We start from the raw sequence: 72,089 nt of genomic DNA on the forward strand, positions 1-72,089 counted from the left end.
TAACTCAGCCAAAAATTATCGTATCGAGTTCCGCCAAAGCGCATTTTAAAGAAAAAAGTTCAAATTTTCACGTGATTTTTATCCCATTGAGCTACGTCAACTGATTCACACCGTGCAATTCAGGAAAGTGGACCTTCTATTCAGCAGTTTTGCAGGTTCACATTCTATCATTTGTCATTGCAAAACTGATCATTCCACGTAATCGGCACTAAAATTTTCTCAAACTATAATCATCAAGCTTCATTTTCGTTTTTTAAACACCTCGATATCATAATTATTAGCTGAGTTATAAATTCTTGAACTTTGAAAATTTTTTACTACTTTTCAAATGTACCGTATTTTTTTGGCCGAGTGTAGAAATAAAAAATATATATAATTATTATCGAACGGCATACTTTTCATTTATTTTAATCCACCTTATACCGAGATTTTTACTGCATGGGATACTATTTTCTAATATATGTAGATAGTTGTACTTTCTTTAACGTGTAAAACGCTTGTGTTCTGACTTCATATTCAACAATAATTATACATATTTTTTATTTCTAGTTTAAATTGTTTTTATACTGAGGATGATCCAAAACATTTATCATTAAACAAATATCTGAATATTAATTAAGTTCTTTTTATTATTTAATATCCATTAATATTTGCGTGACTTTCATTATTAGTAGTTTTATATTATTTTTGAATTTGCTAGAGCTTTTTTTATTTTTGTATATAATTTTATTTTGTAACATTTAAATACAAGACATTTAACTTACCATTTTATTTCGATATAATGAACCATTTGTTATAGCCCGAACTATAATCAGTAGTTATTAGAAATTAGAATTTACTGAATATCTTTATAGACTGTAAAACATTTTTACTTATAAAAGAGCGCTCTCGACAAACGCTCGTCGCGCGAAAACGCTAACACAGCGAGACACGCGCGAAGCACCGGAAACCGCGAGATGCAAGCGAAGACCTTCAACCTCCTCGCTTGCAGTTACAACAAAGACGCGTGAATATTACTAACCAATCAGAGACCTGTTTCCAAGGGCCTCTCCCGAAAGAAATCCAAGAAACAAAGAATATATAAGACCGAGAGTCAGCCCGCGAGGACAGTTGCAAATTAAGATTCAAATCAGAAGTAACGCAATTGCTAATAAAAATCCGAATCATTACGAAGAAACGCTAGCTAACTAATACTACGCGAATATACAACTAGAAAAAGGACAGCAATAAAGTGTAAAATCCAAATCAATCCAAAAAAAGAAGTATATTTGTGAGACGAAAGAAGGAAAACACTATTCTACACTCTGCCAAAATCCTGCGCGACCCGAGGATCCCCATCCTTTATTCGGCGCAACCCCAGTGCCGTGCAGCGGCACAACAATTTTGGTGGCAGCGGTGGGACCGCCGACGGACCGCCAGGACCAGCAGGAATCTGAAGACCTGAAAACAATACAACCGTATTAGAAAAATCAGGCACGTCGAAATAATCGACGGACGACACAGAAAGCAGCATATTAAAAATTAAGACCCGCAATACACACATACACAACGTGTGGAAGCAGGCACGTCAGTTAGAAAAACAGCTGACGGAAATAAGCAGAACCCACAGTGCAGTGAGAGAGAAGGGCGGACAACGCAAGCAGTACGAAGAGCGATAAGCAAGCAGCTGAGAATCGAGTTGGATCGCCAACGTCCCAAGGACAACGCCGACCTGCGACCATCTCAAGGACAACGCGTCAACACCAAGCCGCCAGCCGTTATCAGCCCACGAGCGATCGAGTTGCATCAACAGCAGCCAAGCCGTACCGAGCGATATAGAGCGTAAAGATGCGATCCGTAATACTGTAAGCCTGTTCCTTATAATATTTCTGCGTGAATGTCGGAAGGGAACAAGACACCCCCGAAACCGATAGCGAACAAATCTTGGCTACATAGCGACTCAGCCAAGCGAGCGATTCAAGCGTTACCATTAACATTAGAAAGACTCGAGCAAATTCGTAGAAAATTAGAGAACGAATATTCAAGCGAAAGCGAAGTCGAATTACCCGCGAACGTCATCGTTAAACGCGAGTTCCCCTTCGATAGCTGTGACGAAAGCATACTAAAGGCGCGAACAGACGGTAATAACGAAAATAAAGAAGAAATTAAAATACGCGTGAGCCGAACCCCTAACAACGCGTCGCAGAAAAGCGGATGGTCAACTACGTACGATAGTAGCAATTTTGATTCTAACGAAGACAACATGTCGATAATGCACACTCCACCAAATGGTGCAGCTGATGTATCCGAGGGTGCTGTCGACCGCGAAGTTGGTCGCCTACACGAAAATATAGCGCACGGAAACGCACAGCGCGTAGAAGTCGACGTACATAGGACACCCGCCGAACATTGGACACCCGTCGAAAACAATGCGGATACGGAAAACCCATTGATACGCGAAGTACTACAAGGCATACAAGACCTACGAATTGAAATGCGGACGGAAATAAACAAAATGCGCGATTCGAGGTCACGCGGAGAGATATCAGACGACAGTCGTCAAAGCTCCCGCGAACGCGCACGCGATCGGGATACAAATAGGCACCGCGATAATCGACGAAATCTCCGTGAACACACCCGTAATCAAAATGCGGAAGAGAGATACGACAATCGGCAAGATTTACGCGAACTCACTCCTGAGCGAGACCGAAATAATCAACGTGATCACCGCGAGTACCCTCGCGATTGAGACGCAGGAGATCGACGGAATCTACGCGGACACACACGCGAACAAGGAGCAGATAGGCGCTACAATAGGCAGAGAAGATCCCGCGAACGCGCTTATGATCGAGATTCGGACGAAGAGCACGAGCCTCGTATGGCTTACGGACGAACCGAGCGTGATATACGAAACCGGCGGAATGCCTCACAACGATACATGTCACTAAAGGAAGCGCGAATAATGATACCGGAGTTCGACGGCACAACGCGAACCCGATTACAAGAATTTTTAAACTCCTGTACATACGCGATTAAAAATATTCACCCAGACGAGGAAGCGTTAATCCAAGGAATATTATTTACCAAATTACGGGGAAAAGTCATGCAAGATTTCGAGACACGAGATATTCAAACGTTCAAAGAATTGAAAGACCAACTAAAAAATTCTTATCAAAGTAAGCGGAGTACAGCGCATTTACAAATCGAGTTCAATTCACTCAAGCAAAACTTTAACGAATCGACACAGAGTTTCGGACAACGTGTCGACAAACTTGCTAGGAAACTTATAGTTAAATGATTGAGGGAGAAAAGCGTTTGAGCACATATAAGCGTGCTATTTTAGAAACCATACAAAGCCAAGCATTACTCAATTTCCAATTCGGGTTACGCAACGAATTGAAAATACTCGTGCGATCACAACGATACACTGCGACCGACAGCAACCAATCATTTTCCTATGTTGTCAGGCGACCGCGTCACCGCCGAGGCAAGGCGAGCGGGTTTGAAAGAGCCCGACAGCAATCCAAGGCCGAGTACCAGCCACGCAGCGGATAGAGCCTTTTTTTTTTTTTTCTATCGCTGTGAAAACCTCATGGTACCACTCACCCCCCTGGTAGGGGATAAGGGTTATGTGGGACTCCTTGTTCCCCTTGGCCGATCCACGAATGGATCAGTCAGGGGGCCCAAGACCTACCGCACTAAAACCACAGCGGGTGTCCTACTCGGGCGTTAGGTGGGGGACGGCGAGGATGCTGGTATCCCATGCCGACTCGCCGCCCCCCCGCCCTTTTCCTTCTCGGGGAGAGCGCCGCCCCTGAAGGGGACGACACTCTCCCTCCACGCATCGTGTGGATAGTTCGCGGTTGCGGCGCAGGACGACACCGACCCCACGCCACGCCCTCCCAAAAAGTTTGGGGGGCGGGGTCACGGCTCGAGTATCCCGCTTGAGCCGCCACCCCCCGCCTCCGGAGTGGTGCTCCCTCCCCCTCCCTTTTTTTTGGCGCTGTGGAAACCATCATGGTACCCTCCTCCCCCGGGTAGAGGATGAGGGTTATGTGGGACTCCTGTTCTCCTTGACCGTTTCACGAATGGATCGATCAGGGGGCCCAAGACCTACCTCACTAAAACCACAGCGGGTGCCTACGCTGGCGCTTACAGTGATGGCGGGGAACTAGCATTTGCATCACTTCCCGCCATCACCTGGCCCTACCCGGGAGAGCATCTTCCCCGAGAGGAAGATACTCTCCCCCGCGAAAGCATCGTGCGGTCCAGCCCGGTTGCGGCGCAGGGGGGCACAACCCCCACGCCGCGCCCTCCCAAAAAGTTTGGGAGGCGGGGTCACGGCTCGAGTATCCCGCTCGAGCCGCCACCCCCCGCTTCCGGAACGAGGCTCTCTCTCCCTCCCAAAGGGAAAAGAGATTCGGCCATCGCTCCGGGAGCCCGACTTCTGGGAGTTCCCCCAGGGGGGGGGGAAATCCGTCCGCAGGCAGTGATGCCCTCCCACCGGCGCACTAAGGCACCGGTGAGAGGACACCCGCTGCCGCGTCCCTACCCGGGGGGACCACGTGCAATGGAACTCCTAATGAGTCCCTGTGGTCCCCCTGCCCCCGGACCGCGGTTCCTCCCTTGCGGGATTCGACCATCGGTCCGGGGGCAGCGCCGAGGCCTTCCCCTAGGGGAGGAACTCGGCAGGGGCGGGGGCGGAAGCCGCCCGGCCCCCGGTCGCAGGGCTTTCGCCATGCGGCCGCTGGCCAGGCGACACCCGCCCCCTCCCTCCCCCTCCCTAAGGGATAGGGGATTCGGCGTCCAGCCCCGGAGGCCCTCACCAGGGGGCCCCTCTCAGAAGGAGCAGGACCCTCTCTACGGCGCTTGCGCCCTCCCAACGGTGCCTTTCGGCTTCCGGTGAGAGGGCGCTCCCACCGCATCTACGTCTAAGAGGAGGGAGGTCGCGCCCCATGCGGCCGGGCAGTGCGCGACCACCACAGGCGCGCGACCCCTCCCCCCGGCATCCCGGGTTGCGGCTCCCTCCGCTCCCTTGGGAATTAGGATTCGGCCGCAACCAGGGAGGTTGCCCATTTGGGGGCGCGACCGCGCCGGCCCCGCCTAAGCGAGACCGGCGTACCCGCGCCCCCATTTCTCGTGAGGTCCTGGGGGGGAGTGCCGGGACTTACCATAAGCGTCCCCGCCCCCCCCCGAAGACCTCATCCCGCGTCCAAATTGGACGCGGGTGTATTCGGGACGCACCCCCCCGACCCCCGCCACCACGAATGGGTAAGCCCATCGATGGCGGGAAGAGAGGGGGCCCGTCCCCATCCTCCACATCCGTCTCCTCCCTCTCTCTCCGTCTTTCTCCATTGGGGGCGTGCCCCCTCCCCCGATCCCCGCCGCCACAAATTGGCAAGCCCACCGACGGCGGGGAAAGAGGGGGCCCGTCCCCATTTCTCCTTTGCCATCTATTGGGGGGCGCCCCCCCGATTCCCGCCGCCACAAGTGGGTAAGCCCACTGACGGCGGGAAAATAGGGGGCCCGTCCCCATCCTCCGTATCTGTCTCCTCGTCCCTTCCTCTTCTTCTTCCTCTTCTTCCCTCTCGCTCCCTCTCCCTCTCCGCCTCTTCCTTCTGCAGCATTACTGTGCTGCAGAAGAAGGAGAACCCTCTCCACGCATCCTCGTTTTCTGTCATTGCTCTCAGTGGTGAGGCCCTCAGTGGTGAGGGCAATGACAGATCTCCTCCCACTGCGGCCACGAGTTCCTCTCTTTCTTCCGCCCAGGCACCATACTCTTCCAGTGTGTGCTGGGCGGTATCGCACCCGTGGCCGCAGTGCCAGCACCGCGTCGTGCGCTCTTTTCCGATCCGACCCAGGTACTCCCCGAAGCATCCATGGCCTGTGAGTACCTGGTCATGCGGTAGGACACCCCACCCTTGGCCCTGTCTAGCCAGTCTTCTAGGCAGGGCTGTATGGCCCCGACGGTGCGCTGACCCGGCAGCCTCGGATCCAGGAGGCTGTCCTTCCAATCTCGGATCAGCACCCGTCGGGCGTGGACTCTGACTGTACGCCGGAGGCCCTCCGTTATTGGGACGCCCGCCCGCTGGTATTCTCGTGTACGCGTGTACACGTCCGCGTACATGCGGGCGAGCATCTCCACAGGGAGAACTCCTGCGAGTACCCCCACGGCCGTCCAGCTCACCGTACGGTAGCCCCGGCATATCCTGTTGGCCACCCGCTTTTGAAGTTGCCTTAGGGCATTCCTTGCCCCGCGGGCGGCCTCCAGGCTTTTCACCCATACCGGGGCCCCGTACAGGAGCATGGAGTGAATTGTTACGGCATACAATCGGCGGACACTCCCGCCCGGTCCCCCAAGGTTTGGCAGCAGGCGTTGTAATGCCATTGCTGCTTTCTCCACCCTGGGAGATATTTGGCGGAAGTGCTCACGGAAAGTCCACTTGCTGTCGAGGTGGAGGCCCAAGTATTTCATATGGGCCCCCACCTCTATGGTGGTGTCCTCCACATTGATGCGAGCTTCTGGCGGCGCCCCGTGAGAGCCGTCGTGTAAAAAGACGGCCTCAGTTTTTTGTGGCGCCACCTTAAGCCCCATCTCTCGGATAAGTCGCACGACGCGGTCCACTGCGAAGCCGGCTCGAGCGGTGGCGTCTTCCCACGAGTTCCCCCCAGCCATCACCAATGTGTCATCGGCGTAACACACCGCGTGACAGCCAGGGGGGAGGGCAGTCCGAAGAACGACGTCGTACGCCAGGTTCCACATTAGGGGTCCTAACACTGACCTCTGTGGAACCCCGCACGACATACGACGTCTTTGTTCTTCGGCGTTCCTATCTGTATAGGCCAATTTCCTGTCCCTGAAATAGTCCCTCAGTATTGACACCAGATACGGGGGAACCCTGTGATATTCCAGGGCCTCCCCGATCCGGTGCCATGGCAGGGTGTTAAAGGCGTTGGAAATATCCAGCGATACTGCCAATAACACCCCGCCCTCCTCCGCAACGGCCCCCGCGATCGAGCGAACCCGCAGAATAGCGTCTACGGTAGATCGCCCGACGCGGAAGCCGTATTGCTCGTCACTTAGATTGGGACCATTCCAGGATAAATGATAGACGAGGCGGTCGACGATGATTCTCTCGAGAATCTTGCCCGCCTCGTCTATGAGGCAAATTGGCCTATACGCCGAGGGTGTATCCCTCAGCTTGCCCTCTTTAGGAAGGAGGACTATACGCGCCTCCTTCCATTCTCGTGGGAAGGAGCTCATGCGGAAGCATTCGTTGTACATGCTCCGCATGGGCTCTGCCAGACCCCGATAGGCTAGAGCCCAGGCTTTTCCATGAATGCCATCGGGACCGGGAGCTTTCCCGCTCTTGATTCTCCCGATGGCTTTCTGGAGCTCTCCTCCCGTGACCCCCATGGCCTCCTCATCCCACACCCAGTCCCGTGCTGGATTCGGGTCCGTATTTCCCTCATCCAGCGGGAACAGGGTGTCCACGACTCGGCCAATAAATTGGGGGTCTAGAGTCTCCGTTATGGGGACCCCCCCCGCCTTTCAGTTTATTTAGAACTATGCGGTAAGGGCGCCCCCACGGATCCTCATCCAGGGAGGAGAGTAATTCCTCCCAGGCTCTCGCCTTGGCCTTCCTAATCAGGACGCGCAGGGTATCGCGTCTTTCTTTGTACGCATCCCACGCGTCCTGATATCCCTCGGGGTCTGTCGAACCTTTTCCTCTTTTGCACCTTTCTCCTTGCGTGGTCGGAGGCACGCCGCGCCTCGGCGACCCCCTCCGACCACCAATATGTTTTTCGGGGGGACCTATTCTTCACCCTGGGCATGGCCGCATCACAGGCTTCATTTATAATCCTGAGCAGCCATGCCCGTTGTTCTTCCAGGTCTCCCCTATTTTCCCCACCTTGAACCATCAGGGAAGCCTCAATTGCGCCCAGGAACGCGTCCTGGTCCATTTTCTTGGGCCCATCTGCGAGAGACAGCCTCTCTTATTCGGCGGCGCTCCACCACTTCTTGGGGAAAGGCATTGACGGAGAACTCCACGTATCTATGATCCGATAGAGTTTCAGCCTCCGTCAACACCCTCCACCCATGTAACAACTTTGCGGCAGGGCGGGTCGTCCAAGTAAGATCTACAATTGACTCGCCCTGCCCCCTTACACATGTGGCCTCGTTCCCCCTATTACAGGGGACGAGGCCACACTGCGCCGCCCAATCCAGTAGCTCGCGACCCCGCCAGTCGGTGCGCGGGGAACCCCAAACGCCAGATTTTGCGTTGAAGTCCCCCGCGACCACTATCGGGGCGGGGCGGCGAGCCCTCAGCTGTCCCTCAAGGGCATGCAGCCTCCCGCGAAATTCTCCTTTGCTGAGGTTCAGCGAGAGGTACACGCCCACTATTATGACGGGCCCCCATTGGATCATAACGTAACCCTCCCCCGACTTTAATAGCTCCATCGGGGGAGAGTTTGACGCGTTCCTGCGGGTGATCGCAGCCAAGCCGTCCGCGCTGCTTACCCAGTTGTTTTCGCGCACGCGGTACGGCTCGGCTACGATCCCCAGACCATAGTCCCTCTTCGCCATGTTTTGGGAGAAGAGGTCTTGGGCTCGCCTTGAATGGTTCAAAGCGAGCCCAAGACCTCTTCTTGAAGTTTGTCTGCAGTATTTTACAGGCCATTTTCGTCTGTCTTTTCATTCTCAGGTCCCGCCATCTCCATGACGGTGGGATCTTCATCCATTATATTAGTTCGGAGGCGCTATCTTTTGGCGCCTCTTTCGGGGAGCTTCTCCTCCTCATCTCTCTTCCCCCCCTTGTTTTTGTAGCCCTTTGCTCTTTGGGCTCCTCTGCAAAGTCTATAAGGGGGGGGGGCTCCTCCTCTTGGGGTTTCTTCCCCTTTCCCACTTTCTTGGTGGGAGACTCCTGTTTGGGGAGAGGGTGGTCCACCGCTTTGTTGAGCGAAACCCCCTTCTTTCCTTTTTGCACCGGTGTGCACGCCTTACTGCCTGTTCTATGATGCGCAGACAGTCCCCTATCCGTGCACACCGGGCACTTCACTTCGGCTTCGCACTTCCTGGCCGTGTGGCCTTCCTCACCGCATCGGTAGCATCTGTTGCTGCGATCTACTTTGTTTGGGCACCGCGCGCGCACGTGCCCCCCCTCCAGGCATTTGTAGCACTGGAGGGGACGCGTCTCCAGCAATTCTACGCGCGCTAGTGCCCATCCAATTCTAATCTGGGCCGTTAGCATGATTTGGTTCGCTGCTTTTAGAGGGCAGCGAACCCAAACTATGCCCATTCCGCCTGGGGTTCTCCTAATTTCCCCCAGGTGGATCTCCTCTTGCTCGCAGTTGCCAGCAATGCCACTTCGGGGGCCTTTATTGATTCGTCCAGCCCCCGAAGTCTTAATTTCGCCATTTTAGTCGGGCGTTGCATCCGCACACCTTCCTTGCCTAGTAGGGCCTTTTTCAACCCGAGGGCGAGTTTATCAGCCTTCTCTTGGCTGTTCGCCCCCGGGATCTTGAAAATATAGGCTCCTGTTATGGTCCTTTTTATCTTGGCTCCTCTGATGCCAAGTTCCTCCAGATTCACTTTGTGACGCGCCTCCCGGAGGGTTTCCTCTTACTTACCGGGAGGGCACGTCACAGTTACTGCCGCTCTCTTCGGCTCCTTCCGTTGCATACATGGCTGCACCTTGTTTGCCGGCTTTGATGTGGGGTTTGCCGTCTCCTGCTTCTTATTTGCGACTGCACTTTTTGCTGATGTCACCTCTTTTGTGGTCAGTGCTTCTGCCTTAGCCCTTTTATTCTTTTTGGACACCACTTCCGTCCATGACGTGGTGTCCTTCTGTGACTCTTCCTTTTTGGGAGCTTGGGACCTTACCTCTTTCTTTGAGGTTTGAGACCCCTCCTCTTTCTTCTCATGCCTTTTCCCCTTGTTGTTCTTTTGGGGGAGTGGCTTTTCTTCTCCCTTCGTCTCTTTCGGAACCCTTTGTTTAGGGATTCTTGTTGACGCTGGCCGGGAAGGTGGGTTGAGCGTTGTGGCAGGTATAATCTTCACCGCCTTATGTATTGTTTCAACCCCCTTTATTTTCGGCTTGTTTTTTATCGCCCTCTTAGTGTCTATTGGGGGCACTTGTTTGGCCGCCTTAGGCAGCACTTTTCCCTGTAGCTGTTGTTGTTGCTTCTCTTGTTGTTGTTTTTGTTTTGCTTCCTTTCTTGCTCTTAGTGATTCCCCATATGTGGGGGCTGGTATCCAAGCCTCTCGTCCAACATTCTTACCACTATTCCCTCGAATTTGGCAATCATTGCCATTTCTTTCTCTCTTTCCTTTATATCCTCCTCTCTTTCTTCCTGTGTTAATATACTCCATGTTGCCTCTTGCAACGTGTAGTGTACCCTTTTTGGTAGGGAGATAGCTTCTCTCCTTTTGTTTCAGGGAGGGAGGATCTACCTTATTGAAGGAAAGAAGAAAATCATCCTCTTCCTCCGCTATTTCCATTTTCTCATCCTCCCTTACATTCCTTATTATCCCCGAGATGCCCGGGGTCTCCTCACCATATGGTGAAGGTGAGATCCCGTGCATCTCGGCATCCTCCGTCGGAGAGGCTTTCCCGCCGAAAGGCGGAAGTGGGGCTTCTCTGGCTTTCTTCGTGGTCGAAGGGATCTCCCCACTTTCGGGTAGAAGTGAGGTCCCCTCGACCCATTTCCTGGTTCTCATCCTTGCGCTTTCTTTCCCTGCGTCGAGCGGTCCTTGTCCAGCTTCCTCTGTCGGGTGGAGCGATTCGACCATCGGCCTGGGGCACCGCCGAGGCCCTCCCCTGGGGGAGGAATTTGGCAGAGGGGGGCGGCGGATACCGCCCGACCCCCGGGCTTACGCCGTGCGGCCGCCAGCCGGGCGACACCCGCCCCCCCCCTGGACTGCTCCGCCCTATCGGGCCACCTTACTTAACATCGGGCGAGGGGGACACCGCGCCCCTCGCCCAACCATTCCGCCCTTTCGGGCCTCCTTCTTCACAACCGGGCGAGGGGGGCACCGCGCCCCTCACCCAACCTCCCGTCTACAACTCCGCCCCCTCCGGAGGGCGTCTTCTTCTCCTGTGACGGGGGAGTCCGCCTCCGCGTCCCCGCCTCCGCGTCCCCGCCTCGGCGGGCCGCCACCATCGCCGCCCCCTCTACCACGGGCACCCTCTCTCTCTCTCGTGCCCTCTCGGCCACCGCTCCCCCGGGCCCGACCCGCCCCCGGCCCCCACCACGGCGGTTTTCTCGCCGAGGCAGCCAGGAGGGGTCGTCCCTCTCCTCCCGGGATTCAGGGGTGAGAGGGAGTCTCCCCCCTCTATCCCGTCTCTCCCGCTCTCTTTCGGCCTCCTCCTTCTGCGTCATGACTTTGACGCAGAAGGAGGAGACCGCCTCCCACGCTTCCTCGCTCCCGACCATCTTAGTAGCGATGGTCGGGAGCGACAGATCCTCCCCGATAATTTGGACAAGGACACGGCGCTCCTCCGCCCACGCCGGACAAAACTCCAGCGTGTGCTGCACCGTGTCCCCGTCCTCCTCGCAGTGATGGCACCTCGTGGTGCGCTCCTTCCCTATCTTACACAGGTATTCGCCGAAACACCCATGTCCGGCGAACACCTGTGTAAGGTGGAACAACATCCTGCCGTGAGACCTATCCACCCACTCGTCTAGCACCGGTCTCACGGCCCCGACTCTTCTTCCCGAGTTTGTTGGGGGGACATTTTCTAGGTAGTCCCCCCATTCCTCGATCATGCGTCGTCGGGCTTGCGTTCTGACGACGCCTCGGACTCTCTCAGTTACACTGAAGTTCATCCCACGGAGCTCCTTAATTCTTTCGTACACCCTTTTGTGGGTGCACGCCTGAAGCTCCATGGGAGGCAATCCCGCCAGGACCGAGGCAGCTGCATGCGAAACTGTGCGGTATCCGCGGACGACGCGAATGGCCACTCTCCGCTGGATTTGGCGGAGGACGTCTTTAATACGTCGCATGGCCATTGCCTCGTCCGCCCACACTGGTGACCCGTAAAGGGTCACCGAGTTTACCACGTTCGCATACAGCTTCCGTACCCGATCGTCTGGCCCGCCAAGGTTGGGCAGCAAGCGACTAAGTGCCGCCGCTACCCCATTGGCTTTTACTGCCAGACGATCAAAATGGTCGCCAAAACGCCAAGTTCCGTCCAGCCAGAGTCCTAAGTATTTAATACTCTTCCCCAGCTGGACGGGAATGCCGTCCACGATAACATGGGCCCCTGGTGGCTTCCCCCGAGAACCATTATGAAAATAAATGGCCTCGGTTTTATGGGGAGCCACCTTAAGGCCCAGGCCCTTAATGGACCGCACCACACCGGCCACCGCCAGGTCCGCCATTCTTCGCGTCCCCCCAGTCATTCCCCCCGGCCAGGACTATAGTGTCGTCTGCATAGCAGACGTCTGTAGCAAACGACACTACAGCCGGGGGGGAGGGCAGAACGGAGCACACTGTCGTATGTGATGTTCCACAGCAGTGGGCCCAAAACTGACCCCTGTGGGACACCACACGACACCGCCCTTCCGCGTTGAATACCGGTTTTATCCCGGTACTCCAGGCTTCTGTCTCGGAGGTAGGCCTTTACGACCTCCACGAGGTATAGAGGGGCGCCATGATCTATGAGGGCGCCCCTCACCTTTCCTCAGGGCAGGGTGTTAAACGCATTGGTGATATCCAACGCGATGGCTATCACCACCCTGCCCTCGCTAGTTTCGGACTCCACGAGGTGGCGGACGCGTAAAATCGCGTCCGTTGTTGACCTGTTCTCGCGGAATCCGAACTGCTCCTCGTGGAGGTTCGGCCCCACTTCCCTCATATGTCTGACGAGTCGGTCGGCAATAATTCGCTCAAAAAGCTTACCGACCTCATCGAGCAGGCAGATGGGCCTATACGCGGAAGGCGCTCCGTCCGTTCTGCCCCCTTTGGGGATAAGAACCAGATTGGCCTTACCCCAGACTGGGGGGAACTCCCCTGCTTTTAAGCAGTCCGTATACAGCCGCTTGATCGCCTTTTTTTTTTTTTACGCTGTGGAAACCTCCAAGAGGTACCCTTGCCCCCCGGGTAAAGAGCAAGGGTTATGTGGGATTCCTTCTCCTCATCCCAGGGAGAACCGAGGTTTTCCCTGTGATGGGGCACAGAAGGGGACCGCACTAAAACCACAGCGGGTGTTCTTCTCGGGCGTTTAGGTAGGGAGCGTGGAGGATGCTGGAAACCCATGCCGACTCCACGCCCCCCCGCCTTTTCCTTCTCGGAGAAGGGTCACGGGAGTAACCCGCCTCTCCGCCATCGTGCGGACTTCGCGATTGCGACGCGGGACGACACCGATCCCGCGTCGCGCCCTCCCAAAGAGTTTGGGGGCGGAGTCACGGCTCGAGTATTCCCGCTCGAGCCGGGGCCCCCCGCCACCAAGGTTGGTGCTCCCTCCACCCCCAAGGGGGGGAATTGGATTCGGCATTTAGCCCCGGAGGCCCTCACCAAAGGACTCTCCTCTGAGGGAGGAGAGTCCTCTTTACAGCGGTGATGTCCTCTCCCCGGTGCCTTATGGCTCCCGGTAAGAGGGCACTTCCTGCTGCATTTCCGTCCAAGAGGGAGGTCGCGCGCGCCGTTAGCCGGGCATGGGCCCAGCCACCGGCGACACACGATCCCCCGGCCTCCCCGATTGCAACTTCCTCCGCTCCCATGGGAGTTAGGACCGCAATCGGGGAGGTTGCCCGTTTTGAGGGATTTGGGCGAGCATGCCACGCCGGAGCTTAGCCTACCCGCCCCCACCCCCAATTCCCGAGAGGTCGGGGGAGGAGACCAAGACTTAAGCGTCTCGGGTCCACCCCCGAAAACCTCATCCCGGGTCAATTTTGACCCCGGGGAGGCGGGTGAGTCTCCCCCTCCGTTGTTGTGGAGGGGGTTCCTCCCCGCTGCTCACTCTATCCTCCTCCGCCCGCTCCAAGGAGCGTTTTCTCCTTCCGCTTCTCTCCCTCTCTCTCTCGGCTTCCTCCTTCTGCAGCATTACTGTGCTGCCCGCAGGGTACACCTGAAAGCACTCCCACAGCCGTCCAGCTGACTGTACGGTAGCCCCGGCAGATCCTGTTCGCCACCCGCTTTTGCAACTGATGCATTGCATCTTTAGCTTTGCGGGTGGCTCCCAGCTTCTCTGCCCATACCGGGGCTCCGTACATCAGCATAGAGTGAACGGTGCCGGCATAGAGACGGCGAACACTCTCGTCTGGGCCCCCGAGATTGGGCAGCAGCTGGCATAGTGCCATCGCTGCCCTTTCTACTCTCGGAGAGATTTGACGAAAGTGCTCGCCGAAGCTCCACTTTCCATCCAGGTGGAGACCCAAGTATTTCATATTGGTCCCCACGTCCACGGGGATGTTCTCCAACGTGATCTGGGCTTTTGGCGGCGTCCCCTGAGAACCGTTGTGCATAAAAACTGCCTCAGTTTTTTGGGACGCCACTTTAAGCCCGATCTGTTTGATTAGCCGCACGACACGAGCCGCCAGATTGGCTCGCGCAGTCGCCTCCTCCCACGTTTTTCCCCCGGCCATCACCAGCGTGTCGTCTGCGTAGCAGATTGCGTGACAGCCGGGGGGCAGGGCAGTCCGAAGTACGACGTCGTACGCCAAATTCCACATTAGGGGTCCCAGCACGGACTCCTGTGGAACCCCGCACGACATACGACGCCGTCGCTCCTCGGCATCTCTGTCGGTATAGGCCAACACCCTATTCCGGAAATAGTCCCTGAGGATGGCAACCAGGTACGGGGGTACCCTATGATATCTAAGGGCCTCCCCGACCCGGTGCCAGGGCAGGGTGTTGAAAGCATTGGAGATGTCCAGGGACACCGCCAGTAACACCCCGCCCCCCTCCGTCAAGGCTTCCGCGATCGAACGAACACGCAAGACAGCGTCGATCGTTGATCGCCCGGCCCGGAAGCCGTATAGTTCCTCACTTAAATTGGGACCATCCCGGGACAAATGATAGACGAGGCGGTCGGCAATGATCCTTTCTAGGATCTTGCCCGCCTCGTCCAGTAGGCATATTGGCCTATACGTCGAGGGCGAATCCTTCGGCTTGCCCTGTTTAGGAAGGAGGACCACGTGTGCCTCCTTCCATTCCCGTGGGAAGATGTCCATGCGGAAACACTCAGTATAGAGGTGCCGCATGGGTTTTGCCAAACCCCGATGGGCTAAGGCCCAGGCCTTTCCGTGGATGCCGTCAGGGCCGGGAGCCTTCCCGTTCTTGATCTTCCTGACGGCATCGCGAAGCTCACCTCCCGTGACCCCCATGATCTCGTCCTCCCATTCCCACTCCCGCAAAGGAATTGGATCTTTCTTTTCCCCCACGTGCGGGAACAGGGTGTCGATGACGCGATCGATGAGTTGGGGGTCAAGAGTCTCCGTTATAGGGGCCGTTCCCCCCCCCCCGGAGTTTGTTGAGGACCATCTGGTAGGGACGTCCCCACGGGTCCTCGTCCAGGGAGGAGAGCAACTCCTTCCAGGCCCTGGCCTTGGACTTCCTGATGAGGACGCGTAGGGCGTTCCGTCTGTGACGGTACGCATCCCACGCGTCCTCGTAGCCCTCGGGGTCCGACTGCGCGAACCTTTTCCGTCGTCTCACGGTCCTTCTTGCGTGGTCGGAGGCTCGCCGGAGTTCGGCGATTTCCTCCGACCACCAATATGCCTTTCTAGGGGACCTGGCCTTGACCTTGGACATGGCTACGTTACACGCTTTCTCCATGGTCTTCAGCAGCCATGTCCGGTGTTCGTCCAGGTCCCCTTTGGCTTCATCTCCGTCTGCCATGAGCACGGCCTCAATCATGGACAGGAACGCGTCCTGGTCCAATTTCCTTAGGGCCCATCTATGAGAGGCACTCTCCCGGAGCCGGCGGCGCTTCAACACTTCGCGGGGGAAGGCGGCAACGGAGAACTCTATATACCTATGGTCTGATAGAGTTTCCGTCTCCGTTGCTACCCTCCACCCGCGAATTAACCTCTGTGCGGGGCGGGTCGCCCATGTGAGGTCCACTATGGACCCGCCCCGCATTCTCACACAAGTGTTCTCGCTTCCCTTGTTGCAGGGAGCGAGTCCACATTGCGTCGCCCACTCCAAAAGCTCGCCACCCCGCCAATCGTTTCGCGGGGAACCCCAAACGCTAGATTTAACGTTGAAGTCCCCCGCTATTATGATGGGGGCGGAATGGCGACCAATAATTTGCCTCTCAAGGGCACGTAACCTCTCGCAGTACGTTCTCTTGTCGAGACTCGGCGAGATGTACACGCCCACAACTACGATGGGCCCCCACTGAACCATTACGTATCCCTCCCCCGCTTGCAAAAATTCCAGCGGGGGAGACGTTGACGCGTTCCTCCGGGTGATCGCGGCTAAGCCGTCCGTACTTTGTACCCAATTCCGTTCGGGTACCCGGTACGGCTCTGCCACGATCCCCAGACCACAGTCCCTCTCCGCCAAGTTGTGGACGAAGAGGTCCTGGGCCGGTTCCTTGGCTTCCGTTCCCACCGTTATCTCCATTGCGGCGGGATTTCCATCTTTTATGTCCTCCCGAAGTCGTTGCTTCTTAGCGCCGTCTTCGGAAAGCTTTTCCTCTTCCTCTCTCTTGCTGCGCATCCTCTGAGTCCTCCTCTCCATGGGCTCCTCTTGGCTGGGAGCCGGTTTGGAGAGAGGTGTCTCCGGGAGCGCAACTTCCTCCTTTTTTGCCGTCTCCCCCGCGTCCTTCTTTTTACTCGTCGCTGGGGGAGCGGCACCTACTGGGGCAGAGGGGCCCACCGTCGCATTGTTGAGCGGGACCCCTCGTTTGCCCTTATGCACCGGTGTGCACGACTTGCTGCCCGTGCGATGGTTCGCGGGCAGCTTTCTGTCGCTGCACACCGGGCATTTGACCTCAGCCGTGCAGCGTCCGGCCGTGTGTCCGTCTTGACCGCAGCGGTAGCATCTACCGCTGCGGTCCGTGTTGTTGGGGCATCGCGCGCGCACGTGCCCTTCCTCTAAGCATTTATAACACTGGAGGGGGCGCGACTCCAGGAGCTCTGCGCGCGCGATGGCCCAGCCAACCCTTATTTGGGCCGTCCTCATTATGGCGTTCGCTGCCTTTAGGGGGCAGCGAACCCATATAGCACCCATTCCACCTGGGGTTTTCCTTATATCCCCTAGGTGGATTTCCTCCTCTTCACATTCGCCCGCGAGGGCGATTGCCTCTGAGACTTCGGGGGCTGTGATCGATTCGTCCAGCCCCCGGAGTCTCATTTCGGCCATCTTTTGGGGCCTCTGTATCCTGACCCCCTCCTTCCCGGCAAGGGCTTGCCGTAAGCTGGTTGCTAGCTTGTCTGCCAGCTCGTGGCTGCCCCTGCCGGGAATCTCGATGATGAGGGCCCCGGTGATCGCTCTCCGGATCCTCGTCCCCGAGATGCCGAGGCCCTCCAGATTGACTTTCTGTCGTGCCTCCCGGATAGTTTCTTCGTATCTACCCGGGGGGCATGTTACCGTGACAGCAGCCAGCCGTGGTTCCTTTCGGTGCTTGGCTGGCTGCGGTTGTTTCTCCTCCTTCTTCGCTGGGGACTTGGCGGTTTGAGCAGTCTTTGCTGCTTTCGTCTCCGTGGCCCCCTGTGTAGTCGCTTGGGTTATCTTCTTTATCCGACGCGACACCACCTCTATCCAAGTGGCCGCGGAGGTCGACGGCTGTTGCTCCGCTTGTTGCGGGATATCCGTCTTCCTCCGTGGCTGTGTTATCTTCTCCTTTTGTGACAGGGTTCTTGTCGTCTCCACCCCCTTTCCCCCCTTGATCGCATTTGCCCCCTTTCCTGTCTTGGGAATCCGGGCGGTCGCTGGTCGTGCTGGAGGGTTGAGTGTGGACGCTGGCAGAATTCTGATCGCCTTTTTGGGGACCTCTATGCTCTTAATTACGGGTTTCCCCGGGGTTCCCGAGGCCGTCCTTTCCTTAGCCAGAGCTGGTTTGGTTCCGGCTTTTGGTTGTGAAGGAGGCGGGTTGGGTTTGCGCTGTTGTTGTTATTGCTGTTGCGCCGCCTTCTTCGCCTCCTTTCTTTCACCGTAGAAGGGGATAGGGTCTCCCAGTCTCTTGTCTAAGAGCCTTTCCACTATCCCCTCTAATTTTGCAATGAGAGAGATCTCCCTATCTCTCTCGTTCTCCTCTTCCTTGGTGATTCCCGAAGGAATCCCCACTTGTGTTCCTCCCTGAAAGATAAGGAGGGTTCCGGATGTTTGCCCCGGTGCTATCCTCCTTGGCTTGATGGGAGGAAAGTCTTCCTCCCTGAAACCATACTCCTCCCCATCCACATCCATCTCCTCTGTCCCTTCATTTTCCCCGACTGAGGAGGTCCTCCCACCTATGGGTGGAAGTGGGACTTCCCCAGTCCTTCCATGGGTCTCCCCACCTACTGGTGGAGGTGAGGCTCCATCGACCCATTTCCTCGTCCTTTCCTTGGCAAGGATTGCTTTCTCGCTGAGCGGTTTTCTTAAAGTGGTTTCTACCTCTTCTTCTTCCCTTTCCGCAGTGTGGAGCTTCCTTTTCCTCCTCTTCTCGAGCATTTGCCGCAGCTGCTCATTTTCCATGCGCAGCTGCAGCATTTGCTGGCGCAGTTCCCTCAGTTGCCTATCTATAGGTACTTCTTGGGGGTTTTGCGCCTTGATGGCCAAGATGGTGGCTGCCTCCTTGGCCATCTTGATGTTTGGGCCCTGTAGCTTACCCGAGCCAACAGCCACCTTGTAAAGGTCAATCGTCCTCTCAGATATCATGGCCTCTAGTCCCGCGATGCTCGAATGTTCACCCTCATTCTCCTTTTCCTTTATCTGGTTTAGTAAGGACGTATATGGTTTCGTCAAGGACGGCTTGGAGAGGGGGTCGAGTATTTCCTGTACTCTCCTCTCATCCTCCTCGACCTTTCTTGCCATCGCCTCCTTCTTCCTCCCGTAGTCTCCCGTTATGGTGGGTCTCCCCTGCTTCCTCTCTTCGAGGGTTAAGGGGAGCTCCCGTACGTCCTTCTCCTCCTGGTTCTGGGGTTCCCCTTGGGATCCTTCTGTCAGGGGGGAGGATTCTATGGAGACGGTCTTGTCGATGTCACGGCCCACCTGCTCCACGTCTTCCTCCCGTCCTTCAATTCTCCTCCTCTCCGCGCGCAGGGCGTCTCTTGCCTTTGCCCTGTCCCTGTCTTCTATGGCACGGCTCTTACTCCTCACCGATCTGACCGAACCCCTCTCGTTCGCCTCTCTCTCCGATCGTCCAGAAGAGAGGCTATGCTTGGAGTCCACTCGTACCAGACTAAGAAGTGGTACGCGTGTTCCCCCTTGCGAGCTGAACGTACTTCCTCCTGCGGTGTTGTTGCAGGCTCCTCCGTTCGCTTTCGCTCTAGAGGCGGAGGCTGCTCTCCTACGCGTAATGCGCACCTCTCCCTCTTTCGTGTTGCATTTGATCGTGGTATTCATTTTTTTTATCCCACTGTCCCCGCGGAGCTCCGCCAGCCGGCGTATCTCCCACCGGCCGGAGGATGACCCGAAACATGACCGGCATCATCCCCCAGTCGGGCCTCGGGTATCTCCGGGGAGCTGGCTTATGTCACGGGACGGGGGGAAATACGCGCACCCCCGCCACTGGACTCCGAGCCCCCTACTCGCCATACGGCTTTCAGGGGTCCCCTGCCTCCGACAACAGGGGCACTCCGCGGGGCGGCGCCACCCGGGGGGCCCCACGGACGGTTGGGGCTGGGTCGCCGCTCCCCGGCCCAGCCTTGCCCGCCGTGGCGACCAGCCGCCTCCCTACGGTTTTCAACTCCGGTCGGGGGGCAACGCCTCTTACAGTCGGCCGGTTCGGAAAGGGAAACGGTCCCGACCGACTGGAAGTATCTATACACCCGCCGCCGAGCCAAGACCTCGAGATAATTTCGAGCGGCCTCGGCGGCCGGCCTCCGCTCACTGGGACGAGAGCCGAGGCTCTCCACCATTGAGTTTCGGCCGTAAACCTTCGCCGCCACCGACCCTGCCTCAAATACGTCCGAACGGCCCGGTGACGGCCCGGAGTAGCGGGTCCGGAGGTTTCCGGACATCCAGATATCTCTGTCTATCACCCCGCTATACGTCACGTCACTGTGGGACGCTGGCTCCTTTAAACTTCATGCCAAGCCGCGAGCGACGGGGGACGTTTCCGCCGCCCCGATCCCAGACATGAGGGGAGCCAGCACCCACATCCCCCCAGCGACGGAAACCGCAAAGCAAGGTAAGTATGACCCCACCCCACCCCACGGCTCCCGCCGCTAAAGGTAACCCCTCCCCATCGCATTTCCCCAAAGATTCCCCTAGGTTGCCCCAAGTTCGTCCCCAGAAATCTGTGATGTGAAAGATGTACCCGTAAAACAGGTACGGACCGCTCTTAGCACCCTTCCCTCCAGCAGGAAGGGTGAGCCCCTCCACCACGGCAAGGTGGCGGTCTACGGAGGGGGCTCCATATAGCCTCCTTCTGAATTTGTAATTTATCAATGCAGGGAGCCTACATTGTTGACTTATTTTATAAAAAATATCACTATAAATTTTTATAAAAATGACTAAATAAAAGTCAAAAATAAAAATAAAATAAAGTTAAATTGGGCTAATAAGAGCCGATCGCAAGGTGAATGTGCGAAGAATCACACTTGTTTATCTTCTTAAAATTGATTGATTAAACGTTTCCGCTCCGTTTTCGGGTCATTCTCAGTAACTATATGGACAAAAATATAAAAAAATGAAAAAATTTTTTGTATATATGTATTAATGTTGAAAAGAAGAGAAAAAGGTTGTCTTCGAGTACAGTTAGCAGAACGAGGAAAGTTTTAATACAAATTGTCTAATTTAAATAAAGGTTGTTACCTATTAACAATAATGTCGAGTTAGCGCTTCATAAATTGAGAGTCACGCAGAATAAAAACAATTAAACCATGTATTGCCAGGTCGGGGCTGCCAAACGTCGGTTCCGTCCGTCGAGAGAACGGTGTACTTCCTTAATTAATTAGTTGTGAAATTTTTTAAATAAGTATTTGATGAATAAGTACATATGAAGAACGAAGCAACCCACCAGACAGATGCATGGAGGCAAACGCAATTAATGCAACGTACAAGATGCTTTCCGCATTATCGTCGTGAAATAAGCACGCACATTTCTAACATACAAATATGTCACGTGGATAATACGTTCGTTAACACTGTGACGGCCTGACTATTCTCAATTGTTTAGTATGTAATCTTGTGAGTCTATTTGTGTAACGATAAACAATAACACTGTAGGAAGGGGTCGGCGAACGGAAATTTTACTATAAAGTTTTGTCATTTTTTCTAATATCGAAAAGTAAATGCTGTCTAATTGTTCTGTATCGCTTTGTAAATTTATTGTTTTTTATGCATCTCCGATAATAGTCTTTTTTAGAAAAGATTCTTTGTCTAAGATTTTTGTGTCGTTTCAATTAAATTTATGGTTAGAAAGACGATGGTCTGTTATTACGGAACTCTGCGTTGAATTTCTGTTAATATGATTGCGGTGTTCGTTAGTTCTGGTTTTCAAGAATCTGCTGGTCTGGCCTATATATGAGGCGTCGCAATCGTTGCACGAGATCTTGTAAACCACATTTCTGTGTAGTTCTATTGGCAGGTTGTCTTTATGAACTTTTATGAAGTTGTTAAGTTTGTTCATACTCGTGTATGATAACTTTGAATTCAAATCTCGAATTGCATGATCAAACTGCTCTGAGATACCGGAAATGTATATTGGAAATGGGATATTTAAAAAAGAGGTAATCTGTTTTTCTGTTAATATATCAATGTTGGAAGATGTTGAATGTTTTTCTATTGTGGTTTTTTCAATGAGAAATTTGAGTCGTTGTTGGATGATATTGATTATATATTGTAACGGGTATCTGTTGTCAAATAAGATATTGACCACGAGTTCTAAGTTTTTTTGGTGAAATTTCGGGTGAGAGAGGAGAAAGGCTCGATCTGTCAATCGAATAATCGTCTCTTTCTTCTGGCAAAGGTGATCCTGCGAGTCGAAATTTAGATATCTTCCCGAGAAAGTCGGTTTGTGAAACCAATCGAATTCTAAACCGTTGTTATTAACAATGATAATTACATCTAAGAAGTTTAATCGGTTGTCGCCGCCCTCTTCCATGGTGAACTGTAATCTCAGGTGAAACGAATTAAAGATCTTAAGTATAATATATCTTTAAGCATAGAGGAGGGGGCCGCCAACGCGATGTCATCTACGTATCTCACAAAGAACGGGAAATTAACCGGTATGTGTGCAATCGCTTTTTTCTCTAAATCTTGAAGTGTAATGTCCGCTATTATCGGAGATAAAGGAGAGCCCATAGGTGTGCCGAAAGTTTGCCGGTAATATAAATTATTGAAAGAGAAATATGTAGAGTCTAATATTAGTCGAAATCTTCCAAAAAACTATCTCTCGGAATTTTACAGTTTGTTTCTATATATTTCCATCTTTTTTCGATACTGTTTATCGCTAAATCTAATGGTACTTTGGTGAATAACGATACTACGTCTAAAGATACAATTTTATAGTGTTCGTCGATGTAAGTGTTACTTAATTTTTTTATTAATTCAAAGCTGTCCTTGATGTGACTGGCTGCCGACGGTATCGAACTATGAATAATATCGTGGATGAACTTAGCTAGAGAATACAGCGGGCTGTTCTTTGATGAGACAATAATTCGGAGGGGGCAATTCGGCTTGTGTATTTTTGGCAACCCATAGGCTTTCGGTAATACACTATTTAAACATATTAATGTTTTATATTGTTTTTCGGAAATATAATTATTATTTTTCCAAGGGATCAATGGTTAGATTGGCTATGAGAGCTCAAGCACAGTTAATGAGGTGCGATATTTATTCCATGAGTATTTTCTTGCGGAATACGATTACAAAAATATGTATAATTGGCGTACGTTTCGGCTCTTTTTTTGAGCCTTCATCAGTGCAAAGTAAGTATAAAATAATAAAATTACAATCATTGGATTAAACTCTTATAATTATGCATTATGGTGTCGGGAAAACTACAGTTATGTTTTACGTCTTCAAAGGCAGCTGTGTATTGTATATTATGTGGCTGCATCTGAGATTTAAGTTAGGTTGTTATTACTCTTATTTATCAATAATCAGACGATATGTGTGAGGAACATACGAGGGTGGTTTGAAAAGTCCGTGCAAAGTCAGAGAGATGGCACCACTGGTGCGTATCGGAGTTATTTTTAGTTAGTAGCATCTCTTGGAAGAACACACACCAAGTTTCAGCCAGATCGGTCTATTTCTCTGTGTTTGGCGTTTGTTTGAATCGAGAAAGTCGAGTGATTTCCAAAAAATGGATGAAAGAGAATTTCGTGTGTTGATAAAACATTACTTTATGAAAGGCAAATCGCCTCAGAAGACTAAGGAGAAGCTTGATAAACATTATGGTGAATCTGCACCTTCGATTAGAACAGTTTATAAGTGGTTTCAAAATTTTCGGAGTGGCCATATGAGCACAAGTGACGCTGAACGTTCTGGACGCCCTATTGAGGTCACTACTCCAGAAATCATTGATAAAATCCATGATATGATGATGGATGATAGAAGAGTGAAGGTGCGCGAGATTGCTAGTGCTGTGGGCATCTCGAGTGAACGGGTACATAATATTTTGCATCAACATTTGGGCATGAAAAAACTATCCGCAAGATGGGTGCCGCGATTGCTCACAGTTGACAACAAACGAAATCGTGTGAGGTGTTCCAAGGACGGTTTGCAGCTGTTTCAGCGGAATCCACAGGACTTTAAGCGTCGTTTCGTCACTGTGGACGAAACATGGATACACCACTACACGCCTGAGACCAAGGAACAGTCCAAACAATGGGTTGCCAGCGGGGAGTCTGCACCAAAGAAGGCGAAGACCATTCTTTCGGCCGGGAAAGTTATGGCGACTGTCTTTTGGGATTCGCAAGGAATAATCCTCATAGACTATTTGGAAAAGGGCAAAACTATTACAGGTGCATATTATTCATCGTTATTGGACCGTTTGAAAACCGAGCTGCAAGAAAAACGTCCACGATTGGCCCACAAAAAAGTCCTTTTCCATCACGACAACGCACCAGCTCACTCATCTGTAGTTGTAGCCGCAAAATTGATGGAATTAAGGTTCCAACTCGTTCCGCATCCCCCCTATTCTCCAGATTTGGCTCCCTCGGACTACTACTTGTTCCCCAATATGAAGAAATGGCTGGGGGGAAACATTTTATTCAAACGAGGAGGTGATTGCGGAAACGAATGCCTATTTTGCAGAGTTGGACCAATCTTATTATTTGGAAGGGATCAACAAACTGGAGCAGCGTTGGACGAAGTGTATAAGCCTAAAAGGAGACTACGTTGAAAAATAAAAAAAGTTTATCCCGAAAAATTAAGTAGTTTTCATTTTTGCACGGACTTTTCAAACCACCCTCGTATACCTCATCTACTTACAAATACGATATCGCAGTTGCCATCGCAGTATACAGATGTAGTCTTCTTTCATTTTTTTAAAATAAGAAGAATGTCGACTTGAAAAGGAATGCACAGACAGAAGTAGTATAATAATTGTCTATTTCAACGACAATAATTCGACTAGTGTCGAGAGTGGTTAAAGCCAACATAAATAGGTCTTTATCGTTAACTTTATCGTTAACAAGTCAGGATAACAAAACAATATAAAAGGTCATCTATACAAGGGCGTTAAAAAGTATAATAAAACTAAATATAAATATAATGTAAATGAAATATAAATATGCGAAATTAAATGTGGATAAATTAGAATGTCATCTAAAATAATAATAACGGGAAGTTTTTTGTCTGTATGACGTCACATATAAATTAGTCTAACATATAAGTAAAATATGTTTTTTATTTTTATATCGCTAGTAAATTAATCAACAGGGTAGTTAAATTAATCGACCACACTAGCCAATGAATTTGTCTAAGTTATTACTTTATCGACCATATGGTTGTGGTCTTTATAAAGTATAACTTGAAATTATTAATTACAAATTTTTCATAAGTGAGAAAAATATTGGTCCGAAAGTCGCTGAATCGGGAATCTATATAAAAGCAAAAGAGAAAAGTATTGTTTCGAAGGGTCTGAATAGCTTAGAGGTAAGAGCAGTCGCCCGGAAAGCGAAAGACTCGGGTTTGATTCCCGATTCAGCGACTTTCGGACCAATATTTTTCTCACTTATGAAAAATTTGTAATTAATAATTTCAAGTTATACTTTATAAAGACCACAACCATATGGTCGATAAAGTAATAACTTAGACAAATTCATTGGCTAGTGTGGTCGATTAATTTAACTACCCTGTTGATTAATTTACTAGCGATATAAAAATAAAAAACATATTTAAATTTGCTCCTGGACCTAATCATGGAGCCCACCCGTATAGATGAGTTTCCAACTGTTTAGTATACGCCGGCGGATATACAAGGCGTTATTTACAAATAAACTATATAAAAGCAAAAGAGAAAAGTATTGTTTCGAAGGGTCTGAATAGCTTAGAGGTAAGAGCAGTCGCCCGGAAAGCGAAAGACTCGGGTTCGATTCCCGATTCAGCGACTTTCGGACCAATATTTTTCTCACTTATGAAAAATTTGTAATTAATAATTTCAAGTTATACTTTATAAAGACCACAACCATATGGTCGATAAAGTAATAACTTAGACAAATTCATTGGCTAGTGTGGTCGATTAATTTAACTACCCTGTTGATATAAGTAAAATTAATGTCAATTAAAATAGTCCTGAATTAAAACTATAAGATCTAGGTCAGAATAGTTTGATAAATTTGGAAATCATTAAAGACAAATCAATATATCGAGAAATTAATTACTGCTGTCCTTATATTTTAGGAAGTTTATTAATTAGAGGCGAATATATGTCTGGTAACAGTTCCGTGTCCGTCTGTAAATTTATACTACTTTGTTGTCTCTTTATGAACAACATTTCTGACGTTAATCGTTTAGATAATATTGGTTCTCTGTCTAATATCTGAACATCATCCCATCTAAAATCGTGATCGAATTCACGTCTGTGTTCCGTTATAACAGAACGATTTGCAGTGTGCTACCTTATGTGATTATGATGTTCTTTAACTCTCGTCTTTAACTGCCTACTCGTTTGGCCAACATAAGAAGCATCACAATTATTACATTCTATTTTATAAACTGTGTTACAACAGTTGATATTTAGTAGAGGGTCTTGATGGACTTTAATAAGGTCGTTCATTTTATTAAGGCCCGTATATGCAATTCTATAATTAATTTTTTTCACTGTGTTTTTAAATTTTTCCGAAATGATGGGAACATAAGGTATGACAAAAAACAAATTTTGCTCTTCGTTCTACTTACAAGTAATTTTTTCTTCAATCACATGTTTTTTATTATTAAGTATCGCATGTATTATTTTTCCATTTTGTGAGCAAAGAGCGAAGATTGTTTATTATAGATCTTGTTGGATCTTTTTTGATTTTTGTATATGTATTCTGATCGTCAAGTAAGTTACACATTTGTTCCAGGTAAACATCCTTATCCATTGCGACGGTAATGTTGCCTTTATCTGCCCTGGTGAATATGATGTTCGGATTGTTCTGCATAAACTTTTTGGTAAAATTTGAAGCTTTTGTTAAGTATTGTTCTTGAGGAAAGAGACGAATGTTGTGGTTAGAGAAACGGTTAATTATATGGAATGTTCTGTTTTTAGCTGATAATCGATTGTTGGCAGGTAATCTATCTATATTGAATTCGACATGTTTAATGAGTTCTAACAGCATCTTGTCTTTATTCGTGATCGGTAAAGAGAAATTTCCTCCCAATTGTAGCAAGCTTTGTAGTTGTTTTGGGATATGCAAGCGTGATAGGTTTTTGAACCAATTGTTTTTTAAATCTGAAATTGGAGGTAAGAAATAATTAAAATTATCTGGGACTAAGGAGATTTTGACGGAGTTTGATGAGGGTGATGCAGGAAGGGGGGAGAGCGAGAAAGAAGTATCTATTGTTGTCATAGTTGTTTGAAATTGGAGCGAAGGTTTTTTCTCTGCGGTAAAGTCGTCTGTGTTAGTCATCGTGAAATAATATGTGATGGGGCGAATCTGTTTGTTAATAGTTTGTAAGTGTTTTTTCTGTAGCCAATTAAATTTCTTATGTAATCTGTCGCGATTGCTCACAAAATAGAATTGTAGAGAGCTGTTCTGTTTACTGAAAAAATTATTACATGTATGAGTTGGTAGTACATTTGTAATGCGTTTTGTGAGACGTATAATCTCATGTGGTGTAGCGCGAATGTACGATAAGCATCGCTAATCTCGTATCTAAAAATCCCTCCAATGAAACGACTTGTTAAGTTTTTTAGTTTGGAGACAGATCTGGGGTGGTGTCTTGAAAACCAGAACTAACGAACACTGCAATCATATTAACAGAAATTCAACGCAGAGTTCCGTAATGACAGACCATCGTCTTTCTAACCATGAATTTAATTGAAACGACATAAAAATCTTAGACAAAGAATCTTTTCTAAAAAAGAGACTATTATCGGAGATGCATAAAAAACAATAAATTTACAAAGCGATACAGAACAATTAGACAGCATTTACTTTTCGATATTAGAAAAAATGACGAAAATTTATAGTTAAATTTCTGCTCGCCGACTCCTTCCTACAGTGTTATTGTTTATCGTTACACAAATAGACTCACAATATTACATAGTAAACAATTGAGAATAGTCAGGCCGTCACAGTGTTAACGAACGTATTATCCGCGTGACATATTTGTATGTTAGAAATGTGCGTGCTTATTTCACGACGATAATGCGGAAAGCATCTTGTATGTTGCATTAATTGCGTTTGCCCTCATGCATCTGTCTGGTGGGTTGCCTCATTCTTCATATGTACTTATTCATCAAATACTTATTTAAAAAATTTCACAACTAATTAATTAAGAAAGTACACCGTTCTCTCGACGGATGGAACCGACGATTGGCAGCCCCGACCTGGCAATGCATGGTTTAATTGTTATTATTCTGCGTGACTTGCAATTTATGAAGCGCTAACTCGACATTATTGTTAATAGGTAACAACCTTTATTTAAATTAGACAATCTGTATTAAAACTTTCCTCGTTCTGCTAACTGTACTCGAAGACAACCTTTTTCTCTTCTTGTCAACATTAATACATATATACAAAAAATTTTTTCATTTTTTTATATTTTTGTCCATATAATTACTGAGAATGACCCGAAAACGGAGCCGAAACGTTTAATCAATAAATTTTAAGAAGATAAACAAGTGTAATTCTTCGAACATTCACCTTGCGATCGGCTCTTATTAGCCCAATTTAACTTTATTTTATTTTATTTTTGACTTTTATTTAGTCATTTTTATAAAAATTTATAGTGTTTTATTTTTTATAAAATTTTGAATTTTTTGAGAAATGTCTGTGGTTGCTCTAACTTCCGTAAATTTTAAGATATCGAGATAAATTTTTTTATATAAATAGACTATCATTAAAGGATGATTGGTATTGAATTTGTCGAGGACCGGTTTCATTTTTTAAGGGTTCATTTTTTATAAAATTTTGAATTTTTTGAGAAATGTCTGTGTTTGCTCTAATTTCCGTAAATTTTAAAATCGGGATAAATTTTTTTACATAAATAGACTATGATTTAAGGATGTTTGGAATTGAGTTTGGCGATGATTGGTGAAAGAATTCATTTTTTATATAATTTTGAATTTTTAAGAAATTTGCATTTTTATTTTTCGCAAATTTTGAGATATCAAACTAATTCTTTTTTACATGAATAAAGTACTATTAAAGAATATTTGGTATTGAGTTTAACAAGGATCGGTGAAAAGGTTCATTTTTTATAAAGTTTTTATAAAATTTATTTTGAAAATTTATGTGGTTATTTTATCTTCCGTGAATTTTGAGATATCAGACAAATTTTTCTACATAAACAGAATATCATTAAAGGATGTTTGCTATTTATTATAATTTGACGAGGATCAGTGAAAGTGCTTTTTTATAAAATTATCAATTTCAAAATATGTTTGTACATGCTTTAACATTCGTAAATTTTGAAATATCGAACTAATCGAATTTTTAAAATGGTTTATTTTTTATAAAATTTTTAATTATTTTATTTAAATAATTTTTTGAAAATTCTGAATAAAATATCATTAAAGCATGATTGATATTAAATTTGTTGAGAATTGGTCAATTTCTTTTAATTGTAAATTGACAAATTATACAACATTCAGAACACAGTAGCATAAAAATTTAAAAAAATTTTTTTAAGAAAATATTTTTTAAAATTATATATAGGGTTTGCTAGTATTGGAAAAAATTGTGCAAATGGAAATTTGCACATTGCTTCCTCATCATTTTATTTTGCTCATTAAGATGGTTTTTCAATTATGGCTTCCTCATAGAGGAAGCTTAACTTGCACATTGCCATAATTGAGAAACCATCTTAATGAGCAAAATAAAATGGTGAAGAAGCAATGTGCAAGTTAAGCTTTCTCTATGAGGAAGCCATAATTGAAAAACCATCTTAATTAGCAAAATAAAATGGTGAGGAAGCAATGTGCAAATTTCCATTTGCACAATTTAAAAAATTTTTTTATTCATTCACAATTAATAAGAACAGCAAAAATTATTATTTCATATTTCATCGATTTAAATATAATTATAGTGAATTAATGAGATTTTTGCAACGAAAATGAGCCCAAACACGACATGAATCGTATAATTTTTAATAAAATTATAATTAAATATTTATAACTAAAAATAATTAAATATTGATAATTGATCTAATTATAAATTATCCGATTTACGTACGTCGTGTAGCCGAACTTTTTAGCATGATGGAAAGAGACAATAACGGGAGACCGGTATATATTTGTTTTTGTGAGACAGTCGGAACAATCGTTCGATTTTCGACGTATTATGAAAACATTAAGTGTGTTTAGACGAAATGTAACGGAATTATTGAGAATACAAAAAGCGTCTCGGAGAGTTTTACGAACCGTAACGGAACAAAGAATGACTCTTGTCAATCCTGACTATATATTTAATTATCTTTCTCTTGCCTGTGACTACAGTCGTGTTTATTGTCGTTTTCATCGCAACAAAATAATTAAATCAATAAAATTATTTATAAAACGATAAATTGAGAAATGTAAAAGTTTTATTATATTCGAGTTAAATTTGAATTATTATGTATAAAAGATATATCCGATATGTTGTTAGCGGGAGCGAAACAATAGAACAAGCTAGGAGCAAGTGAAAAGATTGACAAAAAAATTCCAAATTTCTTGTATCATTTTTTTTATCTAGTCACAATTTGCGAGAAGAACTAAAACTTTTATTTCATATTTTATCAGTTTAAAAATAATTGATTAATGATAATGGATGAATGAGATGTTTGCTATGAAATTAAATTGCGAAATTGCGAAACAAGCTTTATTTCATAAGATGTAAATCTTTGAATTATTACATATAAAAGATATCTCCGAACCCCTATTAAGCTGGCCCCACCACCAACGCCAAATAAAGTCGCACCTATCAATTAATTTAGTGCTAATTATGTGCTAATTTGTTGCCGTAGTCCGGATTTTGTCTCTCAAACCGTTTAGCAGGAATTAACGTTTAAAGTGACATTAAGCTAGCCCCCCCACCCCTAATGAAAAAAATATATAGAATGCTCCGCGCCGTGTCAAGTAAAGGTAACTCTAAAAATGTGTTGATCCTTTGTTTTTGGTATCAAAATAATCTACAGACAGTGTACTAACCAAATAAATGCAAAACTGAATTTGTTGCTCGATTTTAACTATCAAAACGCGACGCTTTGTCGTCACGGAACACATACGTTATACACGAACAATATGCTAACTAAATAAATGCAAATCCGAATTTGTTGCTCGATTTAAACTATTTAATTAAAGACTGTCGCCGCGGAACATATATATATGTCGCGCGGAAATATATCATAAAATTAATAAAAATATTAGTTGCTCGGCTGTTTTTTGTATTAAAATTATCTACAAACAATATACTAACTAAATAAATAAGAAATTGAATTTGTTGCTCGATTTAAACTATTTAATTAAAGACTTTGTCGCCGCGGAACATATATGTCGCGCGGAAAAATATCATAAAATTGATAAAAAAATTAGTTGCTCGGCTATTTTTGATATTAAATTAACGACAAACAATATGCTAACTAAATAAATGCAAATCCGAATTTGTTGCTCGATTTAAACTATTTAATTAAAGACTGTCGCCGCGGAACATATATATATGTCGCGCGGAAAAATATCATAAAATTGATAAAAAAATTAGTTGCTCAGCTGTTTTTGGTATTAAAATGATCTACAAACAATATGCTAACTAAATAAATGCAAAACCGAATTTGTTGCTCGATTTAAACTATTTAATTAAAGACATTGTCGCCGCGGAACATATACGTCGCGCGAACTTATATCATAAAATTGATTAAAAAATTAGTTGCTCGGCTCTTTTTGGTATTAAAATGATCTACAAACAATATGCTAACTAAATAAATGCAAACCCGAATTTGTTGCTCGATTTAAACTATTTAATTAAAGACTTTGTCGCCGCGAAACATCGTATATTAAATAAAGGAGCTGCAATATTGGTTTTGTCTTAGTCAATAATAATTAATTTTTTAACAAATATATGTGCATAATTGGACATATGCGGATATATGGAATTGGATTATATGTGCATTTTTAACATTGCAAAACAATTTTTAGTACTCGTGGAAGCTATATATTTTTTTTCTGGAATATAATTTATATACAATAAGAATTAATATTAATTTCTCTCGCATCTAATTCTTTAGGGGGGTTAGAGGGGATGTATAGAATAAAAATCTCAAGTATGAGATTATTCCATACAAGACTTGGCAGTATACCAAGCAGTAAAATTCGTGCCCTGTGCACAATTAATTTAATTCTAGCGAAAAATTAAATTTCGTTGGAATACGCATCAAAACCGCGTTCGGCTCTTAAGGCCTATCTTATATTTGTATAATTTATATAAATTTTTTTATATGTAAATTTTTTTTATTTGTTATTGTATATGTACACATTTCCTTTGTGTATGTGTACATGACGTCCTTGTTGGCCACGGCCACGTCCTCCTCCTCGTCCTCCTCCTCGTCCTCTTCTCCATCCTCTACTACGTCCTCAGTATCCATTAAAATTTAGTTGCATCCTTTGTCTTATGTTACTGACAATGAGTGAATTTGGTAAATATTGACAACAGGGGAACCCAGCCCCAATCACCTTGACCTTGACATATGTTGTCAAGGTCATAGGCCTGAGTAACCTCCAACAAATTTTAGCCGTCGCTCCTTCTTAAGAAGAAAGTTATTAACAAAAAAAAGATTTGTAAAAATAAAAATTTGTACGTAGTCTAACAGTGAAAAACTTGATGACAGAGTTCATAGAAATAGCTCTAGCTATACTATATACCTGTTCGACGAGGGTTTTGGTCTCGTCGGATAGGCGATCTGGCAAAAGTTATTCAACCAAATTCAATAATAGAAGATAGAGAATAACAAGCAAATTAAAGCAAAGCGACTCACCATTGGCGGCACGTGGAGTCCTCTCATCGATTTATGGCCTCCTTCGGAATTCGATCGTCTCCGGTCTTCTCTTATGCAATCCAACCTTCATGCATAGAGTGCAATAATTAGCGGCAAGCAGGCAAGCTAGCAGGCAATAAGCAGTTAGAAGATAGATATAGTGAGAGCCATCCAAGTAGAAGATAGAGAGAGAGTGTGTATTATAGTGCGGAGCGTGTTGAGGTCCGTCCGCTCTCCTCACGGCGCTGTGGGCAAGTGCTTTTCTCGCTGGAAAGGATAAGCCGTGAGGCAGTAATTTCGTCCTGCGTGACAATTTTGATATCGCCGGCGGCAATCGATGGCAGCACCGATACGGTGAGTCGCAATATCGAATGATTTGCCAAATCGCCTCTCGCCGATTATATCGACTACAACACTATTTGAAACATTTACAAACAATAAGCGATTTATACAACTAATTACAATAAAGTATAATCTTGCAACTACTATCTACAATTATATACAAGTGTGTGCGCCAAACATGCCGCCCACCAAAATACAATGTATTTTATCAAGGTCTAATTTTCTGGCGGCGAGTTGCCCGACGGCAAGGGGCACAATTTTAGAGGGCGAGTGAGAACGCTGTCGGCCGTTCTCACCACGGCGACACGAGGGATCCCGTCCGCTCCGGGATGTAGACGCTCGACCCGGCCTCGCCTCCAATGTAGAGGCGAAGCGTTCTCATCCTTGATGAGAACCAAGGCACCTTCCCGGAGGGGTTCGATTCGTTTGAGCCACTTGGGGCGTTGTTGTAGAGAATGCAGGTACTCTGCGTGCCAACGCTTCCAGAATTCTTGGTGCATCCGAACTACGAATCGCCACCTGTCCAGTTGCCTTCCCGGCACATGCGTCAGATCGGAATCTAGGAGTTCTACGAGAGGTTCCGAGACGAGGAAATGACCCGGAGACAAAACCCCGAGATCATTAGGATCGGAGTTCATTGGACAGATCGGTCGCGAGTTTAAGACAGCTTCAATCTGAGCCAGCACCGTGCTAAACTCCTCGATCGAGAGAACTTGATCACCAACTACTCGCTTGAGATGAGTTTTCATGGACTTAACGCCCGCTTCCCACAAGCCGCCGAAATGTGGCGCCGAAGGGGGGTTAAATGACCACTGTATTTTCTCAGACTCCGAAGCGTGCTGCATAAACGCGACCAGTTCTCGTTGAGCCCCAACAAAATTAGTACCGCAGTCGCTGTAGATCAGCGAGCATCGTCCGCGTCTTCATCTGGCGATGAATCGTCGCAGAGCGGCGAGAAACGAATCGGTGGAGAGCGAAGAAACCAGCTCCAAATGAACGGCTTTCACGACGAAACAAACGAACAAGCAAACATATGCCTTACTAGCGGTGACTCCACGAGCACGACGAGAGGTTACCGAGAAAGGTCCGGCGTAATCCACTCCTGTCACCGAAAAGGGCTTGACTTGTCGGATACGTTCCGATGGCAAGTCCGTCATGTATGGTTGGAGAGGGCGAGGATCAGCTCTAAAACAACGATAACATTTCGATAGAACGCGCTTGATAGCACGTTGCATTCCAAGGATCCAGAAATGTCGAGTGAGAAGATACTGCATTGCCCGCCTACCAGGATGTAGATGGACTTGATAAGCCCTTTCGATTATAAGATCTGTCAAACGATGTCGATTGGGAAGTAAAGCTGGATGTCTTGCCTCATACGGCAAGGACGAATGTTCCAATCGGCCGCCCACTCTGAGGATTCCGCTGGAGTCGAGGAAAGGGGCGAGCTTGCGTAGCTCCCTCGAAATTCCCTTCCTGGTTTCCAATCGGCGAAGATCCTTCGAAAAAAATTGCGATTGCACGAACCTAATTAACAACAACAATGCAGAGTGAGCCTCTAATTGATCGACCGCCCTTGTTGCAGCGACGGCCTTAGATCGAGCCTTGTCACGAAATCTTAGACAATAAGCTACGACACGACAAATTTTGTCCAACGACGAAATTCTCTCGACAAGCGAATCAAATATCGAGGACTTATCTACTAGAACGAAAGTCGAGCTCTTAAGCTCTTCCGCAATATGGTTCTCCGAATTATACTGCGGTTCGATTCGAGACTTGAATTCAAGTAACCAAGTGGGACCATTCCACCAAAGATCACAATTTATTAATTGTTGAGGAGTCAATCCTCGTGAGCACGGGTCTGCAGGATTTGAATCCGTGCTGACGTGACCCCATGCTGAGATCGATATGTTCTCCTGGATCTGCGCAACACGATTTCGCACAAATGTTTTCCATCTATGAGGAGCAGAACGAATCCAATGTAAGGCGACCATCGAATCCGACCAGGCATACATCGCGTCCAATTCAACCCGTTCAGGGAGAACCTGTCACATACATAAGCAATTCAGACAACAAAAGCGCAGCACACAATTCTAGTCGAGGCGATGTGATAGCCTTGAGAGGGGCCACCCTCGACCTTCCAGCAAGAAGACGAACGTGTACGTCGTCCGCTGCAACAATCCGCAAATACACCACCGCTCCGTATTCCCGTTCACTAGCATCGCAGAATCCATGAAGCTCCCTGCGAATCACACAATTCATCGCAATGAATCGAGGGATTCTCAATGCTGTTAAGGCGGTCAACTCGGCTCTGTATGTTTCCCATCGATCGCGAATCTCTAGCGGGGGTTCATCGTCCCAATCCAAGCCGAGAGTCCACAATCTCTGAATCAATCGCTTCGCTGCAAATGTAAGCGGCGTCAAGAAACCGAGAGGATCAAAACTACGAGCCAATTCGGAAAGAATCGAGCGTTTCGTACAGCTGCGATTCAACAGATTAACCTGAAATCCGAAACTATCCGAGTTAGAGTACCATCGAAGGCCTAAAATCTTGAGAAACTGACCGTCTGCTGAATCGAAAGACAATATTGAATTCAAGCACTGCTCTGGATCGAGACCGTCAAGTGCCGCAGGATGACTGCTGGCCCATTTTCTCAAATCAAAACCCGCACTCCAAAGCAGCGACTGTAATTGTTGGCGCAGTTCTCGCGCCTCCTCTATCGAATGGACACTAATAACAAGATCGTCTACATAAAGAGATGACTGTAACGCAGCAGCAGCCAGAGGATAAGTATCCTTGCCTTCCTTTGCCAACTGCAGCAAGCTAATCGCGAGATACGGTGAGGGCGCGATACCGAACGTGACTGTTTTTAATCGATAGTCTGCTATCGAATCAGATTCCGAGAACCTCCAAACTATTCTTTGGTAGTCGCGCTGAGTCGGATCGATCCAAATTTGACGAAACATCTGTTTGACATCGGCGATCAGAGCTACGCTTCCCATGCGAAATTTGAGTAGAATTGCCATGATATCCTGCTGTAACTTCGGGCCACTGAGAAGCGTTTCGTTTAACGACAGGCCGTTGGAACATTTCGACGAAGCATCAAAAACCACGCGTAATTTTGTGGTAGCGCTATCTAATTTTATAACCCCATGGTGCGGTAGGTAATGAACCCGGCCGTCTACCGGAAAAGGCTGATTAACAAGTTCCATGTGATCAGAATTGAGATAATCACGCATGAATTGGTGATAATTTGATCTGAATTCGTCGTCTGACCGAAATCTACGCTCCAACGAACGGAGTCTCCTAATAGCTATCATTCGCGAATCACTAAAGCACGGTGTTTCTCCCGCAAAGGGGTACGAAACTACAAATCGACCTGAAGTATCCCTCTGAGTAGTCTGCGAAAACAACTGCTCGCAATGTTCATCCTCTCCAGACGCCGCTCGATTCGAAACATCCTCCACTTGCCAGAATTTGTTTAGCGTGGCGTCGATCGACTCAAGAACGGTGACAAATGAATGTACCGATCGCGGAGTTGAGGGGAACACTGCACCTGTCAAGACCCATCCAAAGACGGTATTAAAGGCGTCTGGTTCTCCCTCCCCCCCCCCCTTGCGATGACCCTCACTCAACAATGAAACGAAATTCTCGGCTCCTATTAGGATGTCGATTGAACCGGGTACGTGATATCCTGGATCGGCAAGAGTTAAGCCTTTAAGGTGGCTCCAAGGTTTAGCTTCAAAGCCGCAATTAGGTAGCTGAGACGAGATGCACGAAAGAATCGTTGCCGTGATTGGTATACGAACGTCTTCTCGATTGCTAACACGAAGCACGAAAGAAGTACTGCCTCTAGTAGTCGCCGCCCTTGCATCATTTAACGCCAACACCACCCCCCGCTTATGCGTGCGAGGAAAACCTCCCCTCTGCAGACAACTTTCGGTGATAAAATTGGACTGACTGGCGCAGTCCAAGAGAACGCGAACCGGCAGCGGATTATGATGCACATCCAGAATCTCGGCTCTAACGGTAGACAAGAGTACTATCGGAGTAGAGTGCGCAATACTAGCGAGTGCAACCGAGGAACTCGAGGCATTCGAGCCCGTCGATACTGTGCTATTTTCCTCTGATGCGGCTGGAGCGACTGCCTGCGAAGTCGAAAGGTTCCGATCGAAATGCAAAAGAGTATGATGCTTAGCATTACATTTTCGGCAAGTCCAGTGAGAAGGGCAATCCGCCAGACGATGACCTGCACGGAGACAATTAAGACACAGCCTCAATTCCTTCGCCTTGGAGTGGCGTTTGTCTGCAGAAAGCTTTAGGAAGCCAGGGCATTTGGCAATGACATGCGAATCCTTGCACATGAGACACGACACCGCATTCGTTACAAACGAAGAGACGGCGGAAGAAGACTTCGAATCCGCGCCCTTTACATTTTTGTTCGCGGCTCGATTAGTAACGCTTTCACCAACCGGCATCGATGCGAATACCTGAATATATTCCAAAAGAAAATCGACAAGCTGTTTGCATCGCGGAATTTCTTCCTTCCTATGTTCCGATTCAAACTTCTCGCGCAAAGAAGGTGTGAGTTTATCCAATAGAACATTTAAGAGGATAAAGTCCCAGGACTCGGTGGGAAACTGCATTAGATTCAATGCTCGAACGTTTTCATTAAAGATATCCAACAGTTTGCGCAAGGCATCAGCAGAGTCCACCTTCAATGGTTTTGCATTCACCAGAGAATGCCAGTAATGAGTAGCGAGCTTCCGTTTATTCTGATAACGACCGATTAACATGTCGTAAGCAATAGGGTAATGTTCAGGAGAAAGCGGCAAATTTTTTACAATGTTAAGTGCATCTCCGGATAACGATGCCACCAAATACTGATACTTCTCGATAGCCGAGAGCTGAGCATTCCCATGAATCGACGTGTTGTACAAGGCAATAAACGAAGGCCACGATGCAAGCTCTCCCGAAAAACGAGGCAACGAAATTTTGGGAAGTTTCACCTTAGAAGGTGTCGAAACCGGCGTTGTCGGACGAGGCGCAAGGTTCAACGTATAATATATCGACTTTATAGAGTAATGCAACTTATCAAACCGAGCGCGATGGGCATCCTCAACCTCGAAATCCGCATTCGCGTCCTGAATTAATTTCAAATGAGCCTGTTCGAAATCTGATGCGATATCAGCGACATCGTCGTAGCGAGCAAGCAAGGCGGGTTTAAATTTGAAGTCCGTCTGCGCGGCTTCTGCAGTCTCATGGATCTCCGCGATACGTCTAAGACACAATTCGCGTTTAGCTAGAGCGTTCTTCGCCATTCTGAGATCGCGAATATTCCAGTGTACGGTAAAAAAATTCTAATTTAACCGAGCTAGACGACAAAGCGAGTCAAAACTACAATAGCGAAACAATGACAAGAGCAGCCGAAATGAGAGAGAACTCCAGTGAACAGAGAGACGATATCGAGCACGATGGAATGCAGAATCCGAAACCACGAATCTCCGAGAAGACGACTAGAAGTGATAGGCGAACAATCAATTGGTTATTTAAATCGAAAACTTCTCATGACCCTGAAAAGAAAGGTGCCGTGGTTGTTTGTACAATATTAAATCGAAAAAGGCACGCAAAAATACAATTTTCAAATTATAGCAATATCAATTTCTGAACGCAATCAATTCAAGTGATCAACAATATTCAATTCAATATATGTGTATAGCAAGTGAGAAATACCATGTGTAAGGCAATCAACGACAAATCAATGTATCACATATCAACACACACTACAATACACATCAATATAATTCAATAAAAATAAATCAGTATAATCAATAAGGTGATACAAATAATTCAGTATGATCAATATATAGCAATGTGCAATAATATAAATCATGATAGTTCAAAAGAATCACTATAATCAATATAATGCTGCAGTATAAATCGATGTAACAACAATATAATCAATATGGTTCAGAATATAAGCCGATGTAATTCACAAAAATCAAATGATCAAATAGCAATACTGCAGTGTAAAATCGACAAATAATAAAGGCAATATAGATCAATATGTTCAATATCTCAACTTAAATAGTTCAATATTAATCCTTATTTGCACTCTAATAGACAAATTAATCAAGCTAATAGCCATTGAATTCATCCGAATGGTTTAGCGCAATTCAAATAGCGCAAACATATATTATTCAAAATTCAAATGATCACATCCGCGGAAATTTAGCCTTGTTGAGTCAGCAGTTATTCAAATACAGGCACATATTACTGTTGTATTTTATATGATCACCAATTCGAATCTAACAAGACGATTTATTCGAACGCGATTGTTGCAAGAAGTGTTAATTATGGTGATGCAAATAATAAATTTATTAGACGAGAAATAGTCTTTTTTTTTATCTCATATATTTCGACAAATTTTCAATTTTGTCAACGACTTATAACTGCTAACTCAAGGTCTCTAAACAAATTATTATTTCAATACAATAAGTCTTGAATATTTTGATATTCGACTTTCGAAGATTGATAACCGCTGCGATGAAAATCGTGCTGTTAGGGTATATGTTTGTGATACCGAGAAAAAAGAAAAAAAAAAAAGAGAAAAGAAGAGCGTAAACACGCGCTCACGCTTAACCGACCGCGCAAGGTCGCCGACGGCGAGGCCTAGACGCAGCCGTGAAATATCGAATAATTTTCAAATTCGCGCTGAGAGCGGCGAATTATATTAATTATATGGCTTAATTACGATTCGGCGATTAGAAGTCGCGCGAAAATAGCGAATGTATTGATGCGTCACAATTAAATAGACGAACGAATAATTAACCCGGCGATTAATGATCGCACGAATTACGACGATTTGCAAAAATCTATTGCGCCACGCGAACAACGAAAACGACAATTAAATTGATACGGCGATAGATCGCGCGGATCACTAGGTGAGTGAGAAATTCGCGTGTCGCGAATAGCAACGACGGGCGACGATTTACGGAATGCGGACACGTGCTCAACGAAAGAAAAAATTGTAATACGAAGCGAAATTGAGATGCGACAATAGAAATAGCACGTGTCACAAGCGAAATTACTGTACAACGCGAATGACGATAAATTCACGTTCGAAGCAGCAACAATACGAGAGCAATAATGCGCAATGGCGAATTAACGATACGAGCAATTTGATACAATATAAGCGATTTTTTTACGACAAATAAATCCGGCTCGAAGGACCAATGTTCGACGAGGGTTTTGGTCTCGTCGGATAGGCGATCTGGCAAAAATTATTCAACCAAATTCAATAATAGAAGGTAGAGAATAACAAGCAAATTAAAGCAAAGCGACTCACCATTGGCGACACGTGGAGTCCTCTCATCGATTTATGGCCTCCTTCGGAATTCGATCGTCTCCGGTCTTCTCTTATGCAATCCAACCTTCATGCATAGAGTGCAATAATTAGCGGCAAGCAGGCAAGCTAGCAGGCAATAAGCAGTTAGAAGATAGATATAGTGAGAGCCATCCAAGTAGAAGATAGAGAGAGAGAGTGTATTATAGTGCGGAGCGTGTTGAGGTCCGTCCGCTCTCCTCACGGCGCTGTGGGCAAGTGCTTTTCTCGCTGGAAAGGATAAGCCGTGAGGCAGTAATTTCGTCCTGCGTGACAATTTTGATATCGCCGGCGGCAATCGATGGCAGCACCGATACGGTGAGTCGCAATATCGAATGATTTGCCAAATCGCCTCCCGCCGATTATATCGACTACAACACTATTTGAAACATTTACAAACAATAAGCGATTTATACAACTAATTACAATAAAGTATAATCTTGCAACTACTATCTACAATTATATACAAGTGTGTGCGCCAAACAATACCTATACATACCTAAATAAACATTCAATTTTTTATATAGAGTGTTCAAAAATAACATATTAATATGATGAATTAATTATTTATTGAATACATTTTGCTCATTATTTTAAAAAAAGCATCAATACGTTTATCTAAAGCATAGACTCTTTTAAATAAGAATTCGGCAATATAATGATTATAATGATATTCTCGAGTGCCAAAACGTGGAAGATTACTGCGTACTTCTCTCCACAATCTTTCTATGTTTTGAGTATGAATCTTAGTATTTGGATCTACAAACTTTTCACTATGATTAACTGTTTTATGTACATAATTTTGATTTTTGAGATCAGTATATCCACGCCAACAGTCACTATAAATAATTAATCCAAGAGCGATATATTTTTTTATTAATGCTAATAAAGTTTCAGATCGTCGGGTTTTCTACAGGCACAATAAAAACTTTGTGTGTAACACGTTCTATGCCGCCAAATATCCATTGTCCTATAAAATGCGACCTTTATGAAATTTTCGTTTGCCAATTTTAGCTTCATCTACTTCTACAATAATTCCTGGTCCACCAAGTTGCTGTTGTTCCTTTATTAACCACTCGGATAGTAACTAAATATTAAAAAAACAAAAAATATAGAAATAGTTCTATATGTAACAAATATAAATATGTACTTGAAATATTAATTTCATTGAAATTTTAATTTACCTCTTTACAAAAATTTGTCCAATCAACAACAGTTCTGTCACATATTTCTAATTCATTGCACATCAAAGAATGCCGTGGTGGTTTAATTATTAAAAAATATCCAACAAACCGACAAATTTTTATTATGTCCAACTGAGCTTTAGCGAACCAAGTATTGTGTAACATGCTCATTTTAAAATTGCACGTTACTCGTTGTCTTTTTCGTCCATGTACAGTCTTATAATATTTATTTGTACAATGTATAGTGAAATTTGTAAATATGTTTCTATGCGTCATCATATTTCCATATTTTGCACATTGTATATTTCCATGAATCACTTGTTTATTAATAAGATATTGTATGAGATTATCATAATTATACGTTAAATGCAAAAATTCGTGTAAATGCATTGTATTAACAAAATACACTATTATTCGTTATACTAATTCGTAATATGAACTGGTAATATATTGAAAAGTAAGATCTAACAACCTTTCACTTGGACGAATCAAACAAGACTGTATCAATATGAAAATTCACAAATACAGAACATAAGAAATAAACACGAGAAAAAATGTAAACATTGCAGAAAGGTCAAATATAAATACAAAGGTATGTGGAACGTATGTGACAGTTTACTAAACACACACACACACACACACACGGGGGGTGTGGGAGGGGGGCCAAAGGCCCTCTTTGCACCACCCCGTGTGTGTGTGTGTGTGTGTGTGTGTGTGTGTGTATGTGTGTGTGTGTGTGCATATACGTTTCTGATATTTTATATTTTCTTTGCAATTTTTTTTATTAATAATTTTTTATTAAACAACAAGTGACGGCTAAAATTTGTTGGAGGTTACTCAGGCTTATGACCTTGACAACATATGTCAAAGTCAAATTGATTGGGGCTGGGTCCCCTCTTGTCAATATTTATCGTAAATTTTGTGTATATGTATTGCGCAGGGTTTGTAATTCTTTATAAATTTGTGTTATTGATGGTACTTGATTTGGTGCTGCAGGTGTTATTATTGATGTGGCTGGTATTGGTACTGATGTAGATGTTGCTGTTGCAAGCGGTGTAGCAGGCTAAAAACAAGCAGAATAAACAGGATTTATATATGTATAAATTAAATTACATAATATAAATTAAATTACGTAATAATATATATCTATATATATCTTAAATAGTGTCTATTATCAAAACTTTTTAAAAACTTAGTTTTTATTTTATGTTTATTTTTTATTTTAGTAGTATTAGGTTAGTTTTTATGTAATTTTCCACAAATTTATTATATATATTTGCATATTACCTTTAAAATACGTTTAGATTGCTCAAGTTTTTCCGGTTCCTTCAATTGATTTAATTGTTCCGCATTCGAGGTTGAAGCTTGTGGTGCCTGCGTTGGTTGATTTTTTTCTGCAATTAAACGTTGCTTGCGTCTTAATTTGGTCTTTTGACGAGAACGCCATAACTGACTTCGTCTAATCCTTTTTTCTATAATATATTGTTACGTCCGCGGACCGGCTTTACGATATCTTGAAGCGCGCCGCGACACGCAGACACTCACTCACTCACTCGCGTCGAGAAATAATAAGGCGTGTATTATAAAGAACACAAATAGAACTTTAATGGAAAATAAGAACGAGAACAAGCGTAAATATTTAAATAGTAATCAGAATCGCCGACTGAACATCCGCACACGGTAGCGGAATTCGGACTCAGATGACAGCTGTTTACAAACAACTCCTTAACGACGCGCTCGGAGACGTTCCTTTGACCTTGACCAACTTCCGAACGTAATACACAGCGGCAAAAAATACGGGGACGCAACACTGCCCCCCTTCTTCTAAGATTGTCGTCCCGACAATCCGAAATCGATTAAATGAATCCAGAAGACAAGTCCTCTTGCTCTAACTCAGGTTTCAACCCAAGGTACCAAGCATAACTCTCCTCTTGATATTCATCTTTTCCACCAGTAGTCGACTCCAGAGTAAAAGATGTGTCTCCTTGCTCTAACCTGAGCTGCTGCTACAGGATACCGAGCGGCACAATGTTCCTTACTCCATCGACTGATTAAATTCCTCACAATTGAGTTTCATCATCTTTCCGCTCTTCCAATAACATCTTTAGACAAGAGGGAGGTATCTTCCGTGGACTCAATCGTCCCCGAAAGGACTCCTCTAATCCCTGCCTCGGCATTTGCCCTACGACCCACGGGAAAACCACGGATCAAAAACCGTGGGTGAGGCAGTCTTCGATAATAAAACGTTGTCTCACGAGGTATCCAAAATGACTCCGAGGCGTTTCCTTAAAAGAAAAATTCTAACGAGTATTCTATAACATTAATAAATTAATTGGGCTTCGGATGTAATACCACCTAAACTAGCCTAATGCTTCCTTCTCAAAATTAGAAAGATTTCCTTTCATGATGAGAAGCTAATCTATCTAAATGGACAATTTTATTTTTATGCTTATTCGATTTTCGTATACAATAAACAACATCATTTAATCTTTTAACTACCTCATAAGGGCCCTCCCAATTGCTTTGCAACTTGGGAGTCCTTCCCATTATTCTTCGAGGATTAAACAACCACACCTTTTGTCCAGGCTCATAGTGAACCTGTCGAGCCTTTCGATCATAAAGAGTTTTAGCCCTTAAGGATTTCAAATTCATACATTGCCTAACCTCATCATGAATTTCATTCAATTTTTCCTTCAACTTAAGAACGTAACCTCCCCCTAAACAGTTAACTTCTTTTCCTGGCGGACTGCCCCGAAGAAGATCTATAAGCAATTTTATATCACGGCCAAAACACATTTCTGTAGGGGAGAATCCTGTTGTCTCATGCTTAGAAGATCTATAAGCTAAAAGACTCATCCCTATCCACCGATCCCAATCTCGTTGATTGTCTGAAACAAACTTGGCTAGTAAAATAATTCGTTAACGTTTGACGTTGACGTTCAACCAATCTATTAGACTGAGGATGAAACGGAGAAGTTCTAGTCTTCTTCATACCTAACAAACATGATAATTCATGAAACAATTGCGAATCAAAATTTCTTCCCTGATCCGTATGCAACTCCGCTGGTACACCAAATCTAGAAACTACCTGATTTATAAAGACTTCTGCGACAGTATTCGCTCTAAAATTCTTTAAGGGAAACGCCTCTACCCATTTAGTAAAACAATCACAGACGACTAATAAATATTTATTTCCTGCAAAAGATGTCGAAAATGGGCACAAAATATCCATTTGTACCCTGTCAAATGGAGTTCCGGCATTATAAATTTTCATTTCAACTCTTCCTTTATCAGAAGGTCCCTTTTTAGCTAAACAGATTTTGCACGATCTACACCAATCTTCTACGTCCTGCTTACAGGTGGCCCAATAGAATCTTTTCCGAATCTTTCCTAAGGTCTTATTCACTCCGAAATGCCCACCCGTAGGGGAATCATGCATTTCCTCAAGGATTTCACGAACTCTTTTCCGTGGGACTATCATCTGAAAAACATAAGTTTGTAAATTAGGAGATTCCCATTTTCTATATAAAACACCTTCTTTTAATACAAGCGAATCCCAATGCGACCAATAAATTTTTGCAGAAGAATCCTCAGAAATGATCTCTTGCCAAGAAGGACGTTGACTCTTTCTTTACCGAGACAAATCTTTGCCAACGTTGGATCTTCTAATTGATCTTTCTTCCAATTCTTTAGACTATCAATCCCTAAAATTACCCTTCCAACCAATTCCTCCTTTTTTAATTCCATCTTGTTGCAGTAATTGCAATTAAACTCTACACAAGGACGTCTTGACAAACCATCGGCGTTTCCATGAGATCTTCCCTTTCGATGTATGATTTCAAAATCATACTGCTGAACTCGTTCTAACCAACGCGCCATTTGCCCTTCCAAATTTCTAAATGACATTAACCACCGCAAAGAAATATGATCGGTCCTAACCACGAATTTATTTCCATATAAATAATGGTGGAAAGACTTTAACGAATCTACAATAGCCAGCAGTTCTCGTCGTGTGACACAATAATTCCTCTCTGGCTTGCTCAACACTCGACTAAAATACGCTATTACCTTTTCCGTTCCATCCTGAACCTGAGACAACACTGCTCCTATTCCATGATTAGAGGCATCAGTATCTAAAATAAATTGACCTTCATTCTTTGGAAAGGATAGAATAGGAGAAGAAATTAAACGTTTCTTTAATACCTTGAAGGCCGAATCACACTACTCGGACCAAACGAACTTAGCCAAATTTTCAGTCAATGAAAATAACGGCTTCGCTATTAAAGAAAAACCCCTCACAAATTTCTTGTAATATGAACAGAAACCTAAGAAACTTCGAATCTGCTTCTTTGTTCGGGGAACAGGCCAATCTCTAACAGTAACGATTTTTTCAGGATCCATTGTAACTCCTTTTCCAGAAACAACATGACCTAAATATTTAACTTTTTTCCTAAAGAAAGAACATTTCTTCGGATTCAATTTTAAATTAGCAGAACGTAATCGAAGAAAGACTTGCCTAAGATGATTCAACATTTCCTCAAAACTTTTGCCGAAAATAATAACATCTAAATATACCAAACAAAGGAGGACGGGTAAAATCATCGGATTTTGGCCCAAGCGATGGAACCTTTGTTATGCATGTTTTCTTATATTTTTGGATCTGCTGAATTCAAATCAAACGTTATTTTCAAGGTACACCAATGGGAAAATATTGAAAATCGCATTTAAATTGCAGATCTGCTCTTAGCATGACCCAAGATCAATGAAGTGAACGTGGCGGCTATCTCATCTCGTGTGTGTGTGTGTGTGTGTGTGTGTGTGTGTTAAAAGTCAAGCATTACAAAAAATATTGTATGTGGCATGTACGGAAGACAACGAATTACGTCGCGCGTGAAGTTGTCGCATTCGCCTCAGCTTATGATACAGATACATTCACACTCGTACTCGTGCCTTCGGCTTGTGCTACAACTTCACGCGCGACGTAATTCATTGTTTTCCACACTTGCCACACAAGAGACTATTGAGATATTTCAGAAAAAAATTAGTTTTATTCTCACATTTAGACTGACTTACAGTCAAATTCGGCTCTATTAAAAAAAAATTATTTTTGTTAGAGCGCTTAGATTTATCTTTTCATATTTTCCGGCAATAATTACTCCGGCGCGGTGTTATAATATATTTCTTCATTTTTTTATTGATTGGAATGGATAAGATTGTAACATTTGTGGCGTGAGCTTAGCTAAAAAAGCAAGATCATCATATCGTCATGTAAGTGATAATATGTTTGAATACGTAATATGTTACAGAAAATCTCATCGTGACCAAACTCAAGCTGTTCAAAGCACAATTCCAAATAAGTACGACGAAGGGTCATGCTAAGAGGAGAACTTCAATTTAAATGCAATTTTCAATATTTTCCCATCGGTGCACCTTGAAAATAACGTTTGATTTGAATTCAACACATCCAAAAATATAAGAAAACATGCATAAAAAAGGTTCCATCGCTTGGGCCAAAATCCGGTGATTTTACCCATCCTCCTTTGAATAATAATTGTCGTAAAACCTTCTCCATCAATCTTTCGAAAGTGGTAGGAGCATTGCAAAGTCCAAACGGCATGACAGTAAACTGCCACAATCCATTTCCGATCGAAAATGCTGTCTTTTCCTTATCCTGCGGGTCAATTTCCACTTGCCAGTATCCACTCTTTAAATCCAGAGTGGAAAACCAAGAGTTCCCTTGTAACCGGTCAAGTATATCATCAATCCGAGGTATTGGATAAGAATCCTTAACGCATTTAATTTTCTGTAATCAACACAGAATCTAATTGTTCCATCTTTCTTCCTGACCATAACTGCAGGAGATACCCATGGACTTTGCGACTCCTCTATTACCCCTTGACGTTTCATTTCGACTATGATCTTCTCCACTTCCTCTCGCATTTGTAAGGGAATACGTCGAGGAGCCTGTTTAATTGTAACTGAATTAGTTACATTAATGACATGTTTAACCATGTCACAGTTTCTAGCTATTATTTCTTTAGAAAATACATCCTGAAAATCAAAAATTGAGCAAAAAGATCTTTTTATCCTTCTATAAAATCTTCTGATTCTCTTTTAAAAAGCTCTCTGAGAAATTGAGGAACTCTGTCAATACAACTTTCTATCCGTGAACAAACGAAATTCCTTTTTCCTGAAAAATCAGAATTCCCGAAAATTGGCTCAAAAACATTTTCCAAATTTACTAACGAAAAAAAAAATCAATTCCTAACAGACAATCTTCAATCATATCGGCTACAAATACCGGAAGTTCTGTGGAACATTTTCCTACTCTAACCATCACAATTGCCTTAAATTTAATTGGCACTTCTTCTCCAGTTGGATACCTTAAATGACAAGATCTTTCTAAAGGAATTTGACGCTTAGGCATTCTAATTAAACCACTTCTATCGATACATCCGAGCCCGTATCAATTTTAACAGAACAAACTTGTTCATCAATATATCCTTTAAAATTAAATTTTCTATTCTCATTTTTAACTTTTCTATAATTACAAATATTTAATTTCGTCGGGGCTTTCAGTTTATTCGCCGAACTCGCCCCGATCAGTTCGACCAAGCCTAGTTTTCCTTAGATTTTTCCTTTAAAGACGGACACTCCGCTCGAAAATGGCCCGTACTGCCGCATTGCCAACATTCCTTAACAAATTTCTTTTTATTATCATCATTTTTGCTCACAAATTTCTTCCCATTACCTTTATCATTATCCCTTGTTTCATTTTTAAAGTCATTCCCGTTTTTATTTCCATTATAATTATTAAATTTCTTTTCATAATTATTCTTATTGTTTTTAAATTTGTCATTATTGAAATCTTTCCGACTTTCATAATTACTCTCTTGTATTGCTCTAATTGCCATAGCTCTTTGTATGGCCATTTTCAAGGAAGTTAAACCCTCTAACTGTAGAGTTCTCCTCACAAATCTGTCCGAAAGCGCGGTAACAAATTGCGCACAAGCTATTTTATCGCGGGTTTGATGTGGGCATTCGAGATAAGCTAATTGAGATAAACGTTCGATATCCGAACCTAAGGTAGATTCGTCCTCTCCCGACTTTTGCTTTCTGTTAGTAAACTGAGAATAGTAGGTTTGTGACAAAAATTCCTCCCCAAAACGTAGTTCTAACTCGGATTTTAATTCGACATAATTGAGATTATTAATATCATCAATACATTCCAATACCGCGCGCGCTTTTCCTCTCAAACTCGATATAAGTGCCACGTTTTTTGCAGCTTCACTCCAATTATTAGCTCGTGCAATTAACTCGAATTGCGAAAAGAACTCTCTCAGCGGAACAATACCGTCAAAAATGTCCGGCTTCAATTTATATCCTAATTCTTTATTAATTGTTTTACGCGGAGCAATTTCCTAGGAATTTAACACTCCAATATTGTTTCTATTATTTATACGACTTAGCTGGTTAGTGTGCTCTAATAAGCGGAATCTCTCCTCTATCCCGCGAAGTACTTCGTCGCGTTAATGCAGTTGTGCTTCAAAATTAGCCTGTTGCTGCAACCGCTCTTCGCGTAGCTGCCGAATGTCCTGCAGCGCAGCTTGAAGCGCTATAGCCCCCGTCGAAGCCTCGGCCAAAGATTCGGTTAACGGTGTCAAAACTCGCGTCCTTTTTCGTGTCGGCACTGCAGCTGACGTACGCTCCTGTTCATCTCCAGTAGCCATGGCTCGTTGTGTGCTCGTATCCGGGCTGAGCCCCCAAAATGTTACGTCCGCGAACCTGCTTTACGATATCTCGAAGCGCGCCGCGACACGCAGACACTCACTCACTCACTCGCGTCGAGAAATAATAAGGCGTGTATTATAAAGAACACAAATAGAACTTTAATGGAAAATAAGAACGAGAACAAGCGTAAATATTTAAATAGTAATCAGAATCGCCGACTGAACATCCGCACACGACGGTAGCGGAATTCGGACTCAGATGACAGCTGTTTACAAACAACTCCTTAACGACGCGCTCGGAGACGTTCCTTTGACCTCGACCAACTTCCGAACGTAATACACAGCGGCAAAAAAATACTCGGAGACGTTCCTTTGACCTCGACCAACTTCCGAACGTAATACACAGCGGCAAAAAAATACGGGGACGCAACAATATATATATATATGTATTCTATATTTACATATTCTATAATTATATAATAATATTTGTATGTAATATATATCGTTTTTAAACACTTGATCTACCCACTCGTCTATCCATGCGAAATGCTTTGTAAAGTTTCCAAAATTCATATGTTGTACGAAAATTATGTTTAATAGCGACTTATGATTCTAGGGAATATTGCATATAACTTATTGATTCTGTCAAGTGACGTTATGCTATTTTTTTATGATTTTACATACAATTTTATGGCAGTGGGTTAACGATCGCGTAATTAACGATTGTCGCCGCGATGGCTGTATGTGAGAAAACAATTTGCATCAAGCATGGTAACAATAGTCGATTACGTTAAATTTATGTAAAATAACTGTATATAAATCTTTAATGATTCTATATAATCTTAGATCATTTGTTGGAATACTAAGCACTAAGCCACAGAAGATGCACGCTCGCAAACACACGCGCGCATACGCACACGACACACACACACACACACACACAGAGGGGGAGAGGGGAAGAGGGAGAGAGGGAGAGGGGGGGGGAGAGAGAGATTGATTGATATTTATTAGCTTTCTCAGCTATTTGTAAAATACAAGTCTAATTTACATTAATTACAATATACTCCTTTAACTCTCGCTTAAACGCTTCCAGTTCTTCGATTCGTCTTATTTCAACTGGTAAGGCATTGTACATTTTCACTCCCTCATAAAACATACTCTTCTGTGCACTCGTTGTTCTACGAAACTGTACTACAATGTCCCCAGCTTGCCGTGTCTGTCTTTCTCTTTTCCCACTATTGTTAACTTATTTCTTAATTGATCCGGTAACATATTCTTTAAAATCTTAAAGATAAATATACACACATTATAATTCAGCCTCTGTTTTACATAAATTGCAGCGCTTGCAGCATACTCTCCACTTTGGTATATCTATCACATTGCAATATGACCCTCATGGCCCGGTTTTGCGCTTTTTGCAATTCATTCAGTTGTGTTTCTTCCATATCAATTAACAGCGTCGCAAAATACTCAAAGTGAGGCGCTATGATTGACTTATATATAATACATCTAGTGTATGCCGATATGTAGTTACCTATTCTATTTAAAAAACTCACTTTTTTCCCTATTTTCTTTAGCATATAATCACAGTGGTCCTTAAATCTTAACCTATCATCAATAATTATGCCTAGATATCTCATTCTTTCCACACGCTCTATCTCCGTTCCATCCAAACATTTCAGTGTAATGTTACCTCTCAGTTCTTTTCGTACACTTCGAACTATCATATATTTCGTTTTCCCTGCGTTCATTTTTAACTTATTTGTATTCATCCATCTTTCCACTGTAACAAATGCCATATTCATTTTTCTTTCTAATTCCGCACTACTCCCTCCAGTCACATACACTAGCGTATCGTCTGCAAACATTTTTATACTACATCCCTCCGGACAGACTTTAATTATATCGTTTATATATATTATAAATAACAAAGGTCCTGTAACGATGCCCCCCCGCATCGTTCCCGACCGTCCACCCGTCGGAAGGCTGCGCCCGGCGAACACCGGCCGGGCAGGGCAGCAGGCGCTGAGCGCCACAATTAATTCAACCGTTAAATACGGTTCCACGAAAACGCCCGACGCGCGCCGAAATAAACCGAGTCGTACCACCCCTACTCCCTCTCCTTCGATCCAGCCTCCGATCCCGTTACTCGATCCATATAAAAAGAGAGCTCACGATAAGAGCTCTCTCAGATACCGTTCCGACTCCGTCGCATCGGAGAATCCTTCCGCCCGGAAAAAGAGCCCGAGGTAGACGCGTACGCTGCCTCTGCGGAGATAATCTCCGTGCTCCGAACTACCGGCTTCCGCCTCCACCGTTCCCCGACTTCGAGGTAGAGGGTACTCTGTCTCCCCCGAGCTATTCTCGGGAGTCCGGGGTTTCCGACCGCACCCCGCAAACAGCGCGCTGACGTCAGCGGGTGGAGCTCCGCCGCCTCCGTCGAGGGTTCTCGACCGTCAGTGCGTTCCTCCCTCCGACACCCATACGGACGGCCGTGACACGCCGATTCGTCGCGTCCACGCCGAAATCACGGTCCGCGAAATCCGACTAAATACGCGCGCCGTTCGATTGCGCTCTCTTCGATATATCGAAGAGAGCGGCCGCTCTCAGCTGACGCGTTTTTCTACTCGCGCCGACTCGCGCCGCGACAACACCGAGCGCCCCGCTCGCCGCGCCGACCCCGCGTCTCGCGGGCGACGTAAACACAAGCGAAGCGATTTAAAGACCCGCATAATACACGGGCTTTAACGACCGGCGTTACACACCCACACACGCACACACACGCACACTTGTACATACCGACACCTAAATTAATAAATTACTATTGTTACCAATAACCGTTACGTTCGTTGTCTCACCCTTTTTACGAGCCCTGATCCCGACCGAGTTATTCCGAGCTCGCGAAAAGCGACCGTTACATTTGGCGCCCGAACAGGGACCGTTCCGTCCGTTGTGAGACACGAACCTTGCGGTTGTAGTGCGCTCGCGCTGTTTTTTTGTTTCGTCCGACAAATTTTTGTTTCTTGCTCCCGGTCACGAACACCGAACCCACGGTCACGCCACGATGCCGAAAGCGTGGATTTACCGAGTACCGAAGGAACAATTAGTTTCGATCGTCACCGCGGCCGGCCTCGACGCAGCCGGCACCCTCGATGACCTCCGTAGGCGCATGAGCCGTCACATCGACGAAAACTTTGCCGAATACGCGACTGCGGAAGACGACGGGGCTGAACTCCTCACCCCGCCGCCGGCCATCCATGTGCGGCCCCCGACACCGCCGCCTGGGGGGGACCGCAGGGGGCCCCTGCCGTCCGATGACGCGAAGGTCATCAACCAGATTCGGAAGTGGGGATGCCCTTTCGACGGACGCGACCCCGTGGCCTTCCTTGAGCGCGTCCGCGAACTAAACGCCGGTTACGGGTACACCGGCCAACAGCTACTTAGAGCGTTACCCGAACTCTTACGCGGCGATGTCCTGCTGTGGTACCGCAATACGCGCGACAACTGGTTCGAATGGCACGATTTCGAACGCGATTTTAACGCACACTTCTTACCGCGACGATACAAAGCCACGCTCCGCCGCGAAATTCTGGAACGCCGGCAAAAATCGGGGGAAAAATTCGCTGCGTACGCCACGGTGATGATGACGCTGATGCGTCGCGCGGGCGGTTTCTCTCGCGACGAGCAGCTCGAACGCATTTATGAGAATATGCATCCCGAGTACAAGTTCTACGTGCGGATTGACGACGTGGAGAACCTGTCGGAACTACATAACCGCGCCGCGGAATACGAAGACATCGAGCAGGAACGGAGTCAGATGCGGAAGAGCGAGAAACCGACGAGCGAACGGCCCTCCGTAGCAGCCGTATATAATCGCGAGGAAAGTTGTTGGCGCTGCAAGCAGCGCGGACACACCCGGTTTAATTGCAAGCGCGAAGAAATTTTGTTCGCAATGCGGACGCGATGGGGTACTCACCTCGCAGTGCCACCCACCACGAACGGGAAACGCCAACGGGGCCGAGGCCGAGCGGACCGGCACTCGCCCCGACACCAGCATCGCGACGTAACTTTCTCGCCGCGACCCCACCTAACCGTCCGCATACACGGGAGGCCCTTCAAGGCCCTGCTAGATTCGGGGGCCGAGATCTCGTTCATCAACACCGCCACGGCCGAAGCCGTTCGGACCTGGGGATACGTAGAGGGCACAAACGCCGGGCAAGTGCAACTGGCCGATGGCACATACGCGGAAATACCCGGCTATGTGACACTGCCGATGCAAGTCCGAGGCCGCACCTACCGACACGAATTCGCCATCCTACCGACTCTCGACAGCGAGTTACTGATCGGCATCGATCTATGGGGAAAGCTCGGGATCACCATCACCCCGCCGCGCGCCGACCCGTGTCAGCACACCCCGCAGTGCAGCTTGACCACTGGACTCGCGAGCCGCACGCCGGCCGAGGACCGCCGCCTCACGACCTTACTACAGCATGAACTCGCGTTATTTGAAGACGTCCGCGGGCCAACGACCCTCGCGCGGCACCACATCCGGTGAAAAAATCCGACGCCGATCAAGCAACGATACCGCCCTCGTAACCCCGCGATGCAGGCCGTTATCGACGCCGAAGTGGCCAAGATGGAGGAGGCCGGGATTATCGAACCCTCCAAAAGCGCGTGGAGCTCACCCATTGTGGTCGTCCGGAAAAAGGATGGCAAACACCGGTTTTGCATCGACTTTCGACGCGTGAATGACGTCACGGATAAGGACGCGTATCCCCTGCCGCAGATCACCGCGACCCTCGACAAGTTACGAGGAGCCCGTTACCTCACCACGCTCGATCTCAAAAATGGCTACTGGCAGGTACCGCTCGCGCCGGAGAGCCGTCCGATTACCGCGTTCACTATTCCCGGGAGGGGGTTAATGCAGTTCCGGGTGATGCCGTTCGGCTTGCATTCCGCGCCGGCTACGTTCCAACGCCTGCTCGATACGGTTCTGGGACCGGAACTCGAGCCCCACGTATTCGTGTACTTGGATGACATTATCATCATCAGCCGCACCTTCGACGAACATCTCGAGCTGCTCACCGAGGTTTTCCGCCGGTTGCGCGACGCACGATTACGGCTGAACCCCGAGAAGTGCAAATTCTGCGTCGACCAGTTGAAATATCTCGGCCACGTAGTCGATGGACACGGGATTCGAACCGACCCCGAAAAGGTCAGCGCCGTCGCGAACTGGCCCGCACCGCAGAACATTCGGCAAATCCGGCAATTCCTGGGCGTCGCCTCGTGGTACCGCCGTTTCGTGCCGGATTTCTCCACGACCGCCGCGCCTCTCACCCGATTAACGCGGAAAAACGCCCGATGGAAATGGGGGGACGAAGAAGACGCCGCGTTTCTCGCGCTGAAAAATCGCCTAATCGCCGCCCCCATCCTCGCGTGCCCCGACTTCACACGCCGCTTCTACCTGCAAACCGACGCCAGTAACCACGGCCTCGGAGCGGTCCTTACGCAGTTTTCCGAGGAAGGCGAACGGGTCATCGCGTACGCGAGCCGCACCCTCAACGGCGCGGAGAGAAATTACAGCGCTACGGAGTTGGAATGCCTGGCCATCGTGTGGGGCATCCAGCGGATGAAAGGGTATCTGGAGGGCTACGCCTTTACCGTCGTGACCGACCACCAGTCACTCAAGTGGCTCCAACGCGTGGACTCCCCGACCGGCCGCCTCGGACGCTGGGTTTTCGAACTCCAGCAATACGAGTTCGACGTTAAATACCGCCGCGGAAAGCTCAATCGCGTGGCCGATGCGCTCTCCAGATGCCCCGAGGTCTGCGCCGCGCACCCGATCCGATGTCCCTGGTACCGCCGCCTTTACGACACCGTGACGCGACAGGCCTCCGCGCTCCCCGATTACCGCATCGACAACGGAGTTCTTTACCGCCACATTCTCCACACACTGAACTTCAAGGACGAGCCCACCGAGGTACAGTGGAAGCAATGCGTGCCGAAGAACCGACGGCGCGCCGTGCTGCAGCAGCTACACACCGCACCCACCGCGGGACACCTGGGGGTAGCTAAGACGGTCGCTCGTGTCGCGGAGGAATATTACTGGCCGGGGATGCTACGAGAAGCCGCGACCTTCGTGCGACAGTGCGAAACCTGCATGGCGCACAAAGCCTTGCAACAAAAACCCGCCGGGTATATGCACGCAGTAGACGTCCGGCAACCGTGGGAGCAAGTCACGATCGACCTAGTCGGCCCACTACCAAGATCACGAGCCGGACACACCTGGCTTTTTGTGATGCAGGATCGCTTCACGAAATGGACCGAGCTCATGCCGTTACGCAAGGCGACCGCCGCCGCCGTCACCGACGCGCTGACCACCCGCATTATCCTGCGCCACGGGCAACCCGATCGCATTATCTCCGACAACGGCACCCAGCTCATCTCCGGCCAGCTCACCGCTCGCCTAACGGCCCTGGGGATCAAACATCGCACCTCACCCGTCCGCGCGCCTCACTGCAACCCGGTGGAACGAACGAACCGCGTAATCAAAACCATGGTCGGGGAATATGTCGGACGAGACCATCGAGACTGGGATGCCCGGATCCCCGAATTGCAGTTCGCCTACAACACGGCGTACCACGACGCCACGGGATACACGCCCGCCTACTTAAATCACGGCCGGGAACTGCGACGTCCGGAAACGACCGAACGACGACCGACCGCCATCGACGAGCCGGATATAGTCGCTCAGCATCTCCGCGACGCCTATCAACTTGTGCAAGTGCACTTAGCCAGGGCGTTTCAACGCCAGGAAAAATATTACAATTTGCGACGACGACCGTGGCGACCGAAACTCGGCGACATCGTCTGGAAGAAACAGCATCCGCTGTCACGAAAGGCCGACGCCTTCAATGCCAAATTAGCGCCCAAATATGTTGGCCCGCTCACGGTACAACGCATCGTTTCACCCGTAATCGTCGACCTGAAAAGCGTCCACGGCAAATGGTACCGCCATGTACACATCCAGGATTTAAAGCCAGGCCACAATAACACACCTAACACCGCTAACGGAAACGGGGAAAGAATAAACAATAACACCGACGACCCCGACAATCAGGATGAGGACGACTCCGGCAAATAATGAGCTCACTTTGGTTCGAAACCTTCGAGAACGACCATGGAAAAAGATATTCTCCAAGCCATCAACGAGCTCCTGGGCGACTCGACCGATGACGAGGGCCCCGACACGCCGCCGAGCGCCCCTGCTAGACCAGCACCCTCCCGGCCGCCCCGCGTGGGCACGATTGTGCAGCGTTCCGACCGAGCCAACCAGCGAAAGCGGGACATGCTGCTGCAGCAACCACCACCGCTGCCGAAACGACCAGCCCGCCAGCCGGCCCCTCCGGAGAGGACCGTAGCGCCACGGCCGACGCTACAAATGCCGACCGGACCCGTAACCCCGCCGCCGATTCCGTACCAGGTCGCGCCTGGAATGGTGGTGGAAGTACCGCATTTCGCGGTATACGTATCCCGCCGCTACAAGTTCCGGTCAGCCGAACACGGCTATTGGATATTGCGGTTCTCGCGACGCGGCGAACTTCGCTACCACCGCCGAATCCGCTAAGTAGTGCCTCAAAATTCAGGCACTTCTAGGAGGGGGGTGATGTAACGATGCCCCCCCGCATCGTTCCCGACCGTCCACTCGTCGGAAGGCTGCGCCCGGCGAACACCGGCCGGGCAGGGCAGCAGGCGCTGAGCGCCACAATTAATTCAACCGTTAAATACGGTTCCACGAAAACGCCCGACGCGCGCCGAAATAAACCGAGTCGTACCACCCCTACTCCCTCTCCTTCGATCCAGCCTCCGATCCCGTTACTCGATCCATATAAAAAGAGAGCTCACGATAAGAGCTCTCTCAGATACCGTTCCGACTCCGTCGCATCGGAGAATCCTTCCGCCCGGAAAAAGAGCCCGAGGTAGACGCGTACGCTGCCTCTGCGGAGATAATCTCCGTGCTCCGAACTACCGGCTTCCGCCTCCACCGTTCCCCGACTTCGAGGTAGAGGGTACTCTGTCTCCCCCGAGCTATTCTCGGGAGTCCGGGGTTTCCGACCGCACCCCGCAAACAGCGCGCTGACGTCAGCGGGTGGAGCTCCGCCGCCTCCGTCGAGGGTTCTCGACCGTCAGTGCGTTCCTCCCTCCGACACCCATACGGACGGCCGTGACACGCCGATTCGTCGCGTCCACGCCGAAATCACGGTCCGCGAAATCCGACTAAATACGCGCGCCGTTCGATTGCGCTCTCTTCGATATATCGAAGAGAGCGGCCGCTCTCAGCTGACGCGTTTTTCTACTCGCGCCGACTCGCGCCGCGACAACACCGAGCGCCCCGCTCGCCGCGCCGACCCCGCGTCTCGCGGGCGACGTAAACACAAGCGAAGCGATTTAAAGACCCGCATAATACACGGGCTTTAACGACCGGCGTTACACACCCACACACGCACACACACGCACACTTGTACATACCGACACCTAAATTAATAAATTACTATTGTTACCAATAACCGTTACGTTCGTTGTCTCACCCTTTTTACGAGCCCTGATCCCGACCGAGTTATTCCGAGCTCGCGAAAAGCGACCGTTACAGTCCTAATACAGATTCCTGTAGTACTCCATATTCTGTGGCCAATAATGTAGACCATTCATTGTTAAATCGTACCTGCTGTGTTCTATTCTTTAAATATGATCTTAACCATTCTAAAGCTGTTCCTCTATTTCCGTATTGATATAATTTCTCTAACAGTCTTTCTCTATCTATCGTTTCAAATGCTCGCTTGAGATCCATGAAAATTACCCCCAATATTTTTGCCTCACTAACTACCAGTTTCCATTCGTTAATGACTGTTTGAATCGCTGTTTCACACGAATACTGTTTTCTAAAACCTGACTGATGTTCTGTTATAATACAGTTATCTTCTAAATACGCCTCAATTTGCTTTTTAACTACTAATTCTAATACTTTCTCGAATATTGGTAACATATTAATAGGCCTAAATTCACTTGCTTTTCTGGCTTTTTCTATTTTTGGAATCGGTATTATCGTAGACGTTTTCCAACCTTCTGGACAGCAACCTTCCCTCAAAGAGTTATTTATTATATCAATAAATTCCTCTTTTATTACATAAAATACTGCTTTAAGTATATCACTAGTTAATCCCTCCTCCGTACCCTTCTTTTTTGATAGTTCTATAACAATTTTTTGTAAATGCTCTTGTTGTGTGCCTCGAACAAGGCACTGGGGTTGCGCCGAATTAAGGATGAGGATCCTCGGGTCGTGCAGGACTTCGTAGGAAGTTAGGAGTGTTGTACTCTTTTCTTTCTCTTCAAATACACTTTTATTTCGGATTGAATATGGTTTCGCTTTATTTCTCGTCCTTTCTTTAAATATATATTCGCGTAACATTCGATGAGCGTATATTCGTATTCCTCTCAATAATTCAGGTCGTTGTTAGTGAGTCTCGTTCTGATGTTTTGGTTTCTTATTAGCGACCACGTCTTGATGTTTAGGAATTGTATTCGAGACTCCGTCTTGATGTTTAGGAGTTTTATTCGAGACTGCCTTCGCGGGTGGGCTCTCCGTCCTATATCCTCTTTGTTTCTTGGATTTCTTTCGGGAAAGGTCCTTGGAAACAGGTCTCTGATTGGTTATTAATATTCACGCGTTTTTGTTCTAACTGCAAGCGAAGCAGGTTGAAGTCGCAGGTCTTCGCTTGCATCTCGCGGTTTCCGGTGCTTCGCGCGTGTCTCGCTGCGTTAGCGTTTTCACGCGACGAGCGTTTGTCGAGAGCGCTCTTTTATAAGCAAAAATGTTTTACAGTATTCTATAAAGATATTCAGTAAATTCTAATTTCTAATAACTACTGGTTATAGTTCGGGCTATAACATTCCTCCCCCGTAAAAAAAAGAAAAACGGAGGTACGAAGTTTTTCGCTTTCTTATCTTATTTTTGTTAAGATTATTTCTAATGCTACGTACAGTTATAATTCCCGTTTACAATGTAGTTTTATAATCGTTTCTTATTATTTTATTTTCGAGCTGACCGTCACATTGTATGGTTATCGTTTGTTCGGCGTCCGTCGAGTATAACCAGGTGTGCTCTTGGTGTAATGCTATCCATAACATGTGGGTTGAGACATAGTGTCTTACATTACATTTGCTCTGATAATGTTGTCGCTGCGTATACATTTGCATTTCGCATGGTGCGTCTAAATCTACGCGGTGTATAGGTGAATTGCGTTTACATACATATTGTGTATTAATTTTATTACAGTTTCGCAATTCGCTTTCCGTCATTGTCGCATATGTTAATTTTTCTTTATCTATAACAATTATTTGATTATCTATTTTGATATAATTGTATACATTATTATAGGATGGTGTGGGGAATTTTATTACTTTTACAATATCATAGGTCGGTTGCGCAATTAAAGGGAAACGCAAAATAGTATATATTGTTGTCGGATCACAGTAAGTATATAACAGTAAGTATTAGTTTTCTATAAATAGCTGTAGTCTATTCGTATGCATGCGCACTGCTTTTCTTCCTTTTTTAATTGTGTAGTTTACGTCGGAATTCTTTTCGGTTATTACGTAAGGTCCTGCCCATAGTGCATCTAATTTTTTCGATCGTCCCCGTCGGAGCGTCTCGTCGTATACTAGTACTTTGTCGCCTATCTTAAATTTTGTTTCTTTCGCGGATTTATCGTAGTACCCTTTGGCTTTTATTTTGTCTTCTTTAATATTCTCTTTCGCGAGTTGATTTGACGCCCGTATTCTTTCTTTTAATTCTTGCGAGTAGTCGTCGTAACTATACGTTAGTTTGGGCGGTCTCGCTAGAGCTGTCGGTAGGTCCGCTTGATGCCCGTATACTAATTCGAAAGGTGTATGCCCCGTAGCCGTGTGTGGGGTCGTGTTATACGTAAACATTGCGTAGGGAATCCACTCGTCCCAGTCTGTTTGGTCGGCATTTATATAGTGTCTTAAATATTCGGCTAACGTACGGTGTGAACGCTCTAATGCTCCGTTGCTTTCGGGGTGATAAGCTGTTGTCTGAATTTTATCGATTTTAAGTAATTTGCACGTATTCTTAAATATTTCACTTACAAAATTTGTTCCTTGGTCGGTTAGAATTTTTTCGGGAATTCCGTATTCGAAAATTATTTTCGTGGCGAATTCTTTCGCGACCGTGTTAGCTTCTTGGTTTGCGATCGGTATCGCTTTGCTAAATTTTGTTAAATTATCTTGGAAAGTTAGTAAATATTTATTTCCGTTATTAGTAATTGTTAACGGTCCGACTATATCTAACGCGCATTTTTCGAATGGTTTACTCGGCGTGTCCGTAATAATGAGGGGTGCTTTTACTCGTCGCGATAATTTATTTTTCTGGCAGGATTCGCATTTCGAGATATATTTTTCGACGTCTCTTGTTAATCCTGGCCAGTTATGTTTTAATCGAATTCTTTTTATTGTGCGTTCGATTCCCTGATGTCCTCCTGTGGGTGCATCATGATATTCGTAGAGTATTTGTTGTTTCTCCTCTTCGGTATATACTCTTGCGTTATCGGCGAGTTTTTCTTCTCTCTCTTCTTCCTCTTCTTCTACTTTGAAGATTTCTCTCTTTCTTCTCTCGCTTGTATCTCGAGTTACGTGTCGACTTAGCGCGTCGGCGTTCGCGTTTGCTCGTCCGGCCTTGTGAATTATCTCGTAATCGTATTCTTCTAATTTTAATCTCCAGCGGATGAGTCTTGATCCGGGGTCCGTGACGTTAAATAGCCAAATTAGAGGTTTATGGTCGGTTATTATTTTAAATTTTGTTCCATAGACATATGGTCGAAAATGTTTAACTGCCCATACGATTGCTAACAATTCTTTTTCGGTCGTATTATAATTTTGCTCTGCCCGAGATAACACTCGGCTGGCGTAAGCGATAGGTCGGTCATTTCCTACCGGTCCCTGTGACAGCACGGCTCCGATTGCGTAGTCGGAGGCATCGGTGGTCACGTTGAATTCTTCGATGAAGTCCGGATATTTTAACACTGGCGCGGTCATTAATTTTTCTTTTAAGGTGTCGAACGCGATTTGTTGTTCGTTTCCCCATACAAAAACTTCCGTCTTTTTTGTTAGTTTTGTTAACGGTTTCGCGATTCGCGAGAAATCTTCAATGAATTTGCGATAGTAGCCCGCTAGTCCGATAAACGATTGTATGTCTTTTATTTTTTGTGGCGTCGGAAAATTTTTTACCGCGTCTAGTTTCGACGGATCGGGTAATATGCCGTTCTCGGAAATAATATGCCCTAAGTATATTACTTCTTTACGTAAAAATTCGCACTTTTCCGGTTGCAATTTTAAATTATGTTTTCGTAATCTCTGTAGTACTTCCACGAGTCTTTTGTTATGATCCTCTAAACTGGATCCGTATATTACGATGTCGTCGAGATAAACGAGACATCTGAGCCCTTGTATCCCTGTTAGTACCGAATTCATTAATCGTTGGAAGGTCGCAGGCGCGTTTTTTAATCCAAACGGCATTCGGTTGAACTCGTAGTGTCCATAGGGGGTTGAAAAGGCGGTTTTGTTTTTATCGCGCTCAGCCATCGGTATCTGGTGATATCCTGATGCTAGATCAAGCGTCGTAAAATATTTGGCGTTCCCTAACTGGTCCAATATATCGGTAATATTAGGCAGAGGAAATGAGTCGCCTATAGTTAAATCGTTAACTTTCCGGAAGTCTACTACTACCCTGAGTCTTTGTTTTCCTGACGCATCGGCTTTTTTCGGCACTACTAATAATGGAGCATTCCATTGACTCATGCTTGTTCTAATAATTTGGTCTTTTAGCATTCCTTGCACTTGCTTATTTACTTCTGCTTTATGCTTCTCGGGAAGGCGGTATGGTCTTACGTTGACGGGCGAGGTGTCGGCGCGCGTGTTTATCTCGTGCTTTATCGTCGCGGTGCATGTCAGTGGTTCTTCATTTAAATGAAATATATCGCTATATTCTTCGCATATCCGTTGTACTGAGCGTTTTTCTTCGACGTTTAGATGATCCGTGCGTAATAATTGTCAGATTCGTTCGTCGCGCGTTGACGAGTTATGAGTGTCGCCCGTGTGTATCGTGTATACTTTGTGTGCGTTATCTTCACATATGTCTTCTACGGTTACGAGCGGCGTACTAATCTCTACGGTCTCGTCGGTCGTATTAATTATACTGACGGGGCACACAAAATTTTTTGGTTCTACCAGGCATCGTCCGATATATATTCCCGGTGCTGTTTCTTCGGCCTTTATCACGCCTATCTTATTACGATTCGTTGCCGCTTGTATTATCGTTTCGCTACGCGGTTTTAATTGAATTTTATTGTACGATCGTAATTTTAATACGGCGTTTCCTATTTGAATCTCCTGTTTTTTGTAATCGCACGTGACTTGTTGCTTTTGTAGAAAATCGATTCCTATGATCCCTTCGTATTCCATTGGGAAGTCGTCCTTTACGACATAAATCGCGTGTTTGATTTTTCGGCTGCCTAGATCGATAGTCGCGTAGAATTTTCCTATTGTTCGCGCTTTATGCCCGGTTATGCCGATCAAAGTAATTTTGTCGTTGTATATCTCGGTTTCACCTTTCAGGTGTTTAACTTTTATTAAAGAGACAGTAGCTCCAGAATCGTAGAGCATGTTAATCTTGCCGTTCTTTACTTCGCGTATAGGTAGAGTTATTAAATTCAGGCTCGCTGCTCCACGAGGCGTCTGTCGCACGTGAGTCACCTGATATTCTATCGCGCGTGTCTTTTTATTCTTTTCTTCTTGCCGTTCTTCTTCGTCACTGCTATACTCGGATTCGGTATCTCTTTTTCGCGATTGTGGTTTCTTACGGTTTTCAATTTTATTTATGCTTCGCGATTTTTTATTATCGGTTCCCTTATCGCGGTCCGGTGTATTTGTTTTCGGCCTTCCATTTAAAGTCCAACACTCGTCGCGATTATGTCCGCGTTTTTTGCAATAATTGCAGAATTTCTCTACGGTATTTGCGCGAGGGGGCTTGTCCGGTTTTGGGAGCGCGTATTTACTGCTGCGGCAATCGCGTCCGTAATGTCCCGATTTTCCGCATTTATAACATTGCGTGGTTTTATGTTGACCTTGTCGCGGTTGTTGCCCAGTTTTGCTTTGTGATGCATTTGTCATTCGCGATGCGTTAGATCCTATTAACTTTTCTTCTGCGGTTGCGCCCGTTATCGCTTCTTGGAGTGTTGTGTATCGTTGTGATCGCACGAGTATTTTCAATTCGTTACGTAACCCGAATTGGAAATTGAGTAATGCTTGGCTTTGTATGGTTTCTAAAATAGCACGCTTATATGTGCTCGAACGCTTTTCTCCCTCAATCATTGAGCCATATAATTTCCTGGCAAGTTTGTCGACGCGTTGTCCGAAACTCTGTGCCGGTTCGTTAAAGTTTTGCTTGAGCGAATTGAACTCGATTTGTAAATGCGCTGTACTCCGCTTACTTTGATAAGAATTTTCTAGTTGGTCTTTCAATTCTTCGAACGTTTGAATGTCTCGTGTCTCGAAATCTTGCATGGCTTTTCCCCGTAATTTAGTAAATAATATTCCTTGAATTAACGCTTCCTCGTCATCAGGGTGAATATTTTTAATTGCGTACGTACAGGAGTTTAGAAATTCTTGTAATCGGGTTCGCGTTGTGCCGTCGAACTCCGGTATCATTATTCGCGCCTCCTTTAGTGACATGTACCGTTGTGAGGCATTCCGCCGATTTCGGATGTCACGCTCGGTTCGTCCGTAAGCCATACGAGGCTCGTGCTCTTCGTCCGAATCTTGATCATAAGCGCGTTCGCGGGATCTAATCTGCCTATTGTCTAAGCGCCTATCCGCTCCCTGTTCGCGTGTGTGTTCGCGTAGATTCCGTCGATCTCCTGCGTCTCGATTTCGAGGGTAGTCGCGGTGATCACGTTGATTATTTCTGTCTCGCTCGGGAGTGAGTTCGCGTAGATCTTGCCGACTGTCGCATCTCTCTTCCGCATTTTGATTACGGGTGTGTTCACGGAGATGTCGATTATCGCGGTGCCTATTTGCATCCCGTTTGCGTGCGCGTTCGCGGGAGCTTTGACGACTCTCGTCTGATCTCTCTCCGCGTGACCTCCAATCGTACATTTTATTTATTTCTGTCCGCATTTCGATTTGTAAATCTCGTAGGCCTTGCAATACGTCGCGCATCATAGGATTTTCCTCGTTCGCGTTGTTTTCGACGGGTGTCCTATGTTCGGCGGGTGTCCTGTGTACGTCGACTTCTACGCGATGTACGTTTCCGCGCTCTATAGTTTCGCGTAGGCGACCAATTTCGCGGTCCACAGCACCCACGGATACGTCCGCTGCACCATTTGGTGGGGTGTGCATTACCGACATGTTATCTTCGTTAGAGTCAAAATCGCTACTATCGTACGTAGTTGACCATCCGCTTTTCTGTGACGCGTTGCTAGGGGTTTTGCTTGCGCGTATTTTAATTTCTTTTATATTTTCGTTATTACCGTCTGTTCGCGTCTTTAGTATACTTTCGTCAAAGCTATCGAAGGGGAACTCGCGCTTAACAATGACGTTCGCGGGTAATTCGTTTTCGCTTTCGCTTGAATATTCGTTTTCTAATTTTCTACGAACTCGTCGAGTCTTTCTACAGTTAAGGGTAACGCTTGAATCGCTCGTTTGGCTGAGTCGCTATGTAGCCAAGATTTGTTCGCTATCGGTTTCGGGGATGTCTTGTTCCCTTCCGACATTCACGCAGAAATATTATAAGGATCGGACTTACAGTATTACGGTTCGCATCGTTACGCTCTTTATCGCTCGGTACGGCTTGGCTGCTGCTGCTGCAACTCGATCGCTCGTGGGCTGATAACGGCTGGCGGCTCGGTGCTCGTGATTGATACGGCAGGTCGTCGCTCGGTGATGATGCGTTGTCCGTGAGATTGTCGCAGGTCGGCGTTGTCCTTGGGACGTTGGCGATCCTACTCGATTCTCAGCTGCTTGCTTATCGCTCTTCGTACTGCTTGCGTTGTCCGTCCTTCACTTTCACTGCACTGTGACTTCTGCTTATTTCCGTCAGCTGTTTTTCTAACTGACGTGCCTGCTTCCACACGTTGTGTATGTGTGTATTGCGGGTCTTATTTTTTAGTATGCTGCTTTCTGTGTTGTCCGTCGATTATTTCGACGTGCCTGATTTTTCTAATACTTTTGTATTGTTTTCAGGTCTTCAGGTTCCTGCTGGTCCTGGCGGTCCGTCGGCGCAATCCCACCGCTGCCACCAATTTTGTTGTGTGCCTCGAACAAGGCACTGGGGTTGCGCCGAATTAAGGATGAGGATCCTCGGGTCGTGCAGGACTTCGTAGGAAGTTAGGAGTGTTGTACTCTTTTCTTTCTCTTCAAATACACTTTTATTTCGGATTGAATATGGTTTCGCTTTATTTCTCGTCCTTTCTTTAAATATATATTCGCGTAACATTCGATGAGCGTATATTCGTATTCCTCTCAATAATTCAGGTCGTTGTTAGTGAGTCTCGTTCTGATGTTTTGGTTTCTTATTAGCGACCACGTCTTGATGTTTAGGAATTGTATTCGAGACTCCGTCTTGATGTTTAGGAGTTTTATTCGAGACTGCCTTCGCGGGTGGGCTCTCCGTCCTATATCCTCTTTGTTTCTTGGATTTCTTTCGGGAAAGGTCCTTGGAAACAGGTCTCTGATTGGTTATTAATATTCACGCGTTTTTGTTCTAACTGCAAGCGAAGCAGGTTGAAGTCGCAGGTCTTCGCTTGCATCTCGCGGTTTCCGGTGCTTCGCGCGTGTCTCGCTGCGTTAGCGTTTTCACGCGACGAGCGTTTGTCGAGAGCGCTCTTTTATAAGCAAAAATGTTTTACAGTATTCTATAAAGATATTCAGTAAATTCTAATTTCTAATAACTACTGGTTATAGTTCGGGCTATAACACTCTATTCTAATCATCTCAAAATTTTCCATTATTCCCTCGCTTTCAATAATAAAAATAATTCTTTTACCTGGACTTCCTAACTTATCTCCTCTAGATTTTACTATGTTCTCAATACTCTGTATATAATATAAATTAAATTTATTAGCTATATTGCACCCTTCAGTATTATCTAATATTTCAAAATCTATATTCTCTATTTTTTTTGTACCCGTTGGTTCGCCCCTTATTATTTCTTTTAAGGTTTTCTACATAGATGTCGGATTTCCCTTGTTATGATCTATCATATTTTCATAGTATTCTTTTTTCTTTGTCCTGATTAGTTTAACCACTGCATTTCTTTCGATTTTAAACTGTGACCAATTTTCATCCGTGTCATCATACAACGCTTTACTGTACGAATCATCCCTTTTAGCCGCTGCTTCCCTTATTTCATCCGAAAACCACTTTTTCCCTTCCCATATTTTCGGAATTTAAAATTTTTTTCTAGGTGCTGTAGCATCCAACGCATCTACTATATTATCGACAAGTTTCTTCGCTCTCACACTGACATTCATATCTTGGCTTTTTCCTAATTTATTTTCCACTAATTTAATAAATTCATCTACATTAAACTCTTTAAAATTCCTAGCACTAAATTCTCTGTATTTATTATCAATTTTATTCGCATTAAGATCAACTTTTAACCACGCATGGTCCGTTATTTTAGGTTCATGAATTACTTGCACTTCTATTTTATTATTAGCGTAAATTAAATCTATAATTGTCTTACTATCTTTCGTAATTCTCGTCGGTTTATTTACATATTGTTTCATGCCTAAGCTCAACACTGTCGTTTGTAACTTCTTTGTATAAAACGAATCCAACATAATATCTATATTAAAGTCTCCTATTACTATACATTCTCCCCGTATTATTAATTCTTCTATTATATCCTCCAGAAATCTCACGAACTCACCATGCGATGAACTCGGTGAATGATATATTACTGTTATCACTCCTTTATACAATTTATCTTTCACCTCAATCGCAGCACACCAACAATTCGCTTCTAACTTTTTTACTAATACTATCTCATATTTAATATCGTCCCTTACATATAAAAGAACCCCTCCTGTATTTCTGTTTTCAGCATCACATCTAATCATACTATACCCCGGTACGTTCACTTCACAGTCTTCAATTTCAACAGTCACTCTGGTTTCTGATAACGCTATGAACGCAGGATTCATTTTCTTCATAATCTGATGCTGTATCTCGTCTTTATGCGCCATCAAACTTTGCGCATTTGTATATAGTATTAATTCCGTTTCCTTCTGTAGTTGCTATTTATCTTCCTCCCATCCGGCCCTCCTCTTCTCCTCCTGTATCGCCCTCTTGAAAGTCGGACATTCCGGATCAAGTGCGCCATGCTCATAATTTATTTTCAAATTATATGTTTGAATCTTAAACATACAATTTATACATCTTTTCTTTGTCGCTGTACATTCACTCACCTTGTGATTTCTTGCACATTTGTGACATGTTTCATTACGCGTACAATTCTTTGCAATATTATAATAACCCCAGCATTTAAAACATCTTTTAATGTTAATGTGATTGAATGCAGGACACTTTCTCCATCCTACATTCAGTTTTCCTTTTCTCAACATTACTTCATGAGTCTCTTCATCTGCTTTAATTATTACGATACCTCTTTTCCTCTTCTTCCGGACTGATCTTTCTCATTTATTTTCTCTTTAACTATTCTCTTCACTATTCGCATATGAATTCCTTCATTTTTCGCGTCAATTTTGTTCTGCTTCTTAATTGTACCTATTAAATCATCATCATTCAACTCCATTTCTTCCTCGCCAATATTGACAATTTTTATCTTAGGTTTCATCCCCGGTGACTCAGTAACGTTAAAATTCTCGCCCAGCTTGGCTTGTACTGTCGCCTTTAGCTTTTCCATTTCTTCTCCAGTCTCACAACCGAGAATCACTGTTCCCTCACTTCCTTTTTTTAACTTCGTTATTCCCATAGCCATATTCTTGATATCTACCTTTTCTTTTATCAGTTTTTTAATTGCTTCACTCTCCTGTTGCACCTTGGGTTTGAGAATTATAATATTTTCTTTTTTCTTCTCTTTAACTGCTTCACTATAACATCTTTGAGCTCCTCCTGTCAGTCCACCCGCTCCTCCTTGTATAATTCTTCTCAAGTCTTCCAGTTCTTGTTTAATACTTCCAAATTCTTCTCGAACTATTTCCTTAACAATCATTTTAATTTCCTTCTTACATGCTGTTTCGTCTTTTATTTCTTTCACAGTTTTTACAAGCCAATCTATTTTTACGTCAATACTCGATGATCCACTCGCTCCTGATATTATATTTCCACTGCTTGATGTCGTAAACGAACCCGTAGATCCTGTAAATCCTTGTCTTTCCCTGCTGCTCCCCGCTGCTGTCGGTGCCTTCTTCATATCTGCTTCACTTTCAATTGTAAATTTCTCAAATGGGCCAGGACACGACACCAGTTCGCGATTTCTATCATAAATTTTATGTTTACTTGCACATCCTGGATGGTAAAACAGCTTAACACAAGACTTGCATGCAATAACCTGATTTTTTATTGCCTTCTTACATGCCGAGCATCGATACTCGTCATATTCATCGTTCATATCGATAATTACTGGCCGAAGTTGTTAATACCAGCATAGGCGGTCAATTACCTTTGTCCAAATTCACACGTCAGCGCTTTGCGTCCACCTTTAATGTCTACCTGTCGCGTGAAATCTCGATGAGTCTTACAAGAAATATAACTCTCACGCTCACAAATCAGCATATTCCTGTTAGATAACACTCATGTCTATTCCCGGTCTATGCACCTATTACTTTTTCGCCACTCTCCCTCACTATATAACTACTTAAAAGTTATCACTTTTGCAGAGCGATGTTTGACACGTCTTCTCTCAGAGAAAAAAGAGAGGGAGGGAGAGGGAGGGAGTGGGAGAGAGAGAGAGAGAGGGAGAGGGAAAGGGGGGGAGAGAGAGAGGGGGGAGAGAGAGAGGGGGGAGAGAGAGAGAGAGAGAGAGAGAGAGAGAGAGAGAGAGAGAGAGAGAGAGAGAGAGAGAGAGAGAGAGAGAGAGAGAGAGAGAGAGAGAGAGAGAGAGAGAGAGAGAGAGAGAGAGAGAGAGAGAGAGAGAGAGAGAGAGAGAGAGAGAGAGAGAGAGAGAGAGAGAGAGAGAGAGAGAGAGAGAGAGAGAGAGAGAGAGAGAGAGAGAGAGAGAGAGAGAGAGAGAGAGAGAGAGAGAGAGAGAGAGAGAGAGAGAGAGAGAGAGAGAGAGAGAGATGATATAAACATGTACAATTTTTATTAACATAATTGAAATTTATTATTTTACAGGTGTCCGAACGAAGAAGGCGTTACCGCCAACGTCGCCGTGAACGGCGGCAACAACAACTGCAACCACCAATCGTTGCACTGCCGCCGTTGCCACCACCGCCACCAGCGCAAGCACCACCGCCACCACCACCGCCTCCGCCACCACCATCACCACCACCACAACTACCACCACCGCCACCGCCACTGCCATCACGGGGAAAAAGGGAGATGAGAAGTCGAAGAGGAGGAGGGAGAGGGCGAAAAATGTTTGTGTGGAACATATACTAAAATAAATGAATAATAAAATTGTCAAAAATAATCATGAGTGTATATTTTTATGTCCTAAAATTGATATAATTATATAAGATATATAATATATATGTATATATATTTATAGAATTTCAAATTTATTTATAATAGTTTTGTGAGGTAATACATGAAAATCGAGATAAAGATGAATGCTGTACATCGATTAGCGTTATATTATTACAAGTAAATAAATTATTTTGTAAAACATTATAATAATATAATATAATAATATCAATATAATATATATATATATATATATATATATATATATATTAATATTATTATATTATATTATAGTTTTACAAAATAATTTATTGTAATAATATTATGCTAATCGATGTACAGCATGCATCTTTATCTCGATTTTCATGTATTACCTCATCACAAACTATTATAAATAAATTTTTAATCGACGATAAGTAAATGTCAAAAACAAAATTTTATAAAATATCTAAAAATATTTCTCATATCCTTGTGCGTAATATATTGATTTTGTATCTACACTGATTTTACACATATCAAATACAAGAGAGACAAAGACAGAATGATGCTCTCTCCTTGTCAAGCTGTCAGTATGTTACCATGAAAATTTCCCTATAATCTGCTCCTTATAGATCTAGTGAGATTCGTTCATACCAGATATTTCATCAAATAAGTTAGATAGGTTCGTGAAACTTTTTTTAATATATTCTTTATATAGTGATGCAAGGTGCTAAAGAGCCGAATTTTGCATTTTTGCTCTCAATAATTTATTATTATTGAAATACGGACTCGTGGCTAACCCAACCTTACCCGCTGCTAGCTGCGCATTTCCCCAAGTTTTATGTAAATTTTATTTTCATCTTTTTTTCAAAAAAATAGTTCTTTATCGACTTGCGGACAATCCTACTGATTATAAATATCATGATTTTAATGAGATTCATTCAGTATTTTGGCTAAAATATGGAATAAACGAATCCGTAGTTCCCGGCCGGCCACTGGAGGTCTCCACTATGTCGCCTGCCGACCCTTAAGATAATTATAACGTCATTTCATTCGTTTTCGCTTTTGAGCCGCTATTAAAAAAATAATATTAAAAGATAAGTCGGTGAGAGTCGGTGAGACGCTTGTGTCGCAGATTAGTCAGTGAAGATCTCTATTGTCGTTCAGATATCGGATGACATTCGATATTCCATCCGAGACGCACCACACATCAATCACCGACACACACACACACACACACACACACACACACACACACACACACACACACACGTGTGCCGACTTTTTGAAGGCGGCGCGGCGAAGACAAAGCAGTATAGAACTGATTCCAAGTTACGTGAGAGAAAAGATTTGACGAAATTTCAGTTCCTTTTTCGTCGTGGTAGAGTGCAAATCGCAATACGGATAGTGCCAAGATGACTGAGGAAAAGCAGCTAGAAATGGATTTTGACGACGAGCTTCTTCTTCTCGATAATGGTAAGTTTTATATCATACAATATACATTTTCTCTCTCTGTCTCTCTGTCTCTCTGTCTCCCTAGAGAACCTCAAGGAGAGAGAAGCGACAACTGGTCACGTGACCAGCTATTCGTGATTGGCTGGCATAATATGTACTATTTGGACATTGCGACGCCAATGCAGTATACGCAGTGCACACCGAAAAATGTCAAATGTGTGACGTACTGTGAGGTTAGCAGGTTAGCGATCGTAATATTTGTACGGACAGATGTAAAACAAATAGGAGGTAAGTGTTTATTATATAATAATATATAATAATAATATAAAATATAGTATAATTAAATATAAATTATAATTGATAATAGAAATTATAAATAAACTTTGATTTTAAGAAATGTACATTTAGGCGTTAAAATTATATGTTATTTACTGTTAACTTACGGAGTAGTCTTATTTTCTTTAATAAATGTTAGAATATCTATAAATTTGACGACGTAGAATTCCTTGTCAGCTAATTTATTGTCCTTTTATAGACAGCATTATCGTTTACTATGCCATCGAATTGTACTTCATACAAATGTTCCAACAACAGTGACGAAGGCTATTCA

The 72,089-nt window shown here is 45.3% G+C and overlaps 4 protein-coding genes and 1 pseudogene across 4 annotated transcripts; 1 reads left to right on the plus strand and 4 right to left on the minus strand.

Annotated features, from left to right (window-relative positions):
• Positions 1–7,912: 7,912 nt before the first annotated feature.
• LOC145934228 (uncharacterized) lies at positions 7,913–8,569 on the minus strand. The gene has a single exon (XM_083034599.1). The coding sequence runs from the start codon at positions 8,567–8,569 to the stop codon at positions 7,913–7,915; it is 657 nt and encodes a 218-aa protein (XP_082890725.1).
• Positions 8,570–23,352: 14,783 nt separating this feature from the next.
• On the plus strand, positions 23,353–23,940 carry LOC145933676 (protein GVQW3-like; annotated as a pseudogene).
• Positions 23,941–33,240: 9,300 nt separating this feature from the next.
• Positions 33,241–33,870, minus strand: LOC145934229 (uncharacterized). Its single transcript, XM_083034600.1, has one exon. The coding sequence runs from the start codon at positions 33,868–33,870 to the stop codon at positions 33,241–33,243; it is 630 nt and encodes a 209-aa protein (XP_082890726.1).
• A 78-nt stretch (positions 33,871–33,948) lies between these two features.
• On the minus strand, positions 33,949–35,037 carry LOC145934230 (uncharacterized). Its single transcript, XM_083034601.1, has one exon. It carries the CDS (start codon positions 35,035–35,037, stop codon positions 33,949–33,951), a length of 1,089 nt encoding a protein of 362 aa, XP_082890727.1.
• A 19-nt stretch (positions 35,038–35,056) lies between these two features.
• LOC145934232 (uncharacterized) lies at positions 35,057–38,344 on the minus strand. Its single transcript, XM_083034602.1, has one exon. It carries the CDS (start codon positions 38,342–38,344, stop codon positions 35,057–35,059), a length of 3,288 nt encoding a protein of 1,095 aa, XP_082890728.1.
• Between the last annotated feature and the right edge of the window lie 33,745 nt (positions 38,345–72,089).

The sequence above is a fragment of the Prenolepis imparis genome, unplaced genomic scaffold, assembly GCF_030444845.1.
Source record: "Prenolepis imparis isolate NDT839.2.m4 unplaced genomic scaffold, iyPreImpa1.0 SCAF_3, whole genome shotgun sequence".
Taxonomy (NCBI): Eukaryota; Metazoa; Arthropoda; class Insecta; order Hymenoptera; family Formicidae; genus Prenolepis; species Prenolepis imparis.

What these genes read in the sequence shown, in the direction of transcription:
- LOC145934228 (XM_083034599.1), bottom strand. Translation starts at nt 8,569, where the DNA reads ATGGCGAAGAGGGACTATGGTCTGGGGATCGTAGCCGAGCCGTACCGC.
- LOC145934229 (XM_083034600.1), bottom strand. Translation starts at nt 33,870, where the DNA reads ATGCAGCACGCTTCGGAGTCTGAGAAAATACAGTGGTCATTTAACCCC.
- LOC145934230 (XM_083034601.1), bottom strand. Translation starts at nt 35,037, where the DNA reads ATGTATGCCTGGTCGGATTCGATGGTCGCCTTACATTGGATTCGTTCT.
- LOC145934232 (XM_083034602.1), bottom strand. Translation starts at nt 38,344, where the DNA reads ATGGCGAAGAACGCTCTAGCTAAACGCGAATTGTGTCTTAGACGTATC.